The sequence below is a fragment of the Malaclemys terrapin genome, chromosome 15, assembly GCF_027887155.1.
Source record: "Malaclemys terrapin pileata isolate rMalTer1 chromosome 15, rMalTer1.hap1, whole genome shotgun sequence".
Taxonomy (NCBI): domain Eukaryota; kingdom Metazoa; phylum Chordata; order Testudines; family Emydidae; genus Malaclemys; species Malaclemys terrapin.
In genome coordinates, this window is record NC_071519.1 from 4,758,373 (window position 1) to 4,829,783 (window position 71,411).

General features: G+C 47.8%; 1 protein-coding gene and 1 long non-coding RNA gene across 6 annotated transcripts; one reads left to right on the top strand and one right to left on the bottom strand.

The window, feature by feature from the left end:
* Positions 1-18,885: 18,885 nt before the first annotated feature.
* On the bottom strand, positions 18,886-47,687 carry LOC128823075 (zinc finger protein 34-like). Of its 5 annotated transcripts, XM_054005155.1 has the most exons (8): positions 47,316-47,685; positions 45,352-46,116; positions 32,985-33,201; positions 30,260-30,334; positions 27,716-27,794; positions 27,366-27,492; positions 22,877-22,990; positions 18,886-21,974 (listed from the first exon to the last, which is right to left on the bottom strand). In XM_054005155.1, the coding sequence occupies exons 6-8, from the start codon at positions 27,397-27,399 to the stop codon at positions 21,229-21,231; spliced, it is 894 nt and encodes a 297-aa protein (XP_053861130.1). In that variant the 5' UTR covers positions 27,400-27,492; positions 27,716-27,794; positions 30,260-30,334; positions 32,985-33,201; positions 45,352-46,116; positions 47,316-47,685; the 3' UTR covers positions 18,886-21,228. The 5 variants fall into 5 exon arrangements, with proteins under 5 accessions (XP_053861130.1, XP_053861127.1, XP_053861128.1 ...); XM_054005152.1 differs by lacking the exon at positions 27,716-27,794 and having other exon boundaries at positions 47,316-47,687; XM_054005153.1 differs by lacking the exons at positions 27,716-27,794; positions 45,352-46,116 and having other exon boundaries at positions 47,316-47,687.
* On the top strand, positions 23,003-29,246 carry LOC128823133 (uncharacterized). The gene is made up of 3 exons (XR_008441685.1): positions 23,003-24,194; positions 26,136-26,225; positions 29,168-29,246. It is a non-coding gene; the product is annotated as an uncharacterized LOC128823133 (long non-coding RNA).
* Positions 47,688-71,411: the final 23,724 nt, after the last annotated feature.

Consider the following 71,411-nt stretch of genomic DNA (forward strand, 5'->3'; position numbering starts at 1 on the left):
TCAGGGCCCTGCACCCCCGGCTTCCTGCGATTCACCATGACTCTCAGCCAGCCAGTAAAGCAGAAGGTTTATTTGGATGACAGGAATACAGTCCAAGACAGGTCTTGCAGGCACAGACAACAGGGACCCCCTCAGTTAGGTCCATCTTGGGGTCCCCGGGCATCCCAGCCCAGCCCCCCGTGGGAGGTCAGAGCCATCTCTGCCCCCCAGCCCTCTCTCCCTGCCTGCTTCCAGCACTCTGCCTTCAGCGACCCCTCCCACAGCCTTTGTTCAGTTTCCCGGGCTAAGGAGTCGCCTCGCCTTCAACCCCTTCCTGGGTTCTCATGTTACACACTCAGGTATGCGCCCTCGGGCAGATCCCATCCTGCAATGCAGACCATCCTAGTCACACTCCCCTGTCAGCATTCACAGACCACAGTGAGAACAGGCCCAGTTCGTCACACATGGTATACCCTAGGCTTTATGTTGGAGGTGGGGGAGGCTATGAGATAGTTAACAGCTCCTAGGCGCTCCTGGACCGTGAATGGTCCTTCCCACGACGCTTCCATTTTATGGGCCTGGAGCGCCTTTAAGACCATGACTTGGTCTCCTACTTTGAAGGACCGTTCTCTGGAATGTTTATCATACCAGGCCTTTTGCTCTTCCTGAGCATCCTTTAGGTTTTCTTTAGCAAGAGCTAAAGAGTGTCGGAGGGTGCTTTGTAGGTTGCTTACAAAGTCTAGAATGTTAGTTCCTGGAGAAGGCGTAAACCCCTCCCATTGCTGCTTCACCAACTGTAATGGCCCCTTAACCTCGCGGCCATACACAAGTTCAAATGGTGAAAACCCTAAACTGGGATGTGGTACAGCCCTGTAGGTGAAAAGCAACTGCTGCAACACTAGGTCCCAATCATTGGAGTGTTCATTTACGAATTTACATATCATGGCCCCCAAAGTTCCATTAAACCTCTCCACCAGGCCATTGGTTTCATGGTGGTAAGAGGTGGCAACCAAGTGATTCACCCCATGAGCTTCCCACAGGTTTTTCATGGTCCCTGCGAGGAAATTAGTTCCCGAATCTGTAAGGATGTCGGAGGGCCAACCTACCCTGACAAAAATGTCTGTTAATGCCTGGCACACACTTTTAGCCCTGGTGTTGCTTAAGGGTACTGCTTCCAGCCATCGGGTAGCAAAATCCATGAAAGTCAGTACATACTGCTTTCCTCTGGGTGTCTTCTTTGGGAAAGGACCCAGAATATCCACAGCTACTCGCTGAAATGGGACCTCAATTATGGGTAGTGGCTGGAGAGGGGCTTTAACCTGGTCTTGGGGCTTTCCCACTCGTTGGCACACCTCACAAGACCGGACATAATTAGCAACGTCCTTGCCCATTCCCTCCCAATGGAAGGACTTCCCCAACCGGTCTTTGGTTCTGTTCACCCCAGAATGGCCACTGGGATGATCATGGGCTAAGCTCAAGAGCTTTACCCGATACTTAGTGGGAACTACCAACTGTCTTTGAGGATGTCAGTCTTCCTGGTGCCCACCAGAAAGAATCTCCTTGTATAAAAGTCCTTGTTCTACAACAAACCGGGATCGGTTAGAAGAGCTGAGAGGCGGTGGGGTGCTCCGTGCCGCTGCCCAAGCTTTCTGAAGGCTGTCATCTGCTTCCTGCTTGGCCTGGAACTGTTCCCTTGATGCTGGAGACATCAGTTCCTCCTTGGACTGTGGACTGGGGCTTGGTCCCTCCTGAAGTGATGCAGGTGCCGGGGCTGTTTCCATTGACTGTGAACTACTGTCCGCTGGTGCACTATGTGGTATCTCAGGCTCTGGCTGAGCCTCTTGGGTAGGGTTATCTGCTGCTTCCGCCAGGTCAGGCTCGCTGGTGCCCTCTGGCGTTGAAGTTGTAGACGGGTTTGCAAGCGCTGGACTCAGTGCTGGCAATGGTTCTGGTGCTGGGACTGGCTTTGGCTGGGTCTCTGGGATTGGATCCACTACGGCTGTTGCAGTCGTTGGCAGGAGATCCGGTTCCACCACCTTTGTTTGGGTCTCTGGTAACACAGACGGGGCCCTGTTGGACGGCTCAGGAACAGGGATGGGGGTGAAAGCTTGCTTAGCCTGGCTGCGGGTGACTATTCCCACCCTCTTGGCTAGCTTCACATGGTTGGCCAAGTCTTCCCCCAGCAGCATGGGAATGGGATAATTGTCATAGACTGCAAAAGTCCACATTCCTGACCAGCCTTTGTACTGGACATGCAACTTGGCTGTAGTCAAGGTTACAGACTGTGACACGAAGGGTTGAATTGTCACTGGAGCCTCCGGGTTGATGAGTTTGGGGTCCACTAGGGATTGGTGGATCGTTGACACTTGTGCCCCAGTGTCCCTCCAAGCGATAACCTTCTTTCTGCCCACTCTCAAGGTTTCCCTTCGCTCCGAGGGTATGAGAGAGGCATCTGGGTCTGGGGATCTTTGGTGTGATTGGGGTGTAATGAACTGTAATCGGTTGGGGTTCTTGGGGCAGTGAGCCTTTATATGTCCCAGTTCATTACATTTAAAACATCGCCCTGCTAAGGTATCACCGGGGTGATGTTGGTTGGTGGAGACTGGTGTGGTGGGGTGAGAAGGCGCCTGGGGTTTCCCTTGGGATGTGGGTGGGGCCTTGGGTTGTCCCCGGTGGTAAGGTTTTGTTTCGGCTTGCCCCTTCTGATATTCGCTCCAACTGCTACTAGCTTTTTTCTTTTCTGTCACCTCCACCCATTTGGCTCCAATCTCCCCCGCCTCGGTTACAGTTTTGGGCTTCCCATCTAGGATGTACCTTTCTATTTCCTCAGGAACACCCTCTAAAAACTGCTCCATTTGCATTAGGAAGGGCAACTCTTCCGTAGATTTAACATTTGCTCCTGATATCCAGGCATCCCAATTTTTCCCAATGTGGTAGGCATGTCGGGTAAATGACACATCGGGTTTCCACCTTAGGGCTCTGAACCGTTGACGGTCATGCTCGGGTGTTAGCCCCATTTCTGAGTCTGGCCTTGTTTTTAAAAAGTTCATAACTGTTCATGTGTTCCTTAGGCATTTCAGCCGCCACTCTGCTAAGGGTCCACTGAGCTGCGGCCTCAGCTCTACCATGTACTGGTCTGGAGTGATGCTGTATCCAAGGCAGGCCCTTTCAAAATTTTCTAAGAAGGCCTCACTATCATCGCCTGCCTTGTAGGTGGGGAATTTTCTGGGATGGGAAGTGGTACCTGGAGAGGACTTGCTAGGATGGGCTGGTGCATCCTGCCTAGCCCTTGCTACTTCCAGTTCATGCTTCCTTTCTTTTTCTCTTGCCTCTTCTTTGGCTTTTTCCAGCTCCATAGTTCTCTTGTGGGCCTCCTCTTTGGCTTTCTTTTCTCTTTCATGGGCCTCCTCTTTGGCTTCTTTCTCGAGTTTTTTAATTAGAAGAAGTCTCTGATGTTTTTTCTCATTTTCTTCTGCTTCTAGTCTGGCCAGTTCTATTTTGTTAGCTACTTCTTTGGTAGTCATTTTCCTGTTTTCTTGTGCTGGGTCACACCCCTCTGCAGTTGACTGAAACTGGGATGCACTTAGCTCAGGCTGCTGCTGAGTTAACAGAGACTTTCTAACTAGCTACTCCCGAGGATGTAAAAAGAAAAAAAAAAAAAAACAATTCAGCTTGTAAATTCCTTTTACCAGTCATTTGCTCATTAATTGAACCCTTCTCTTAACAAAGGCTCTTGTTAAAAATACTTAACACCTCTGCCTTCAGGCAAGGAGAGATAAGATATGCATCTACCTTCAGCTCTGCTTTCCAAGCAGCTAGAAGGAAAAAAAAATCTTACTGGCTTTTGGGTTTAAAATGAATCCCACCACTATGCCACCATGTCAAGGCTGTATCCCCACTTTGAATTTTAGGGTACAAATGTGGGGGCCTGCATGAAGACTTCTAAGCTTAACTACCGGCTTAGTTCTGGTCTGCTGCCACCATTCTCAAAAACTAATTCCCTTCCCTGGGTAGCCTTCAGAAACCTTTCACCAATTCCCTGGTGAATACAGATCCAAACCCCTTGGATCTTAAAACAAGGAGAAATTAACCATTCCCCTCCTTCCTCCCACCAACTCCTGGTGAATACATATCCAACCCCCTTGGATCTAAAAACAAGGAAAAATCAATCAGGTTCTTAAAAAGAAGGCTTTTAATTAAAGAAAAAGGTAAAAATCATCTCTGTAAAATCAGTATGGAAATTAACCTTACAGGGTAATCAAACTTAAAGAGCTCAGAGGACTCCCCTCTAGTCTTAGGTTCAAAGTACAGCAAACAAAGATAAACGCTGTAGTAAAAGGTACATTTACAAGTTGAGAAAACAAAGTAAAACTAAGATGCCTTGCCTGGCTATTTACTTACAAGTTTGAAATAGGAGAGACTTGTTTAGAAAGATGTGGAGAACCTGGATTGATGTCTGGTCCCTCTCAGTCCCGAGAGCGAACGAACTCCCAAACAAAGAGCACAAACAAAAGCCTTCCCCCCCCCACGATTTGAAAGTATCTTGTCCCCTTATTGGTCCTTTGGGTCAGATGCCAGCCAGGTTCCCTGAGCTTCTTAACCCTTTACAGGGAAAAGGATTTTGGAGTCTCTGGCCAGGAGGGATTTTATAGTACTGTACACAGGACAGCTGTTACACCCTTCCCTTTATAGTTATGACAGCAGTCTTCTCCATTTCCTGAAAAGCTCAACCAGGCTGTGGGGAGCGGAGACGCATTCAGCCAGGGACCACTGGGTACTGGATCCTGAATTGCCTCTTTACTCAGCAGGGGGCTCTGTTTAGGGGCTTTCCCTTCACTCCCTCCCCTGGTTCTTGTCACGCAGGCAGAAATCAAGAGACCAGAAATCCGAAGTGCAGGCAACATGATGTTTATTGGGGTTAGTTTCAAGCAAGCATATCCATAGCTCCTCATGCCAGCAGAGTCTGTTTCCCAGTGTTCTGTTCACAGCTCTGACACCGCAGAGCCTTTAGCCATGTCCCCTTTCCCCCTCCTCTTTCTTAGCAGCCCCAAATATACCTGCAGTGCATGCCCGTAGTCATGAGTCTAGGGGCTCGGTGCCACCTCTTTTGTATCCCATGGGAGGGGGAAGAAGTGAGATTGTGTACTGGTCAAGGCCAGGCTTTTCTTTGGCTTTTAGTGTGTCTTATTCCTCCCCCATCTCCGTCCTCACCCCTTCCAACTGGTTGCTTTACCTTGGTTTGAGAGAGGAGCCAGGCAGCCTTCCAGTGTATGCTCCTATATTACACTCCCATCATACCTAGTAACACTTTAGCTGTATCCCTTAACTTTTCCATTATATTAACAAGCCCATCTGGCTGGGCAGAAGCAACATACCGTGTCTTTGTTCTTTGTTCACACATATTAGTACAGATATAAGAGCAGGGGTTGGCAACTTATGGCATGCATGCCAAAGGTGGCATGCAAGCCGATTTTTGATGGCATGCGGGGCGGGCTGAGCCACTCAGCCTGCCGCCGCTCTGGGGGTTCCCGCTGCTGGCCCCTTGCCAGCCGGGGTCCCGCCGCCGATCCCACTCAGCACCCGCTGCTGGCCTGGGGGAAGGAACCCCAGGCTGGCAGCGGGCTGACACCCCAGCTGGCAGGAGCCGGCAGCCAAAACCCCAGAGCGGCAGCAGGCTGGGCTGCTCAGCCTGTCACCGCTCTGGGGTTCCTGATGCTGGCCCCTTGTCAGCCAGGATCCCACTCAGCACCCACTGCTGGCGTGGGGAAAGGAACCCCTGGCTGGCAGGAGCCGGCAGCTGAAACCCCAGAGAGGGTGGGCTGACCTGCTCAGCCTGCCGCCACTCTGGGGTTCTGGCTGCTGGCCCCTTGCCAGCCGGGGTCCCCACTGCAGCCCCACTCACCTTGCTTCAGGTTGGAGTTCCAGCGCAGGCCCCCTGCCAGACAGGGTCCAGGCTTCCAGCCCTGCTCAGCCCTACCAGCCACCAGCTCCACTCACCTCAGTTGCCAATCTGGGGTTCCAGCCGCTCACCTCCTGCCAGCCGGTTATCAACTGATAACTCAGAAGCCTGTGTGCAGCTTAAAGTATCCAAATACGTGCCAGACATTGGAAAACTCAGCAAGGAAAAGAAAGGGCAAGAATCACACTAAACTGATAAGTTCTGCATTTTAATTTAATTTTAAATAAAGCTTCTGAAACATTTTGAAAACCTCATTTACTTTACATATAACAGTAGTTTGGTTATATATTATAGACTTATAGAGAGACCTTCTAAGAAACGTTAAAATGTATTACCGGCACGCAAAGCCTTAAATTAGAGTGTAAACATGAAGACTCGGCACACCACTGCTGAAAGGCTGCCGATCCCTGATATAAGAGTATCAAAAATCAAACACGAAATTCTATCTTGGGCTAACAAACAGGCCTATATACTAACAGGGTCTTGGCCAGATTAGCCACATTGCCACTCTTTGGGACTTTTCTTCTAACTTCTCCATTTTTCATCTATTTAAAGGATGAAACAATTAAAGAAAGGTGAAAGGAGAGTAACTCCATTTCCTGCAAAACCTTCAGAGATTACAGGGTCTCTGTGCGCCGACATCCCCAGCAAATCACAAGGACATGCGGCACAGGCTTTTGTGCTGCAGCAATTGCAGTCCAAGCAACCGCTTGCCAATGCCATTCACAGCAGCCTTTTCATCAACTCCAGGCTCGTGGTTTGATTTTTTTCCAATGCTCCTCTGGAAAAAAGCCTTTCCCTTAACAATGTATTAATTAGATTACTGATGGAGGTCTCATGCGTTTTCTAGAAAGATATAGTAAAATGTGAGCAGAGGTGGTCATGGAATGATAGAATCATAGGGTTAGAAGGGACCACAAAAGTCATCTTCTCGGCCTGAAGTTGTTTAAGATCTTCATTAATTACCTGGATGTAGGAATAGAGAGAACACTGACAAATTTGCAGACAACTTTGCCTACTATTTCTCTGAGTTGGTTGAAATCCGTCTGTCTGAAGTCCAGTGCTCTTGTTTTGCTGTTCTCATGTCTTCCTTTCCACAGGATCTTGAATTCTATCAGATCATGATCACTTCTCTCCCAAGTTCCCCACCAGCCTCACATTCCCAACTAATTTACCCCGTTAGTCAAAACCAGATCCAAAATGGATAACCCCCTGGTTTCCTCAACTTTATGAATCAGAAAGTTGTCCTCTATGCATGCTAAGAATTTTCAGGCCATATTACATTTTGTTGTAATAATCTTCCAATAGATATGTATCCCAGTATATTCCGATATTCTTGTCCCACATACTCATAAAAACTTTGGAGTGTTTCCACACAAACAGTGAATATATGAAAATATCCAAAATTGTTAATTAGAATGCTCTCAGTGTCTACCAGGATAGTATCCCCTGTAATTCAGTATATTTGTGCATGATGTGAGCAGGACATCCAAGGCCTATCGCTTCCTTTTTTAAGCTCATGTTTACTTTGGTGTGCAAATGTTTTCTTCCATGTCTGTATCAACCACCAAAATTTGTTTTTGTATTATCTGCTTCCATACTTATTCAGAACATTTATTATCTCAGCTGCAATAAGTTCTGATGTTTCTTCTTTAAGTTTGACAAAATCCACAGGTTTAGTTTGCAGAGACAAACTGCCTTCATAAGCCTTGAAATTGCGGTTCAAGAGAGGAAGCAATTTCACATATCTGTGATTCAATGCACTGACAGTGACATACATTCAATATTTTTCAGGTTGTCAATTAGTTCATCATTGCCTATGGAGCAAAAGCATTTGCAACTATTCCTTCACACTTTGTCTATGCACATCAGCATGAGCACTAAAGGCATTTACTATTCATTTCTGCTTTGTAGTCCCTCTGTCTATATCTTGGAACCAAAAGCTTGATCTGAAGTCTTGATATGAGTGTTCTTCTCATTTGACACTAAGGGTATGTCTACACTACGAAATTAGGTTGAATTTATAGACGTCGTTTTTTTAGAAATCGTTTTTATACAGTCGATTGTGTGTTCCCCCACAGAAAATGCTCTAAGTGCATTAAATCGGCGGACTGCATCCACAGTACCGAAGGCTAGCATCGTCTTCCGTTCAGAGACTGCGGAAAAGCTATCCCACAGTTCCCGCAGTCTCTGCCGCCCATTGGAATTCTGGGTTGAGATCCCAATGCCTGATGGGGTAAAAACAGTGTCGTGGGTGATTCTGGGTACGTTGTCAGGTCCCCCCCTCCATGAAAGCAACAGCAGACAATTATTTCATGCCTTTTTTTCCTGAGTTACCTGTGCATACCACAGCAAGCATGGAGCCCGCTCAGCTCACCGTCACTGTACGTCTTCTGCGTGCTGGAAGATGTAGGACTGCATTGCTACACAGCAGCAGCTCATTGCTTTTTGGCAGCAGACGGTGCATTACGATTGGTAGCCGTCGTCGTCGTATTCCTGGGTGCTCTTTTAGCCGACCTCGGTGAGGTCGGTCAGGGGCACCTGGGCAGACATGGGAAGTTTTTGGAAAGTCTAGGGGACAATTTCCTGGTGCAAGTGCTGGAGGAACCAACTAGGGGCAGAGCTTTTCTTGACCTGCTGCTCACAAACAGGGAAGAATTAGTAGGGGAAGCAAAAGTGGATAGGAACCTGGAAGGCAGTGACCATGAGATGGTCGAGTTCAGGATCCTGACACAAGGAAGAAAGGAGAGCAGCAGAATACAGACCCTGGACTTCAGAAAAGCAGACTTTGACTCCCACAGGGAACAGATGGGCAGGATCCCCTGGGAGAATAACATGAAGGGCAAAGGGGTCCAGGAGAGCTGGCTGTATTTTAAAGAATCCTTATTGCGGTTGCAGGAACAAACCATCCCAATATGTAGAAAGAATAGTAAATATGGCAGGCGACTGGCTTGGCTTAACAGTGAAATCCTTGCTGATCTTAAACGCAAAAAAGAAGCTTACAAGAAGTGGAAGATTGCACAAATGACCAGGGAGGAGTATAAAAATATTGCTCAGGCATGCAGGAGTGAAATCAGGAAGGCCAAATCACACTTGGAGTTGCAGTTAGCAAGAGATGTTAAGAGGAACAAGAAGAGTTTCTTCAGGTATGTTAGCAACAAGAAGAAAGTCAAGGAAAGTGTGGGCCCCTTACTGAATGAGGGAGGCAACCTAGTGACCAAGGATGTGGAAAAAGCTAATGTACTCAATGCTTTTTTTGCCTCTGTCTTCACGAACAAGGTCAGCTCTCAGACTGCTGCACTGGGCAGCACAGTATGGGGAGAAGGTGACCAGCCCTCTGTGGAGAAAGAAGTGGTTCGGGACTATTTAGAAAAAACTGGATGTGCACAAGTCCATGGGGCCGGATGCGCTACATCCGAGGGTGCTAAAGGAGTTGGTGGATGAGATTGCAGAGCCATTAGCCATTATTTTTGAAAACTCATGGCGATCGGGGGAGGTCCCGGATGAATGGAAAAAGGCTAATGTAGTGCCCATCTTTAAAAAAGGGAAGAAGGAGGATCCGCGGAAGTACAGGCCAGTCAGCCTCACCTCAGTCCCTGGAAAAATCATGGAGCAGGTCCTCAAGGAATCAATTCTGAAACACTTAGAGGAGAGGAAAGTGATCAGGAAGTCAGCATGGATTCACCAAGGGCAAGTCGTGCCTGACTAACCTAATTGCCTTCTATGATGAGATAACTGGCTCTGTGGATGAGGGGAAAGCAGTGGATGTGTTATTCCTTGACTTTAGCAAAGCTTTTGATACGGTCTCCCACAGTATTCTTGCTGCCAAGTTAAAGAAGTATGGACTGGATGAATGGACTGTAAGGTGGATAGAAAGCTGGCTAGATCGTCGGGCTCAACGGGTAGTGATCAATGGCTCCATGTCTAGTTGGCAGCCGGTTTCAAGCGGAGTGCCCCAAGGGTCGGTCCTGGGGCCGGTTTTATTTAATATCTTTATTAATGATCTGGAGGATGGTGTGGACTGCACTCTCAGCAAGTTTGCAGATGACACTAAACTGGGAGTCGTGGTAGATACACTAGAGGGTAGGGATCGGATAGAGGGACCTAGACAAATTAGAGGATTGGGCCAAAAAAAACCTGATGAGGTTCAACAAGGACAAGTGCAGAGTCCTGCACTTAGGACAGAAGACTCCCATGCACTGCTACAGAATAGGGACCGAATGGCTAGGTAGCAGTTCTGCAGAAAAGGACCTAGGGGTCACATTGGACGAGAAGCTGGATATGAGTCAACAGTGTGCTCTTGTTGCCAAGAAGGCTAATGGCATTTTGGGCTGTATAAGTAGGGGCATTGCCAGCAGATCGAGGAACGTGATCGTTCCCCTTTATTCGACATTGGTGAGGCCTCATCTGAAGTATTGTGTCCAGTTTTGGGCCCCATGCTACAAGAAGGATGTGGAAAAATTGGAGAGAGTCCAGCGGAGGGCAACAAAAATGATTAGGGGTCTGGAGCACATGACTTATGGGGAGAGGCTGAGGGAACTGGGATTGTTTAGTCTCCAGAAGAGAAGAATGAGGGGGGATTTGATAGCTGCTTTCAACTACCTGAGGGGGGGTTCCAAAGAGGATGGAGCTCGGCTGTTCTCAGTGGTGGCAGATGACAGAACAAGGAGCAATGGTCTCAAGTTGCAGTGCGGGAGGTCTAGGCTGGATATTAGGAAACACTATTTCACTAGGAGGGTGGTGAAGCACTGGAATGCGTTATGTAGGGAGGTGGTGGAGTCTCCTTCCTTGGAGGTTTTTAAGGCCCGGCTTGACAAAACCGTGGCTGGGATGATTTAGTTGGGAATTGGTCCTGCTTTGAGCAGGAGGTTGGACTAGATGACCTCCTGAGGTCCCTTCCAACCCTGATATTCTATGATTCTATGATTCAGCCAGGTCATTCCCATCTTCTGCTGATCACCCAGGGGATGATGATGGCTAGCAGTCCTACTGCACCATCTTGTGGTGAGCAGCCAGGAGATGATGATGGCTAGCAATCGTAATCAGGGCCGGCACTTCCACTAGGTGAGCCTAGGTGGTCGCCAAGGGAGGCAGGATTTGGGGGGTGGCATTTTGCCACCCTCGGCAGAAATTCGGTGGCGGGGGGGGGGGGGTCCTTCCGCTCTGGGTCTTTGGTGGCTCACCCGCCGCCGAAGTGTCCCGAAGATGCGGAGCAGAAGGAACCACGCCGCTGAATGCTCAGAGGAGGAGCGCTGCCGCATAGGGCGGCAAAAACCCTGATGCCGCTCCTGATTGTAATGCAGCATCTTCTGCTGAGCACCCAGGAGATGATGATGGCTAGCAGTCTTACTGCACTGTCTGCTGCCAGCCTAAGATGTAAAAGATAGATGGAGTGGATCAGAACAAGAAATAGACCTAATTTGTTTTGTATTCATTTGCTTCCTCCCTCCCTCCCTCCCTCCGTGAAATCAACGGCCTGCTAAACCCAGGGTTTTGAGTTCAATCCTTGAGGGGGCCATTCTGTGTGACAGTTGTGTGTGTTTCTCCTTGATGCAAAGCCACCCCCTTTGTTGATTTTAATTCCCTGTAAGCCATGTCGTCAGTCGCCCCTCCCTCCATCAGAGCAATAGCAGACAATCATTTCGCGCCTTTTCTCAGCCCAGACGCCATAGCACTGGGATTGTGGAGCCTGCTCAGATCAGTGCAGCAATTATGAGCACTTTCAACACCACACGCATTATCCTGGAGTATATGCAGAACCAGAACCTGCCAAAGCAAAACCAGGCGAGGAGGCGACAGCAGCGCGGTGATGAGAATGATGAGGACATAGACATGGACATATACTTCTCACAAAGTACGGGCCCTGGCAATGTGCACATCATGGTGATAATGGGGCAGGTTCATGCCGTAGAACGCCGATTCTGGGCCTGGGAAACAAGCACAGACTGGTGGGACCGCATAGTGTTGCAGGTCTGGGATGATTCCCAGTGGCTGTGAAACTTTCACATGCGTAAGGAACTTTGTGACTTGCTTTCCCCTGCTCTGAAGCACCAGAATACCAAGATGAGAGCAGCCCTCACAGTTGAGAAGCGAGTGGCGATAGCCCTGTGGAAGCTTGCAATGCCAGACAGCTACCGGTCAGTTGGGCATCAATTTGGAGTGGGCAAATCTACTGTGGGGGCTGCTGTGATCCAAGTAGCCAACGCAATCAAAGAGCTGCTGATGTCAAGGGTAGTGACTCTGGGAAATGTGCAGGTCATAGTGGATGGCTTTGCTGCAATGGGATTCCCTAACTGTGGTGGGGCGATAGATGGAACCCATATCCCTATCTTGGCACCAGAGCACCAAGCCAGCGAGTACATAAACGGAAAGGGGTACTTTTCAATGCTGCTGCTGCAAGCCCTAGTGGATCACAAGGGACATTTCACCAACATCAATGTGGGATGGCCAGGAAAGGTACATGACGCTCGCATCTTCAGGAACTCTGGTCTGTTTCAAAAGCTGCAGGAAGGGACTTTCTTCCTAGAACAGAAAATAACCGTTGGGGATGTTGAAATGCCTATAGTTATCCTTGGGGACCCAGCCTACCCCTTAATGCCATGGCTCATGAAGGCATACCCAGGCAGCCTGGACAGTAGTCAGGAGCTGTTCAACTATAGGCCGAGCAAGTGCAGAATGGTGGTAGAATGTGCATTTGGAGATTTAAAAGCACGCTGGCGCAGTTTACTGACTCGGATAGACCTCAGTGAAACCAATATTCCCATTGTTATTACTGCTTGCTGTGCGCTCCACAATATCTGTGAGAGTAAGGGGGAGATGTTTATGGCGGAGTGGGAGGTTGAGGCAAATCGTTTGGCTGCTGATTACGCGGAGCCAGACACCAGGGCGGTTAGAAGAGTACAGGAGGGCGTGGTGCGCATCAGAGAAGCTTTGAAAACCAGTTTCGTGACTGGCCAGGCTACGGTGTGACAGTTCTGTTTGTTTCTCCTTGATGAACCTCCCCCACCCGTTACAGGGAGTAGTTCACTCTACTTCCCTGTAAGCTAGCCACCCTCCCCTCCCCCCTTTGATCACCGCTTGCAGAGGCAAGAAAGACACTGTTGTTTCACATTCTTGCATTCTTTATTAATTCATCACACAAATGGGGGATAACTGCCAAGGTAGCCCGGGAGGGGTGGGAGAGGAGGGAAGGACAAGGCCACACTGCACTTTAAAACTTAAAAACTTTAAAACTTGTTGAAGGACAGCCTTCTGTTGCTTGGGCAATTCTCTGGGGTGGAGTGGCTGGGTGGCCGAAGGTCCCCCCCACCGCATTCTTGGGCATCTGGGTGAGGAGGCTATGGGACTTGGGGAGGAGGGCTGTTAGTTACACGGGGCTGTAGCAGCGGTCTGTGCTCCTGCTGCCTTTCCTGCAGCTCAGCCATACACTGTAGCATATGAGTTTGATGCTCCAGCAGCCTGAGCATTTACTCTTACCTTCTGTCAGCAAGCTGACGCCACCTATCATCTTCAGCCCGCCACTTACTCTCTTCAGCCTGCCACCTCTCCTCGCATTCATATTGTGCTTTCCTGCACTCGGACACTGTCTGCCTCCATGCATTCCGCTGTGCTCTGTCAGTGTGGGAGGACAGCAGGAGCTCAGAGAACATTTCATCCCCAGTGCGTTTTTTCGCCTTCTAATTTTCGCTAGCCTCTGCAAAGGAGAAACATTTGCAGCTGGTGGAGGAAAAGGGAGAGTGGTAGTTAAAAAGACACATTTTAGAGAACAATGGGAACACTCTTTCATGTTAAACTTTGCTGTTCACATTGCGTAACACATGTGCTTTCGTTACAAGGTTGCATTTTGCCTCTTATATTGAGGGCCTGCCAGTTTGGTGTGAGAGATCACTCATGCAGTGCCAGGCAAGAGAATTCGGCTTGCAGGCAGCCATGGTAAGCCAGTCTTTTGGCTTCTTTAACCTTCATAACATGTGGGAATGGTTTCAAACAGCAGCGCCCTCATTTCCCATACCAAGCGGCCATTGGGTTGGCCATTTAAAATGCGTTGGCAATTTAAAAGGAGGAGCTGCGGTTTGCGGGTTAGTGTGCAGCACAAACCCAAATACCCCCCCCACACACACACCCAATTCTCTGGGATGATCGCTTCACCCCTCCCCCCACTGCGTGACTAACAGCAGGGAACATTTCTGTTCAGCCACAGCCAAACAGCCGAGCAGGAACGGACACCTCTGAATGTCCCCTTAATAAAATCACCCTTTTTCAACCAGGTGACCATGAATGATATCACTCTTCTGAGGATAACACAGAGAGATAAGGAATGGATGTTGTTTGAATGCAAGCAAACACCGGGACCATACGCTGCCATGCTTTTGTTATGCAATGATTCCAGACTACGTGCTACTGGCCTGGCGTGGTAAAGTGTCCTACCATGGCGGCCGGAATAAAGCAGCCCTCTCCAGAAACCTTTTGCAAAGGCTTTGGGAGTACATCCAGGAGAGCTTTATGGAGATGTCCCTGGAGGATTTCTGCTCCATCTCCAGATACGTTAACAGACTTTTCCAGTAGCTGTACTGGCTGTGAATACTAGGGCAAATTAATCATTAAACACACTTGCTTTTAAACCATGTGTAATATTTACAAAGGTACACTCACCAGAGGTCCCTTCTCTGCCTTCAGAGTCCGGGAGCACACCTTTGGTGGGTTGGGGGGTTACTGGCTCCAGGTCCAGGGTGAAAGACATATCCTGGCTGTTGGGGAAACCGGTTTCTCCGCTTCCTTGCTGTGAGCTATCTTCAATCTCTTCATCATCATCTTCCTCGTCCCCAAAACCTGCTTCTGTGTTGCGTGCTTCTCCATTGATGGAGTCAAAGCACAGGGTTGGGGTAGTGGTGGCGACATCCCCTAGCATGGAATGCAGCTCATCATAGAAGTGGCATGTTTGGGGCTCTGACCCGGAGTGGCCGTTTGCCTCTCTGTTTTTTTGGTAGGCTTGCCTTAGCGCCTTAATTTTCATGCGGCACTGCTTTGTGCCCTGTTATAGCCTCTGTCCTTCATGCCCTTGGAGACTTTTTCAAATGTTTTGGCATTTTGTTTACTGGAACGGAGTTCAGCTAGCACGGATTCGTCTCCCCATACAGCGATGAGATCCCGTACCTCCCGTTCAGTCCATGCTGGAGCTCTTTTGCAATCCTGGGACTCTATGATGGTCACCTCTGCTAATGAAATCTGCACTCACCTGCACCTTGCCACGCTGGCTAAACAGGAAATGAGATTCAAAAGTTCGCGGGCCTTTTCCTGTCTACCTGGCCAGTGCATCTGAGTTGAGAGTGTTGTCCAGAGCGGTCACAATGGAGCACTCTGGGATAGCTCCCAGAGGCCAATACCATCGAATTGCGTCCTCACTACCCCAAATCCGACCCGGAAAGGCCGATTTCAGCGCTAATCCCCTCGTCGGAGGTGTAGTAAAGAAATTGATTTAAAGAGCCTTTTAAGTCGAAAAAAAGGGCTTCATCGTGTGGACGGGTCCAGGCTTAAATTGAGGTAAGGCTGCTAAATTCGACCTAAAATCATAGTGTAGACCAGGCTTAAGAGACTTAAGGAGTTTGTATCATAGGTTCCAAGACCAGAAGAGACAGTTATAATCATGCAGTCTGACCTCCTGTATAACACTGGCCATTGAACATCCCCAGAATAACTCTTTGAGCAGATCTTTTAGCAAAACATCCAACCTCAATTTAAGAATGGTCAGAGATAGAGAATCCACCATGACCCTTGTAAGTTATTCCAATGGTTAGTTACTCTCATGGTTAAAAATATACACCTGATCTCCAGTCTGAATTGGTATAGCTTCAACTTCCAGCCATTGGATCATGTTAAACATTTCTCTACTACATTGAGGAGACCAGTATTAAATATTTGTTCCCCACTTAGATATTTATAGATTGGGATCAAGTCACCCCTTAACCTTCTCTGTCTTAAGCTAAATAGATTGAGCTGCTTTAGTCTATCCCTATAAATTGTGTTTTCTAATCCTTTTATCGTTCAGCTAGATCATATCACCACAACTGCCACTGCTCTAGGTGGGCAACTATTCTCCACACTTCTAGTGAGGTCTCTTCTGACAAGAGAGGGTGTGTGTGTGTTAGGACCATCAAGCATTACTGCTGGCTACGCAGGGAGAGGAGAAGACCCCCCATATGAAGAAAACAAACTCTCCAGTCTATAGAATCTACGATCTGACTGGGCTGTGAGTGTGAGTCTACAAAAGCATGTCTCGTTGCTCTGCTGGGGTTTTGAACAGAAGCCAGAGAAGGATGATAGGCAAATAGCCTGGAGGCCCTGCATTGCAACCTTTAGTATACTAGAGTTTAGCATCCCATTAATCAGCCACAAGGTGGCGCTGTGTGTGTAAAATACCTCCTTTAAATGAACTCCTGGTAGAGCATAAAAGATCTAAGGCTGAACGCATCTGGTGTGTGTGTAAGCAAGCTCTGTAGCCAGTCCCTATCTAGTACAGAGGAACGTCATTACCATCAACTCAGTGGCATTTCTCTGTCGGTGGTCGGGGCAATCACGTGCTGATGCATTTTTTCTTGCATATTGTAGTCTATAATTTTCATTCACAAACACAGTGAACAAAACAGAGATCAAACCTCACAGAGCATAAATGAAGGTACCTCTCACGTTCGGCAGAATGTGCCATATTAGAGATGAGATTTGCACCTCTCTTGATAGACAATGTCAGCTGGGAGGGGAGTGTAACATGGACCAACCAGCTTTACACTCCCACGCATTCTGGAACTTTGTCACTAGTGCCTGTCTGTGTAATTGAAACCATCCCACACCCGACTCCCTGCCAGCCCTGACCTAAGGCTGACAAATTCAGCTTGTGTTTGGATTCTATCAAGCAGAGCAGTGAGATCCAGCAAGCATTTTTGACTTCTTGCAAGAGTTTTCTTGAAAAGAGAGAGGGAGAATGTTTGTGAGTAGCATGTTTGGCCACTAATATTACAGCACTAAAAACAAGAGAGACAGGAAGTTTCATAGTCAGCAGCATTTCCACCTCTGTAGGGACACCCAATGAATTTCTAATCCATCGCATTAAGCACTCAGCCAAAATGACCTAACATCCAGTTTCTTCACGACCCTTCAGTTGAGTTCTCTGTAGGAGGGAGCTTCTAGGAATTGGTATTCCTGGCTGCAGGTTGGGTCTGGCTTCCCCCAGCCTTTGGATCCACGTAATACATGATCCCAAGGGGAGCCATCTCCTAGAGCTTCCCCATGTCCTGTGGAGCTCAGGACAGTGAGAAACATGTAAGTCATCTGTAAGGTGAAAATTTATGTAAAACACGACAACGTTTCTCCTTTATTTGCGGTAGAGGGAAGCCTCATAGTTCCTATACAGCCAAATATTGATATTTCTATGGATGTCTGCTTATACAGGGAAATTGACAGTTGATATTGATATCAGCAATTTCTGGGTATTATTTATATAAAGATGTGCTCTTTAATTGTCTATCAAATGTATCATATTCAGCAGCATAGTATCTGCTCACTTTTATCAATATGTATGTAGAATGGATATCAACTACTCTCTGAATTCACACATGGGCATGGTCCTCCCCTCCTCTTGCCCTGCCCTCAGTTGCTCTGTGCCATTTAAGCCTTTCCTTAGAGCTGTCAGCAACAGCTGCCTCTGCTCTAGGGCCCAGAGGAGGAAAGGTGTGCTGGGCTCCAGCCGGGGATTCTCTCCCTCCTGCCTTTCCCTGACTATTAAGCCTGGCCCTGGTACTGCTTCTCTTAAGTGCCATGTGGGCAAGAGGAAGAGCGTAGCAGCTGCAGGTACAAGGACCAAACTTGTGGGCATCAGGTGAAGTAGCAAGAAACGCAACCATCAGGTCAACCCGCAAGAATCTCTCTCCAGACTGTTAAATTCTAGGGCCCCAACCTATTGCAGCCAGCCTGTTGAACCAGCTGGACCAAAGCCCTAGCTCTAGCGAGCATCAGTGTCCAAGCAGGAAGGAAAAAACTCACGCTGGTGCACCTAGGAACAAGGAAATCAAGCACATTGAGCTCCAAGGCTTTACAGCAAACCATCAGAGGAGTGAAGTTCTGGAACAGCCTTCCAAGGGGAGCAGTGGGGGCAAAAGACCTATCCGGCTTCAAGACTAAGCTTGATTAGTTTATGGAGGGGATGGTATAATGGGATAGCCTAAATTTGGCAATTAATTGGTCTTTGACTAGTAGCAGTAAATATGCCCAATGGCTTGTGATGGGATGTTAGATGGGGTGGGATCTGAGTTACTACAGAGAATTCTTTTCTGGGAGTCTGGCTGGTGAATCTTGCCCACATGCTCAGGGTTTAGCTGATCACTATATTTGGGGTCAGGAAGGAATTTTCCTCCAGGGCAGATTGGCAGAGGCCCTGGAGGTTTTTCGCCTTCCTCTGCAGCGTGGGGCACGGGTCAGTTGCTGGAAGATTCTCTGCATCTTGAAGTCTTTAAACCATGATTTGAGGACTTCAATGGCTCAGACACAGGTCTGATTCAGGAGTGGGTGGGTGAGATTCCCTGCGTCGTGCAGGAGGTCAGACGACATGATCATAATGGTCTCTTCTGACCTTAAAGTCTGTGATTCTATTTTAAGCACCACGAGGAAGCTTCACTCAGGGCTGGACCACTGAGGCTCAGCACCAGGAGGCTGAATTTGAACAGCCAGAGACCAGGGCTATTAGAGGGGGGAGAGTGCGGGGCCATATGGATCACGGATACCTTGAGGCAGCAATTTGAAGCTGCAAGCCACTAATTTATTGCTCTGTACAGCAGTGCAGTGTACTAATGCTAGGAGGGGACTGTGATTGGTGCAGACCCTGCACTATGAAGGGTTAAGAAAATTTCCTGTTGCTTCGTAGGGATCTGTTTGCTTTCAGGTAATGGAATAAAGACTGCTTTCAAACCAAAACTATTCTTTTATTAAAAAGCAACCACTGGAGGAGAGAGAAACAAACAAAAACACATCAGCACTGTGGGGAATGGGTAAAAGGTTACACATCTTGTCAAGTAATTTTCCTCCTAACAGAAGATTTATTTTAAAATGTATCAAAATAAATTCCATTAGAAATAGAAATAATTACAGTCCATACTGGGTCTCTCTTCTCGTACATGCTATTTCTCTCACATATTCCCCCACTCTAATTCCTTTGGAGTGAGGTTTTAATTTCAGGATTAACCACCATTTCCGATATAGTAGGAGGGGGCAGGGAGAGAACTAGAAGAAAACCTGAATCATATTGTAACACTGAAAGTCATCACAGAATCAGCCTCTTACACTAATTAACTTCATGTTTAATTTCATTGTTGCTGGTAACAATTTATTCAACTCTTACAAAATATAAACCTATAGGGCAGTTTTCTCTTAATTCCCATTTCCATCCCGTGAGCTTTGTGTGAAGTCACATTCTACAATAACCTAGAAGCCTTCCATTTCTGTGAGTTCATTTCTCCCTGGGTCTTCTCCCAGAAGTGTGGGTGGAAGGGGTCTCTCACTATGTGGGAAGGCTGCATCATGAAAAAAACCACCTGTGCTTTTTCACACTTTCTAATCTTTCAAAGTAGCAAGAGGTGGAGAAGTGATACAAATGCATTAGATTCAAGGGTAAACTAAGAGACCAAACCACAGACGTTGGACTCAATATTCATATATCCTGCAGTCTGAACTTGGAATCTGATACATTCCCTCATTGGCTATAAATCATTTGCCCAGTATGGAAGTGCTTCTTGCCCAACAAGACAGCCAGACTGGGACCCATAGGCATGGAATGGCTCTGAAGGAATCAGCTGAAAGAGACAGTTGTTCCCAATTTAATCATGGCATCCTTTAGGAGCGTGATCAATGCCACTTAACTAGTGAGCAGCGTTCTACAAATAGTTTACCTGGGCCACAGGTCACCATAGCTTCCATCTCTGGGGTGAAAATCAACCACTCGTACCTGCAATTTCTACCTGACTTCTTGTCAAATCTTTGACCTTACTTGGAGTAATTTTACACTTCCCTGGCGTAGAATTCTTCACCAACCACACAACATATCAGTAGCGATAGTGAGGTATAACTCCCCCAAATATGCCCTTTTATTTCTTTAATCTGGTGGCACAGGTTTAAATTAGGGACTAAATTCAGGTGCAGCTTAGATTCCCTGTAAAACACCAAATGTCAGGTATCTATTAAAAATAGGTTTCTTTCTGCAGCTATATCACACTCAACATGGATTTCATTTTCTATACATTTGCAGCAGCATCTCCCAGGAGTGAGCTGAACAGAAATGTCAGTTCCATTTTCCCCATCTCTACCTAGATAGGGATTGCATTTCCCAAATAATAGGCAACATGCACCTGATTAGGAAGGAGATATCTTCAGGGGTGACCTCCTGTAGAGCCCATGCCACAACTGCTTTGGGAGCCCAATGCATGGGTATTTTGCTTAGTTCCAAGTCATTCACTAGGGAATCCTCTTCCCCACCCTTTAGAAATAATATTGACCTAACCAACTGAACAAGAGAGGGATTGCGATGGTGATGAGGAATAAGGGAATCCCTCTGATTTACCCTATCTTCTTCTGTTACAGAGGGTGAAATGACATTTTTCCCTATCCCTACCCTGTTCCTGCTCTTTGTTATAGTTCAATATATTTTAAGTGAAGGAAATGGTAGTAAAAATATCTGCTCTCCAGCACAACCTGAAGCAACATCAGAGCAACTGGGAATGAAACAATTTGTTCCCGAAGGGGGAACCTGATGACTAACAATTGCTTTGAACTGGGGGAACAGTATAACCGTGATGCTGAGGGTTTGTTTAGACTAGGAAAAGTGATGGAGTTTAGGTCAGGTCAAGGGGAAAGCTAATGCCAAACCCTGCACCTGGGCTGCATCTGCTCTACAACTACAATTGTCTTTTTACACCAAGATCACTAACTTGAGCAGCCAACGCCATGTACAGTCCTAGTGGATGTAAAGCACAGGTAGTTTTTGCCTCAGTGTAGCTTGTTGGGATCAAACCTCTCCCTCCCACCTGGAGCGGATGAACATTCCTGGTTGGAGGGACACACACTCCTATGACTCAAAAGGAAAGGAGTTGATAGAAAAGATCACAGGATGGACCCCAAAGAAGGTGAGCTGCAAAAGGCAGAAGCAGGCAACTCATCTGGGGGAGCTGAGAGACCACGGTGAAGATGGTGCAAAGATCACTCTGGGAATTAGCAAATGTGATTTTTTTTAAAAGAAAAATCTTTGGCCAGCCCTAGTCAAGGCATTTATTACAGTTCTCTCTCATGTGGATCTTCTGATGTCTAATAAGGATTGAGCTCTGATTGAAGCTTTTCCTGCACTCAGAACACATATAGGGTTTCTCTCCTGTGTGGATTCTACGATGTTTGATGAGGTCAGAGCTATTATTGAAACTTTTCCCACACTCAGAACATGTGTAGGGCGTCTCTCCTGTGTGGATTTTCTGATGTGAGATGAGGGCTGAACTATCAATGAAGCATTTCCCACACACAGAGCACCCATAAGGTTTCTCACCTGTGTGGATTTTCCTATGTCTGATAAGGTTTGAGCTCTGATTGAAGCTTTTCCCACACTCAGAACACGTGTAGGGTTTCTCTCCAGTGTGGGTTCTCCAATGTCTGATAAGGGTATAGCTCTGATTGAAGCTTTTCCCGCACTCAGAGCACGTGTACGGTCTCTCTCCTCTGTGGATTCTCTGATGTGTGAAAAGGTCTGAGCTCCCACTGAAGCTTTTCCCACACTCATGGCATGTGTAGCGTGTCTCTTCCAAGTTGATTTTCTCGCGTGTAATAAGGTCTGAGTGGCTCCTCAAGTTTTCCTCTGGCATCTGCTCAGTCTCACAGGCTTTTGCTTTTTCTGGGAGTGCACAACTCCAGGAAACATTCCCTTTGGATCTTCCTGATAACGTCCCATGTGGTTTTACTTGCTCAGCATCTTCCTGCTGGGGATTCTCCTCATTCTCACTCACCATCCCAACACCTGAGGGGAGACAGAGAGAATCCAGACATAGGTCACTCTCTGTGCCGGAGAGAAAGGAAATCTCAGAGACAGGAATTGAAAAAGGGATGAACAAACCAAAAGATGTGTGGGAGAGATCAAACCTATCAGGAGCTGATTTTCCCCAAACCCTTCCCCAGAAGAGGAAGGGATCAGTTTTGGTCCACATCTCACCAGAACACTCAGGGAAAAGTGAGATTGGGGAAGGACCTGCTGCCAGTTTTCAGTCAGGATAGGTGGGAAGCCATGAGTGACATCTGCCTAATGATTCCATATCTGCAAGGAACAATCCTGAACTTGGACAGCTCACAAGGTCTTTGTAGGGCATCCCAAATGTTTCCTGCATTTTTGAGTTGGTTTAACCCAGGGGTAAGCAACCTATGGCACGCGTGAGAGCTGATTTTCAGTAAAAAGAACAGGAGTACTTGTGGCACCTTAGAGACTAACAAATTTATTAGAGCATAAGCTTTCGTGGGCTACAATCCACTTCTTCGGCTGTAGCCCACGAAGGCTTATGCTCTAATAAATTTGTTAGTCTCTAAGGTGCCACAAGTACTCCTGTTCTTTTTGCGGATACAGACTAACACGGCTGCTACTCTGAAACCTGATTTTCAGTGGCACTCACGCTTCCTGGGTCCTGGCCACCAGTCCGGGGGACTCTGAATTTTAATTTAATTTTAAATGAAGCTTCTTAAACATTTTAAAAACCTTATTTACTTTACATACAATAGTTTAGTTATATATTATAGACTTATAGAAAGAAACCTTCTAAAAATGTTAAAATGTATTACTGGCACGCAAAACCTTAAATTAGGGTAAATAAATGAAGACTCGGCACACCACTTCTGAAAGGTTGCCGACCCCTGGTTTAACCAATTCCTCACCTGTGCAGGCAGCTCTCGGGAGCACTTCTTTCTCAGAGTCCTGGAGGTCTGGGACCCACGGCTCTTCCCCTTGTTCCAGCTGCGAGATCACATCAGGTTTGGAAACTGGAAACCCTACTCAAGGCAAAGAAAACAAGGGAGAGCAGTGGAATTTGTGGGATACTTGTCACAAAGAATATTGAATGGTTTTACCCCCAGCTCATTTTTAGTCAGTAACATCTGAAGACCAGCTTCCTTGTCTCAAAGTGGCAGGAGAGTTGTTATTATAAATCATATTCATTACCTTAGTGCCTAAGACCCATTGTGCTAGGCAAAGTACAAACACAGAAGAGTAGATGGCCCATGCCCTGAAGAATTTACAATCTAAATAGACAAGACAGACACAGAATGGGGGAAGGGGTAAAACCCACTGTTAGAATATAGATATTCAGGCCTGCCTGTAAAGCCTATACTTTACGAACTTAGGTGTATTTTTAATCACTTAGCTAGTTACAGGGATATAAAAACAAAGAATCAAAATCACAGTCTGCCTGTGTATGGGCCTTTTCTCACTAGGATAGTCTGAGGCCTTGTTCGTAGGCTAAGCAGCAGGGGCAGCCATAAGCACACATCCCAAACCAGTCACACTGAAATAAGGTGGTATTGGGTTGTTAGAAAGATGATCCTGTCCTGATAGTGCCCATCACCACCAGATAAAGAAACAGATCTTAAGATGGTTAAAGAAAACTTAGTTTGATAGCACTCTGTCTAGCAAGAAATCACTTCTCAATGGTTGTGGTTTTGAAACTCTCATTTCTGTATTGTTTTATCTTTATGGCCACCATTTTTTCTATTGTTAATCTGTCTAGTTCTCTATTTTTTTCTGTCTGCTGTATAATTAATTTTTCTAGATGTAAGTTAATTAGGGTAGTGGGATATAATTGGTTAGAGAATTATGTTACAATATGTTAGGATTGGTTAGTTTAAATTTCAGTTAAGGTATAGCTGAGAATATTACTATATAAAATAGAGGGGGAAGAGAAATTGGAATCATGTTTTTTAAGGGGGGGGGGGGGAACAGGAACAGGGAACGGGGAACAAGGCTCTGGAGCATCAGAGCTGGGAAGGGAACGCTGGGGAACAGACTCTATCGGAGTATAGATATAAGCCCGAATGGTGTGAAGGTCTTTGGAGTATGCTTGCTTGGAAACTAACCTCAATAAACATTGCATTATCTGCACTTCAGACTTCTGGTCTTTTGCTACTTGCTGTCTGCGTGACAAGAACCAGGGAAGCAGGAGGCCCTCTAACAAAACTGACATGACCTGATAACTAAGAGGTAAGCCTTTAAGGAAAGTTTTAATACACTTGGGAACTGATCAGGGATTCCCACGAGGACTGATGAGGGGGCCATGGTAAATACACATTTAGATCCTTTTCTTGTTTTATATCCTTTCCCCATCAGACACACTGTCATGGATCCATAGGATCTGTGCAATGCCTGAGCTTTTAAACAGTCCTTGGGAAGCCTCTGGCTTCAACACTCCTATTTCAACCTGTGAGCTCTGCCAGCAGGTCCAGCTGAACGACACTCCTGTTCAGAGACTGTTCCTCATTCAATGCACGGAGTAAGTTTTTGCTGTGACACTGGGCAGACTTTTAAAACACAGCAGGGTTTATTAGTCAACTGAAACACAGCATTGGAAAGTCCTTAGATTAGGACAGAGAAGCAAAGAAGACAATGTATTCCATACTGGGCAATGCCCTTGAGCCATTCTGCTGTAGCAAACAGTTTAGTTTCCTTTCACTTTGCCTGTCCATTTGTCTTCGCTCCAGTAGAGCTCCCTGCATCTGCGAGCCCAGTTCTTCCTGCTCCCAAAAACATAACGAGTCCATGTATGCTTCACTCAGCCAAGCTGAGATCCTCCCATGGAACAATTATTCCCTTGTCTCTGTCGGGTATTCCACTGATGTAGGTTGGTCCCAGCCAGTCCTTAATGACCCATTCATATCACCCCATGACAGCTCCATGACAAAACACCTCATGTCTCCTGCTCTTTATAATCATAGCAATACCAATCACAGAGGGAAACTGAGGTGTGTGTTGACATCATAGGAGTATCACCAAAATTCCCACCTCTATCACACACACACACTGCTCACAGCCCTTGGAGAGAAAGCAAAGCACAGGAACTGGAAGTTAGTTCAGTGAACACAGTGGAAGACAAGCTGCAATCCTCAAACCCTGATCAAAAAGGAGAGACATGTGGGTCCCTACCCATAGAGAGGTGCTGGCTAGAGACCTGATACCTGACAGGGCATTCCTTGAGCAGACCATGGAGGCAGGTCAAAGGCTTAGCTAACCCAAAACTGTGACATCGCAAAAGCACATTTTGGGGAATTAGGAAATCTACTGACTCAGGTGTAATGGGAGGGAGAATTAAACTCCCCCCAGTGTGTGGAGAAAGCTGGGGAATTAAACACTAAAAATTCAGGAGCAACAGCCTCTAACTCTTCCGGAAAAGGAGAATGTAAGAAACAAGAACTGGGCCACACCACCTCAGGAGGGACAGGCTCAGAGATCCAAGGAGCCTGGAGGGAAGACAGATTGTGGCTGCTGCAGATGGGGAGAGGGGGGAAAAAGACTCTTTCCAAACTCTCACTCCTGTTGACCCTGATCTGATTTTATGACCTAGTCTCATGTCTTGTGGGCAATTTTATATTCACTAGAGGTAAAATGTCATTATCAGAGTATTGCTTATTAGCTTGGAATGTGCATGGAGGGGCAAGGAGGTGAACATAAATAAATGGGTTATTAAGTTTGCTACAGTTAAGGGCCTTATATTAGGTTGATGCTTTGTGGGAGTAGTTATGCTGAAGTCTGGGATTTACCTGAATAGACCTAAGGAGAGAATCCCAGGTCAGATATTTTGCACCCTGATTTTGAGAGACTAACGAGGAACCACAAACAGGTGCAATACGCCACAGGATTCTGAAAGAAGGAAGTTTGGGGCGGGCTTTAGCAATTAGGTTGCTATGCAGTATCTCAGCAGTTGGACCACATTCATATATTGGAATTATTAATAAATAAGTGATGTAAATCATTAGTATTAATGCTTGATGCTTAATTATGGACTTCCCAAAGGCCACATATGGGTTGGGGCAGCTATTGATATTATTGTAATAAGAGTAAAGGAGCAGATATGGTATATAGCCGTACTATTACCATAAGGAAGCAGATAAAATACCTCTCCTAGTTACCCTTTTTTCATTTTGTCAGGTCCCCGAGACAGTGTAAACTGAAGCAGGGCCTCCCTTCTGATGGGCTCCCTTGTCCCTCGATCTTTGTTTCCAATTGTGCCCATAACTTGTAAGTACGCACAGTGCAAAACCCTCTTTACTATACTTATCTTAGTCTAATCGTTATGTGTATTGATCCTTGCCTATGATTTAAATTATAACTGTCTGTATTAAATCAAGTTTCTGTGTGTTTCACTAAATTTCATTTTCTCAATTAACTGAGTAGCCATGTATAAGGGCAAGTTGTACCCCTAATACATTTGTGCTCATTTGTGCCTAGGTAGTGGCCCTGCTATGGGAGGGAGGAATGCAGCAAGGACTCAAGATCGGTGGCCGGGGTCGCTGTGCATAAGGATGGGGAGGTTATATTGGGAGGGGGGGTAACGAGTGGGAGAGGGAGGTCAAGAGTTAAAATAACATTTGAGGAAAAAATGTTTAATGAAGTGGAACTGAACAGAAATAAAACTGGAGTGTAGGCTCTAAAGCAACAAGGCTTGGGCAGGGATTCAGGGTTAAAGGTATGGGATCTCCCACAGCTCTATATCCCCAAACCTCTCCTCCCTCCCACTGACCCACCCAGCCCACTTCCTGGCTGCCCTTCCTCCACACTCCCTTCCCCACCTTCCCACTACTCTCAGCTATCACCACCTCCCGGCACTTTGGGAGCTTCTTGTGTTCCCTCCTCGTCTCTCACTACCTCATCCCTCCCAGCTGCTTCTTAGCTCTTAGCCTGCACACACCTTCCCCATGTCCAAGCACCCCAGAATTATCTACTCCATCCCTTCTCCTCCCCTTCCATGGCTCTGTTCTCCCTTCACCCAGGGGGTCCTGAATGGCAACATTATACGCTCTCCTATCAAAAGAGGAGCTCATCTGACTGTCACACAAGCCATGCATCAGTCATCGACCTATTTACTCAATTTAGAATTCTACAGGTGGCATATTTTCCTCTTAAAATGAGGAAAAGGCATGAAAGCTCTAGTTATTAATGTATCCAATAAGGATACATTAAATGCAATTTTAAAATAACTGACGGCACCAAAAAGGCACATGTCCAAATATTATTCTAGTGGCTGGGAGATAAACTAAATAAAGGGGGACAAGGAAACTTGTCAAAACTTGTATGACAAATAAAGCTATAAAGTTATTACTACTCAGGTTCTTTAGAGACCCCACAGATTCTAATAACCGAGGGGACAGGACTCCTTACCCAGCAAGACCACTGTCTCATAGTTCTCCTGCATGACATCCCTGTAGAGGTCTCTCTGAGTGAGGTCCAGCAGAGCCCGCTCTTCCCTGGTGAAATACACAGCCACTTCCGCGAAAGTCACCGGCCCCTGAAAGAGCAAGAGTCCAACACTCAGTACCTGCTGCCCCACTCACAACCCCACTATTCATGGAACAGCAGCACTAGGTAAATGGAAGCTTTGGGAGGCACATATTAACAGAGTCCCACCCCACCTTGCTTCGAGCAGCCAGGAGGCATCAGAGGGTAGAAAGAGAGAAACTTGTGTCTCCCAGCTGACAGACGGAGGCAGGGTCTTCACATTTATCACATACCTACTAGCCAGAGCTTGATATAGGAGATGAGGCTGTCTCTGGACCCTGCTGGTGGCTCCCTGGTAGGAATCCCAACACTCTCCAAATAAAATATATGGAAGAAAGGGGAAGTCAATAGTAAAGAATATAAGTTAGAAGGTCAGTACTGTAGAAAATTGGTAAGGGAAGCTATCAGAAATCAATGACCAATCAATGAAAATAAGAAGAAAGTTTTTAAAAGTATATTAATCCTAACAATGGTAGTGGTAAATTACTATACAGAAATGGCAGAATTATCAAAAATAATACAGAAGAGGTAAAAGTCTTCAATAAATATTTCTCTCCTGGATTTGGAGAAAAACAGATGATGTACTCATATCATAAGATGTTGACAACGACACACTTTCCATTCCAACAGGACTTCATGAGCTATTAAAGTTAGACATGTTTAAATCAGCGGGTCCAGATAACTTATATCCAAGACTTTTAAAAGACCTAGTGGAGGAGCATGGTGGACTATTAATGTTGATTTTAATTAGGACTTGGAACACTGGGGAAATTCCAGAAGACTGGAATAAAGCTAATGCTGTACCAATACTAAAAAGTGTAAAAGAGATGACCCAACTAATTACAAGAGTGTCAGTCTGACATCTATACTGCACAAGATAATGGAGCAGCCGATACTGGATTTCATTAATAAAGAATTAAAGGAGGGTAATATAATTAGTACCCATTAACAAAGGTTTAGTGAAAATAGATCCTATCAAACTAACTGGATATCCATATTGGAGGAGATGAAAAGTTTGGTTGCAGCTAATAGTATTGATGTAATATACCTAGACTTCTGTAAGGCATACGACTTGGTTCAGCATAATATTTTGACTAAAAAACTAGAATGATACAAAATAAACATGGCATACATTAAATAGATTAAAAACTGATTGTAAATGGGGAACCATGGTCGAGTGGATTTATTTCTAGCAGGTTCCGCAAGGACTGGTTCTTGGCCCTGTGCTATTAACATTCTTATCAATAACCTAGAAGAGAATATAAAATCATCACTGATAAAGTTTGCAGTTCCCACAAAGATTGGGGGTGGTGGTAACTAATGAAGTGTCAGATTCTGGCTCCAGCACTGCGAGTCTGGAAAGTTTTCCCAGACCTGGCTGGAGGGTTATTTCCTGTTCCACAAAGAGGGGAAGTTCCAGTCCCAACTCCTGTGCCTTGAAATTAGGCCCTATCTGACACTACACCCCATATTCATCATAGTGGTATGATTATAATATTATTAGGACATAATTATGATGCATTTTGTGCAAGATACATCATGTGTGGTGTCACTGGAAAAGTTATGATTTGCTCAATATGATTATCTTATTTGTGTGCGTGAATCACGTTTGTATCTGAAGTTATGGATATTGACTATGTATCTGTATTTCAAATGTGCTTACTCTGGGTAACACCCACAACTAGTCTTTCAGGTACAACAATGAAGAAGCCAGACAGCGCTGATGGCTCATCAACAAAGACAATGGACCATGCAAGAGCTTAGCACTCAGTTGGGCATGCTAGGGCATGTGACCAGACCACATGACACTGAACGCCATTTTGGTACCTGTATTTTTCCACAAACTGGACTGGGAATTCAGTTTGAAACAAAGGAGTCCCACCATATAGAAAAGGTACATAAGGTGGGGTGTGACATCATCTCTTGGCCTCATTCCCCACACAAGAGAACTTCTGGAAACACCTGAGGAACAAAGACTGAACTGGGGGAAGTGCTGGTCCCAGGGTACAGGGATTTCTAGCTTGTGTATGGAAACTTGGTGGACTGCTTCTATCATCAGTTAGGTGAGAAATTGCTAATTCAAATTCTATCCATCTAGTATGTTAGGCTTAGTTTGAGTTTTTGGTTATTTGCTAAGTAATCTGCTTTGATCTGTTTGCTATCACTTAAAATCTATCTTTCTGTAGTTAATAAACTTGTTTTATGCTTTATCTTAACCAGTGTATTTTGAGTGAAGTGTCTGGGGAATATCTCAGCTTGGTTAGCGCACAAGCTTGTTGTGCATATCTTTCCCATATCGAGGGGAAGGCAAACTGTATTAATGAGCCTACATTATACAGATCCCTGTGCACTATAAGATGGTATAATTCTGGATTTATACTACAGCAGGTGTGCAAGGTTGGGGAGCTGGGAAATTGGCTGTTGTCTTCTATCTGTCCTTGAGTGGCTTAGGTATATGGCACCAGCTGCTGTCGTGTTGGGTGATAACAGGGCCTGGAGAGGCTGGCTGAATCTCCAGCAAAGCAGTGTGAGAAGGGCCAGCCCAGCTTGAGGGTTAGAGGACACAGTGGTTCCCAGAAGCCCCCCAGACTGCACCCCGGGGATGACAATCCATCACACCCTAGATTACACATATCTCAGCAGGTCTGTCACATCCTATCCCCTCCCTTTCTCCACCCTAGATATTTCCTGCCTCCCACCACCTCCAGCAGCTCCTCTCTCCTTTACTCCTCTTCCTCCAAGCAGAACCCATCACCAGCTCCCTGATAATCCCTTACCTGAGCCAGCTCCATTGCAGCCATTTCCTTCCCCCTGGGTGGGTCTGGAGTGAAACCTGGATGTTATTCTGTAGCCTGCCAGGGCGAGAAGGGCAACGTGAGAGAATTCAGATGGGGTTTTTGGCCATTCCACATGCCGATTCCCCCCAGGATTTTCCCCTGCTAATGGACATTCTAGGTTCTGCCACACTGTGAAGCAGAGTGACCTTATTCCAGTACAGGCCTAGCTCCCTCCCACCAGGGTGTAACCCTCTGAGACATGCTGAAAACCTCCTAGTAACAGAGTCTCTCTGTTACCCTTATCAAGTTTGCGGACGATACCAAGCTGGAAGGGTTGCAAGTGCTTTGGAAAATAATCCGGACAAACTGGAGAAATGGTCTGAAGTAGATAAGATGAAATTCAATAAGGACAAATGCAAAGTACTCCACTTAGGAAGGAACAATCAGTTGCACACATACAAAATGGGAAATGACTGCCTAGGAAGGAGTACTGCGGAAAGGGATCTGGGGGTCATAGTGGATCACAAGCTAAATATGAGTCAACAGTGTAACACTGTTGCAAAAAAAGCAAACGTCATTCTGGGACGTATTAGCAGGAGGATTGTAAGCAAGGCACAAGAAGAAATTCTTCCGCTCTACTCCATGCTGATTAGGCCTCAACTGGAGTATTGTGTCCAGTTCTGGGTGCCACATTTCAGGAAAGACAAATTGGTGAACAAATTGGTGAAAGTCCAAAGAAGAGCAACAAAAATGATTGAAGGGCTAGAAAACATGACCTATGAGGGAAGATTGAAAAAATCAGGTTTGTTTAGTCTGGAAAAAAGAAGACTGAGAGGGGACAAGATAACAGTTTTCAAGTACATAAAAGGTTGTTACGTGGAGGGAGAAAAATTGTTCTTTTTAACCTCTGAGGATAGGACAAGAAGTAATGGGCTTAAATTGCAGCAAGGGTGGTTTAGGTTGGACATTAGGAAAAACTTCCTAACTGTCAGAGTGGTTAAGCACTGGAATAAATTGCCTAGGGAGGTTGTGGAATCTCCATCATTAGGGATATTTAAGAGCAAGATGGACAAACACCTGTCAGGGATGGTCTAGATAATACTTAGTCCTGCCTTGAGTGCAGGGGACTGGACTAGATGACCTCTCAAGGTCCCTTCCAGTTTTATGATTCTATGAACCAAAGGCCAGAGAAGAGCAGAATCAAAGGAGTCACTTTGGGGGATTCTCCCTGTCATTATCCCCAAGGCAGCTGTCTCAGGTTTACAAAGTTGTTTGATGCTCCAGCCTTTATACAGTCTCTCCTGCAAGTGCCCCCTTTCATGGGCTGGGCCTAGTTTTAGCTTTTGGCAAGTGTGACCCCGGGGGCTCAGAGATTGGGCCTTCTTGCCTCAGCACACCTTGTTTCTTTCTGTGGCTCCCCAGTGAGTCCAAATGGGTAGATACTCCTGATAGAGACTGTGAACATAAGAACGGCCCACTGCGGCAGACCAACGGTCCATCTAGCTCAGTGGCCAATGCCAGGTGCTTCAGAGATTAACAGAACAGGTAATCATCAAGTGATCCATCCCGTCACCCATTCCCAGCTTCTGGCAAACAGAGGCTAGAGACACCATCCCTGCCCATCCTGCCTGTGACACTCGCAGATGAGGTGTTAGCTCTTGCAGAAGCCCCCAGGTCTTAATTGAACATGGACAAACGCATAGCTGGAATCAGTCTGGCTCACCTGTGTTAGGATTGTTAAAACAGGTATTAGAATTATAAGAATGTGTTTAGACTTTATTGAATGGGGGGAGGGTTAGCTCAGTGGTTTGAGCATTAGCCTGCTAAACCCAGGGTTGAGAGTTCAATCCTTGAGGGGGCCACTTAGGGATCTGGGGCAAAATCAGTACTTGGTCCTGCTAGTGAAGGCAGGGGGCTGGACTCAATGACCTTTCAAGGTCTCTTCAAGTTCTAGGAGATAAGATAACGCCATTTAAAAAAAAAAAATTCTTGTGAGTTGCTGCCTGGGTTATATCTGACTAGCTGCATTGTGAGCCTCTGTGGTTCTGTAAATCACCAGACAGGAGAGACACTTTACCTAGGTGAAGTGCTGATTGGCAACAGAATGCATTATACCCTGCCTGGCAGGAAAGGTCCATCAACACCAGATAGACTATTATGGGTGTAGTAAGATGAGTCCCTGAGACATAAACCCTTGGTATCAGAGGCCCAGTATGAAGCCTGAACTGGATTAATGGTCAAGACATTGTGAACATAAAGCACAGTTAGGCTGTGAACCAGAGGCAGGCCCTGCTCACAGAAGTTGGCAAGAGCGTATACACATGTACTAATAAGATGAACGTATACCAGGACGGCACCCACACAGATAACAAGGAACAGGCAGACCCAGTCTAAAGACAGTATAAAAGGACAATATGACGGATAGACAATATGATGAATAGACTTATTTGTTCGAACCAATCTGCACCATGAGAAAGGCAACATCGTAATACATAGAGGGGCTGTACCTCAGTGCGTTCAACGATGTGAAACCTGTTTGTCCCTGTGTATAAGAATGCATCCCAGAGTGGATGTCTTTGTCTCCCCTAGGGGGCAGTGGAGAGTCCAGCCACTAACTGAGCGGGTCCATTGTCAGGGGCACATATTCATAGTACGTCCTGTCGAGTCTGCGGGAAACTATTACTGTGCTTCGTTTGACAATAAACCTGGCCGGGTGCCTTCGTACCTTATCGGAGTCTGTGGTCACTGGGGGTTCTCCAGGGTCTGCTGTGTCAGCGATCGTCAGAGCCAGGGCAGCACACAGAGGGAACACACGCACGCAGCCGACTGATATCAACATTGAACAGAGCAGAGCACCACCACACTGGTAGCATCTGACGGCACTGGTGACCCCGACCGCTGATCTGGTGAATAAGCGAGCTGTCCGCTGTAGAAATTGCGATCTAACATGACAGAAAACCATGAGCTAGGGAACCCCCTTAACCCCTCCCTGCAAATCCCCACAGAGTTTAAAAAATATAATGGGGAAGAAACATGTAATGTAATCTGTAAAGGGGCAGAGACTGTAGCCTTAAAATGTAAAATATTGCAAACCATGGCTGATAAGTGGTTAAAACAGCACGACACAAAATTGGCAGGGCAAGTATCAGTAACAAAGAAAGAGTTAAAAGACTCAAAAGAAGCTACACAGCCCTGGGACAACCCCTTGCAGGGTGGGGAGCAGCCCAGAGACAACCAGCATGGAAACAGAATAAAACATTGGAAACAGCTGCAAGGAACCTACAAAAAATACATGTGCCATCCCCTGTTATAAATATTTGTGGTCAACAGCAGGCTTCAGGTAGCTCCCTGTGCCTGAAGAATGGGGACAGAAATGGAAAAAGGTGGCCCTAGCAAAATTAAAAGATTAAACTGGGTCCACTGCAGTGCAACCACCACCTTATGATAAAAGCCAGGTTCTGGTAAAACCTAGACTGGTGCCTGTCAGAACAGGACAAGTAAGTGCCCAGATGGAAAAAGTAGCACACAATACTTTCACTGAATTGGTAAATCGAATGAAGAAAAAAATGGAACAGTTCACAGAGCACATTAGGAGACAGGAACAGTGACTCGATCGCAGGGGAGTGAATAAAAAAGAATTTCAAAGTAAAAAAATGAAATTAAGTGGGTTAAACACTTAGAATTGATGCATTAACACGTGGAGTTGCCCCAAAACAGTTAATTGCAGCAAAAAAGGGCACTCCTGCCATTCATTTGGCATGCACACAAAAGCAACGGACACTGGGGGGAACAAATTCAGGTTTTACAAGAGCAGGTAACTACCCCCACTCTCTTCTCAGAGCCAGGATAAAAACCAGGGGCACAGTTCCCAACTGTGTAGGTTCCCAACTGCTTTGACCCACGGAACCACGCTCCGCGCACATATCTAAAAATACAACCACCTTTCTCAAGTATTTTTACATACCGGTTACGCTTTTTCCGTTATATGCTTTCTCAGTTTGCTAAACTGGCTGCTGCTGCCTGTACTTTCAAATACCTTGATACAGTTAATCTCTCTTGGCTCAGGTCTCGCTACCTTCCTAGGTTGCTCTTCACCCCCGCCCCTTTCCCCTGCCTCTCCTCACTTCGGCTCTCTCTCTTTGTTTAAAAGTTAAAAGTTATAGTTTTTACAGAAACCTCCAAAAAATAAAGCAATTGAAAACAGAACAAAACAAGAAACAAAAAGAAAACAAGGTAAAAACTTTACTTTAAATACATCCAGTACATTAATTATTTTAATCCTTCAGGAATGCAACAGCTGAAATTATTCCTAATTTTCTTGAAGATAGGGTTGCCAAGCAACCGAAATGCACACTCTGCTTCTAATCCTGTTCACTCACTAATATTTGGAACATGGGCTTTTCTTATTTCCATATAGCAGAGTTTTAAAATAATGTTAAATATAAAGTAATGCAAAATTCCTTGTTACCAAATTAATACAATAAATTTGGCAAATATTAATATATTTTTATCATTTTTTGTTAAAAGTTTTCAATAAGGTAATAACTTGTTTATTCAAATGTTTAACCCTTTTAATTTTTTGTTTTTGTTTGCCTTATTTTGTATAGTTATGAATAGAATTCTGGTGCCATGTGTTTTTAATTATAAGCTTGTCCTGTATGTCGTGTGCATTGTCCAGTGTTGTATTTTGTGTGTGTCACGTGATTATTTTTTATTATTTTTATTTTGTTGCAACAAAAGTCAATTTCATACTCTTTTAAAAATATATGTATGTGTGGTACCACACTATTTTAATATTATGGTTGGGGTATAACCATCATAATATTATTCATACCATTTTTTTCCCCAAAGTTCAACAAGGTCTCAGTTATAAATATATGTACATATATTTCTGCCTCAACAAATAATGAAATTGCAAACAAAAATAATTCTCTTTTATTAATCACACTTTTGTTTTGTTTTTTATGTTTTTTTATTTTTTTATTAAAAAAATGTAAGGGAAAACCTCAACATTAGGGTATAGATAATATTAACAAAATGTCAATTTCTTGTTTGGGTTTTTATAAACTTGTTTGCACTTTTAAATATAGTTATAAGACTGTGATAGCAAAATGTTTAAAAATAACAAATTATGCATCAAGCTAGCCAAACAATTTCAACAGGTTTCCACCTTTGTCTCCCAAACATAACAAAGCATTTGCATATATATGCATATGATATATGCATCCGAAGAAGTGGGCTGTAGTCCACGAAAGCTTATGCTCTAATAAATTTGTTAGTCTCTAAGGTGCCACAAGTACTCCTGTTCTTCTTTTTAAAGCATTTGCATGGACCTGTATTTAAAATTTATTTTGGTTTAATTTTATACACTTTTCTTTTATGTTATGTTAATGGGAAGCAGTGGTTGTTAAAGTTTGTGCTTCTAAACAGTTAACAAGAGTGAAGTTGGTGTCACAAGCAACGCAACTCTAAAAAGCTTGTTAAAACTATTTTTCTAACTCTTTTGCTGAAACAAAGAAGGGAGGGAAAGCAATACACCTTCTCATGGAAGATTGTGAGCCTCTATTTTAGCCGTTAAGCATTACATTTAGTATAAAAGATTAGTAATGCACCTCAAGTGAAAATGAATGTCTATACAACAATTGCAAAAGTATAGCTTGTGTATAAAAGACTTGTTCCCTATTACATTGTAAACACTAAATTAATCTGTGTATTAAATTTGGGTTACTAAAAACAAGAGAAATGTAAAAACAAAACAAAAACAAACTATTATATTAACTAACTTAAGAACAAAGACACCAGAAGATATCTGTATACAGCGAAGAAACCCCCAAGCATCAAGAACAGAAAAATGAAGTGCTTTATAAATAAGACACTGGTCAAATACACCTCTATCTACCATATATGGACAATTAATTTAACAATCAGCTAAAAACCACTAGATGGACCAGGATAAACTGTCATTTAATTTCAACTTGGTTACTGGGTAAAAACAACTGTATTATTGCTGTACTACTGTATTATCTTTGTACAACATTTACAATGTGCATAACTTTGCTAAACTGTTTAACCAACACACAGGTAAAAAAATCAACAAATGAATGGCAACAAACAACATGAAGGCAAGGAAAAAACAAATTGGTAAAGAAATTAAGTTACACAGTAACTACAATTGGGTAAACAAATTCCGTGTTAGTACCCGTCATAATTTGGGTTACTGACACTGCATCCTAACTAAGACACGTGTTATTCAAAACAATCTTGCTCAGTGTCTGGATACCAATACTACATCCTGACACAGCACTATTTGATAAATTGGTTACTGTCCATTCTGTAAGTTATCTAGAAAACAACATCCATAAAACCAGCTGGATCTATGTCAACCACTGATGTGTCACGGGGCAATGCATGGAACAGAGAAGCTAGCCGTTCCTGTTTCCTGCCCAGCAAAGCTTACCAGAGGGTGACAACCAGCAGTAAGGGTGACCCATAACATGAATGCACAGTACTGAGTAGTAACTAATTACAAGACATTTATATATATAAGGGCCTCATTTGTAGTGTCACTACTCCAAATTTCTGTTTTACTTCTCATATCCATAATACTGTGGAACACACTATAACAATGCCTATCTCAGTATTTCAAAACACTCAGCCTACTACTAATGATGAGACAGGTGATAACACACTCCTGTTAGGGCAATAGCAGTTTCTATCTGTGTCACCAAAGTAAAAGGGTCAGAGTTCAACACCAGACTGGAAAAACATGGTTATGCTTGGACATAAGGTGGTGTCATATGTACACAAACATACCACACATATATACCCATATACGCTACAAATATATATGCCATATCCATATTATTCATATATATTATTTGGGAGTGCCTCTAAGGCTCAATCATAATACTACATTCCTCAGTCATGGTCCTGGGCCTAAAATTCCCAGGCCACCATAAAGGACTAAAAATAATTGGATAATAAAATGTCTACCAGTCGTATGAGGGAATGTGCAGACTAAGGACAGATGGGGCATGAGTGTATGGATGGTAAAATGTGGTGACCACATAACAGTGTTTAGCCTACTGGGTTATCTTCAGTCCACGCATTATGCTTTTCTGGGATGATGGGTAAACATCCTCCCCATAAAAAGACAAAAAGTGGGGGAATGTAGTAAGATGAGGCCCTGAGACATAAACCCTTGGTATCAGAGGCCCGGTATGAGGCCTGAACTGAAGTAATGGTCAAGATATTGCTAACATAAAGCAAAGTTAGGCTGTGAGCCAGAGGTCAGGCCCTGCTCACCTGTTTGTCCCTGTGTATAAGAATGCATCCCAGAGTGGATGTCTTTGTCTCCCCTAGGGGGCAGTGGAGAGTCCCGCCACTGACTGAGCTGGTCCATTGTCAGGGGGCACATATTCGTAGTATGTCTTGTAGAGTCTGCGGGGAACTATTACTGTGCTTCGTTAGACAATAAACCTGGCCAGGTGCCTTCGTACCTTATCGGAGTCTGTGGTCACTGGGGGTTCTCTCGGGGTCTGCTGTGTCAGCAATCTGCAGGGCTGGGGCAGCACACAGAGGGAACACACGCACGCAGCCGACTGATATCAACATTGAACAGAGCAGAGCACCACACCAGTGGCGTCTGACGACAATGGGATGTTAAAGAAGACAAAAGGCTGTTGTTATGCTCTTGACTTCCCGTTAGCTGAGTTTGCAGCTCAGAGCATGTGGCAGGAAGGGAATAAAAAAATCCCACACAGAGGGAACTGATTATCTGTATGCTGCAAAGTTTCTAGGCATTAGCAAGAGATCCCCAGCTGCTTAGCCTGCGTTAGTCCTAAAGAATATGTAGAGCTTGCTTATTATAGAAGTTTCTATTACCTTTTGAAATTTAAGACTGTAACTCATCTGCATCTATATGATTACCTGCTTTAACTTTGTAAACAACTCTTGTTTCCTTTTGAATAAATCATAATACAGGTTATTACAGGACTGGCTACAAGCGTGTCTCTGTTGTGAGATTCAGTTGACCTAAGTAAGTGACTGATCCTTTGGGACTGGCAGTAACCTGAACATTGCTGTGATTCGAGGTGTAAGGCCGTGGTTCTCAACCAGGGGACTGGGGACCACGAGCAGGTTTCAGCAGGGCTGCCAAGCAAGGCCAGCATTAGACTCGCTGAGGCCCAGGGCAGAAAGCTGAAGTCCCAGTGCATGGGGCTGAAGTCTGGGGCACTGAGCCCCACCACCCTGGGCTGAAGCCAAAGCCTAAGCAATGTATGGGGCATGGGGCCCCAGGTAGTTGCCCTGCTTCCTACCCCCTAACGCCAGCCCTGGCTTTTATATGCAGAAAACCAGTTATCGTGGTCCACATGGGCCGTGGAGTTTTTATAGCATCTTGGGGAGAGGTGGGGGTGGAGGGGGCGCAGAAAGAAAAAGGTTGAGAACCCCTGGTGTAAGGGACCATCTGTCACAAAGGTGAGCTCACCTCCATAGTGAGATATATGGGATGACCCAAGGGGACTGTCTGTGATTCCATGTTAATGCTGTTACAGTGCCTGAAGCGTTTACACTGGATACTTGGTTGGTGAAATCTACATATAGACCTCACAACCAATTTGGGGTTTGTGCCTTGCTTCTTACCAGTCTGCCTGAGGCTGGTGCTCATGCCCTCGAGTCACTGAAGATGGCGTTACAGAGACTTATGGGCACAAAGCCACCAGCAGCAATTTGCAGCAATGCAGAGCAGGCTTTACAGTGACACAGTGTGGGCCAAATTCTCTATGGACTCCACCAAGCCCCAGTTTTCCTCCAGTGCACATCAGTATCCTTGCAACCTTCTAGGAGGGTCAAGGCTGCAACTCCTTCAGTGATGATGGATCTCCAGGAAAGCATCACCCGCGCCCCATGACCTGCCTTATCTCCTGAGACAGAAGTGAGTGACGGAGGGTGCACAATGGATCCTTGGGGGGAGGAGGGTGGCGGCAGGGAAAGGGATAACAAAACACACCTTTTGGGGGTCACCCCTTAGGAAGTGAAGGTGACAGGCATTGTGGTGGCAGTAAAGGGGAAGGGGAGGGAGTGGGAGCAGGAGGGAGCAGCACCCTCAAAGACAATGCTGCCAGTGAGTCACCCCAGCACATCAGGCATGGGGCTGATAAGTGGCCATTCCCTGTGCCTGGGTGCCTGTGAAGGGCTATATAAACCCCACGCTAGCATAGAAAGGGTTAAATTGCTGCTTTAGTCCGGACTGGCCCAGCCCCTGCACACCTGCAAACCATGCCAGGACTGGAGCAGGAGTTGAGTTTTGAATCAGTATTAATACCATGTTGTTTTAATAGCATTAGGGCAGGGGCGGGCAAACTTTTTGGCCTGAGGGCCGCATCAGGTTTTGGAAATTGTATGGAGGGCTGGTTAGAGGAGAGGTGTGTGGCCCATCCACCACCCCGCTTCTTGTCCCCTGACTGCCCCCCCGCTGCCCCATCAACCCCCACTCTCCTTCCTGACTGCTCCCCCAGGATCCCTGCCCCCATTCAACCCCCGTTCCCCACCCTCTGACCACCACCCCAAACTCCCCTGCCCTCTATCCACCCCCCCTCCCCGGAGCACAGGTGGCTGGCGCCACTTCAGCCGCACCGCTGGCTGGAGCCGGGCCACGCCGCCGCGACCACACAGCTCAGAGCACCGTCTCAGGCCGGGCTCTTCAGCTGCGCTGCCCCAGGAGCTCCCAAGCCCCACCGCACAGAGCCTCGCGCCGGCAGCGCAGCGTGTGCTGAGGCTGCAGGGGCAGAGGGAACAACAGGGGAGGGGCCGTAGTTTGCCCACCTCTGCATTAGGGTCTATTTGTATAATTGTTAGCAAGATTTCATTGGATATTGTGAACCAGCAGTCTTCTATTTTGAGATTACTAAATACAATCCAGCGCACCACTCCTAAAAGACTGCAAGTCCTGGCTGGTGACATGCTTCCTAGAGAGCAAACAGCTGATGAGCCTTTCGCCCTAAAAAGTGCTTTTGGGTCTTTGACATTGCTTTATCCACCCCACCAGAAAATGCTATAGGTAACCAGGTAATTACAGCAGACCTTCACTAGGTATAGTTCTACCAGCTATGTGCTAACATTCAAACGGTTCTGTTTGTTTTATCTTTCATTCAGCTTTGCAATTATTAGATCCCATTTAAAAACTAAGACTGAAATAACCAAAACAAGTTAAGAAGAGAGTGGCATCAGGCATACGTGGGGGTAAAACAATAAAGGGAAAGAACTGACTATGCAAAAAGGAACATCGCAAACTATCAGAGCCCCAGACCCTCGTCCAAGTGAATCCACCCCAGCCACGCATATCAAGCTGGGTCCCTGAAAAATCACCCATCCCATCTGGCAGGGAATGCTGCGTGTTCCAGATGGAGCTATGGGGTGTGTGTCTGCTCTGCTGACGTGCTGCTTTGGTACAGAATGCACCACGGCCACAGGGAGCAGAGACATGGACTCCTACAAAACAAAATCCCAGATACACCTCCAACACCACACACACACACCCGCCACCTCCCCACTATCTGCCATCCCCTCCCCAACCTCCACATGGCCATTCTCAGCCTATTGCTAACAGTTCCTTCCAGCCTTCAGCACTATAAATAAATAAAACATGGTGTTACAAAAGATAGATCATGCCAAGGAAATCTGTTCTCCTTCTGTGAGAAGGTAACTAATTTTTTGGACAAAGGAAATGCAGTAGCTCTCATCTATCTGGATGTCAGTAAGGCATTTGATACAGTTCCATATGGGAAACTATTCATTAAATTGGAGAAGATGGGGATTAATATGAGAACTGAAAGGTTGATAACGAATTGGTTACAGGGGAGACTACAAGGGGTCATACTGAACAGTGAGTTGTCAGGCTGGAGGGAGGTTATTAGTGGAGTTCTTCAGAGATCAGTCTTGGGACCGATCTTATTCAACATTTTTATTAAGGACCTTGGCACAAAAAGTGGGAGTGGGACACAAAGTTGGGAAGGATTGCCAACATGGAGGAGGTCAGGAATATCATCCAAGAAGATCTGCATGACCTTGAGAGCTAGAGTATTAGAAATGGGATGAAAATTAATAGTGCAAAGTTATACACTTAGGGACAAACAACAAGAATTTTTGCAATGAGCTGGGGACTTATCAGTTGGAAGTGACAGAGGAGGAGAAAGACGTGTGTGTATTGGTTGATCACAGGATAATTATGAGCTGCCAGTGTGATGCGGCCATGAAATAGGTTAATGCAGTGCTAGGATGCATCAGGCGAGGTATTTCCAGTAGACACAGGGAAAGGTTAGTATTGTTATACAAAGCACTGATGAGACCTCATCTGAAATACTGTGACCCATTCTGGTCTCCCATGTTTAAGAAGGATGAATTCAAAGTGGAACAGGTGCAGAGAAGGTCTACTAGGATGATCTGAGGAATGGAAAATCTGTCTTATGAGAGGAGACTCAAAGAGTTTGGCTTGTTTAGCCTAACCAAAAGAAGGCTGAGGGGAGACATGATTACTCTCTATACATACATCAGAAGGATAAATACCAGGGAAGGAGAGGAGGTATTTAAGTTAAGCACCAATTTTGGCACTAGAACAAATGGATACTGGCCATCAATAAGTTTTGGCTTGAAATTAGGCAAAGGTTTCTAACCATCAGAATGAAGTTTTGGAACAGTCTCCTAAGGGAATCACTGGGGGGCAAAAAACCTACCTGGCTTCAAGACTGAGCTCGATACCTTTATGGAGGAGATGGTATGATGGGACTGCCTACAATGGAATGTAGTTGATCTGCAACTGTTAGCAGCAATATCTCCAAAGGCCGGTGATGGGACACTACATGGGGAGGGCTCTGAGATACTAGAGAATTTTTTTCCAGGTGTCTGGCTGCTGGGTCTTGCCCACATGCTCAGGATCTAATTGACTGCCATATTTGGGGATGGGAAGGAATTTTGCCCAGACTCAGATTGGCAGAGACCCTGGGGTATTGGGGTTTTTTTGCCTTCCTCTGCAACATGGGGCATGGCATGGGTCATTTGCAGGTTTAAACTAGTGTAAATGGTGGATTTTTTTGTAATTTGAAGTCTTTAAATAATGATTTGAGGACTTTGTTAACTCAGCCAGTGGTAGGGGTCTATTACAGGAGTGGGTGGGTGACGTTCTGTGGCCTGCGATGTGCGGGAGGTCAGACTAGATGATCATGATGCTCCCTTCTGGCTGTAAAGTCTGAGTCTATAAACTGTGCTTTGCATTGCACAGACACTGATGGAGATCAGGGCCCCATCATGTTGCACATGGCAGTGAACCTGACTGAGATCAGCACCCCCATTGTGCTGGGCACTGCACAGACAGAGAGGGACAGTCCTTGCCCCAAAGAGATCACAATCCAAGTAGACAATGGGTAGGAGGAAAACAGAGGGGCTGTGACTTCCCCAACGTCACCAAGCAGATCAGTGACAGAGCCAGGAACAGACCCAGGTAACTCCAGAGCCCCGTCACCCGCAGCTTGGAAAGGTCCCCAGACCCCATTGTATTAACATGCAGGAAAAGGTGGTTTGTCCATAGATGCACAGGCTGTCTTGGCAGGGCAGCTCAGTTGCAGTCCCTGCACACAGCTGGGTGTGTCCCCTAGGTCAGGAGAAGTCAGTGTCCAGTCCTGTGGGGCTGTGCTCCTGGCTCATACCTCCAGCACTCACTGCTGCCCCTCTGTTACCAGTTGCACTGTTCAGCCAGCCCTAGGCCTCAGTGAGGTCACTGTCCCCCTCCCCTGATCACCACCATCCCCCACACCTTCAAACTGGGACATGGTGCACCAGCGCCAATCAGAGTGCACTAGTGTAAATTTGGTCTATACGAAAGGTTTGCACCAGTGCCTAAAACAAATGTGATATACGCCATCATGTGCCAGCAATGCCACTCTGCCATGTAAATTGGACAGTCTATATGCAAAAGAATAAATGGACACAAATCAAACGTCAAGAATTATAACATTCAAAAACCAATCGGAGAACACTTCAATCTCCCTGGACACTCAATAACAGACTTAAAAGTGGCAATTCTTCATCAAAAAACTTCAAAGACAGACTCCAACAAACAACTACAGAACTAGAGTTAATTTGCAAACTGGACACCATCAAATTAGGCCTGAATAAAGACTGGGAGTGGATGGGTCACTACAAAAACTAATTTCCACATGCTAATTTCCCCCTACTGTTACTCACACCTTCTTGTCAACTGTTTGAAATGGGCCACCCTGATCACCGCTACAAAAAGAGATTTTTTCTCTTGTTGATAATAGCTCACTTCCACTTTAATTGAATTGTCTCGTTAGAACTGACCCCTCACTTGGTAAGGCAACTCCCATCTTTTCATGTACTGTGTATATATATTCTGCCTACTGTATTTTCCACTCCATGCATCTGATGAAGTGGGTTTTAGCCCATGAAAGCTTATGCCCAAACACATTTCTTAGTCTCTAAGGTGCCACGTCTCTAAGGGCTCCTCGTTGTTTTTGCTGATACAGACTAACATGGTTACCACTCAAACACCAGTGTGGCAGAGACTTTCAGTACCCAAAACAGCAGTACGGTGGCACTAGAACTAGGATCTATTTCTAGTTCTGTCATGGACAGCCTGGGTGACCTGGGACACGTCAATGTTTCTCCTCCCAATTTTAGTCTGTTTACCCAGCTGCCCACTCCTTTCTGCAGAGCTGCTCACCACTAAAATCTGTGTGTGTCTCACCAGAGCTAAGGTAGTTCAGCTCTGGAATAGTCTTACCGGGATGGCTATGGAGTCTCTTTCCCTGGAAGTTTTTAAGAACAGGTAGGACAAACCTCTATCAGAGATAATATCTACATATACTTGGTCCTGCCTTGTCAGAGAGAGCTGGACTTGATGACACCTTGAGGTCCTATCCAGCCCTACATGTCTATGATGCTATGCAATATATACGTACAAAACACAACATACAGAATAAAACCCACCACAACATAATGTCAGGCAATTTAAAAAAAAATAAAAAAAAACCCCACACAACCTACACTCTACAGCATAAAATGACATTATACAAAGGAGAAGAAAGCAACACAATGCAAACTAACACATTCTAGGACAAAAGTACACAATGCAAAATAGCTCAACTCAAACCAACACAGCACAGGCACCAAACAAGCTGAGGCAAAACAATGCACTATAAAACTATGCAACACAACATGGTGCATTAGAGTTCCAAATGGCACCATGCAAAACAGCTCAGCATAGAACAGGACATAGCACAAAACAGAATTATTTCAGTGTGGGCATGGAAGGGATCTTGAGAGGTCGTCTACTCAAGACTCCTGTGATGAGGCAGGACCAAGTATCCCTAGACATTCCAAGACTGGCATACCTCTAACCTGGTCTTAAAAACCCCAATGAAGGAAATTCCACAACCTCCCTTGGAAGCCAATGCAATGCAAACACAGACCAAAACAACGCTATACACTCACAAGCTGGGCTTGGGGTTAAGGGGAGAGGCACGAATTCAAACAATCTGGGTTCAGTTCCCAGTTTTGACCCAAATTCTCCATGCAAACTTGAGCAAATTACTTCATCTCTTTGAGCTTCAGTTTCCCCATCTGTAAAATGGAGAGTCGCCTCCCACCATTTGCCTATTTAGCCTTTGAGCTTTTTGTGGCAAGGATGCTGTCACTGTGGGCATGTCTACACTGCAGTGAGACACCAGCGGCTGGCCTGTGCCCGCTGACTTGGGCTCACACGGCTCAGGCTCTAGGGCTGTTTAATTGTGGTGTAGATGATCCGGCTTGGGCTGCAGCCCAAGGTCTGGCATCCTCCCACCTCGCAGGGTCCTACAGCCTGGCTCCAGCCCGAGCCCAGACATCTACACTGCAATTAAACAGCCCCTTCGCCTGAGCCCTGTGAGCCTGAGTCAGATGGCATGGGCCAGCTGTGGGTTTTTAATGGCAGGGTAGAGATACCCTTGGGGCTGGTCTACACTGGGGGGGGGAGGGGATACGCAACTTCAGTTATGCGAATAGCGTAGCTGAAGTCGAAGTATCTTGGATCGAATTACCTAGGGTCCAGACGGCACGGGATCGATGGCCACGGCTCCCCCGTCTGACTGCGCTACCGCCGCTCGCTCTGGTGGAGTTCCGGAGTCGACGGTGAGCGCATTCGGGGATCGATATATCGCGTCTTAACTAATCGATTGCTACTCGCCGATACGGCGGGTAGTGAAGAAGTACCCTCGGTCTCTGTTCAGCACCTGTCATAATGGGGACCCTGAGCTTGGTCAGTGTCTGTGCAGAGCCTTGCACAACAGGGGGCCTGATCTGACTCACGGGCTCTGCAACTCCCGGCATTACAGGATCCCTGATTTTGTTTGGGGTCCATGCAGCATCTGGCAAAATATGGGGGCAGGATCTCTGTCAGGGTCTGTGCAGTACCCAATACAGTGGGGTGTGATCTTGGTTGGGGTCAGTGCAGTGCCAGGCCTAACGGGGATACAGATCTCAGTCGAGGTCTCTGAAGTGCCCAGCACAATGGAGGCAGCAATCTGGTTCGCACTCGTGCGCTGCCTGGCACAAGGGGGGCCATGATCTCAGTCCAGGTCTCAGTTTTTCCTGGCACAATGTGGAGCCTGATGTCAGTTGCGGTCTCTACAGTGCCCAGCACAACAAGGGCACAGATCTCTGTTGGGGTCTCTGCAGTTCCTGGCACAACGAGTTCCCCAAACTCGGTCAGGGTTTGTGCAGTGTCCGGCACACTGGGGAACCTGATCTCAGGCAGGACCTGTGACACGCTCAGTACAATAAGAACCCTGATCTCAATCAGACACCTGGAAAGAAAAGCAGAAAGATTTTCAAGAATTTCAGTATTTCAGAACTGAGGAGAAAATGGGGCACAAACTAAATATTTGCCAATAGAAGAGAGAAGCACCGATACCTGGGGAGATTTTATGTCACCATTCAACAGTTCAAGAGAAAAGAGGGGAAATTTGAGGGGATTATACAGCGATATTCAATCAACAACAGAATGGGATGGATTCTTCTTGCCTCACATTCACATGGCCAGCAGGCAGCCCTGGGGATGTCCCTTTCCCAGGGGAAAGGAGTGGGGCTGGAATCAGAAGGTCACTGGCTCTGGGGTCTGGAAATATGACTAGCAGGTGGTGCCTGGGGGGGAGGGGCTGCTGGGTTGAGCGGGGTGCGGGAGGGGGAAGTAGCTAGGACTGGGATACCTGGGGCTGGGCTGTCTCCATGAGGGACGCTTGCTCCTCCCTTTCCTTCCTGGGCCTTTCCATGCCCTGTTGCCAGCAGAGAGTGGCCCCCCGGCCCAGAGGTATCCCTGTCTCAGGGCTCTCCCAGCCTCTGCCCATTAACCCTCTTCCCAGTTCAGAAATCACTCAGGGGAACCATTTCCCACCTAAATAAGGACAAATCACTGCAGGTAAAAATGGGGGGATGGGACGCCAAAAACCTGAGATTTGAACTGGATATTGGCGAAGTGGAGAGAAAATGGGGAACAATCGGGGGAGGGATTTGAGGGAACGGGGTATCACCATGGATGTTGCTCGTTGCTCTCTTTAGAGAAAGGGGGCAGGGCTGGAGAGGATGGGGGGGTCCGCACGGGAGGGGGCAGCGGTAAATCCGAGGGGATTTCAGCCCCCCCCCCTTTCTCACCCCGCTCCTCGGGGGTCACCTGCTCTTCTCCTCCCCACCCCGGCCATGTCCAGGCTGCACAGACATTTTCCATCCGCCCCTTTCCCAGGTCTCCCCTCCGCCTGGCCACCCCCGCCCAGCCCCACGCAGTGACCCCAGTGGGGGCCGGTTCCCTCTCCCCGGACCCCCCCGTGGGGCCCCAGGGCAGAGCCTGGCCGGGCCGGGGGCGTTGGGCTCCTGCGGGGACAGCAGCTCCGAGCCCCCCGCGGGCGCTGCCCCAGGGAGCAGATCCCGGCGCTGCGAGATGCCGGGTCCCCCCCACGGACACTGGGGCAGAGTCACCGCCCGGCCCCGCCCCCGGGGCTCGCTCCGGTACCTGGAGGCTGCAGCGCCGCAGCGGGGCGGGCAGAGCCCGGGGCGGCCCCAGCGGGAGCAGGGCGCGGGCCGGGCACGGGGGGGTTAATGGGTCTCCCCGGCACAGACCCTCCTGCTCCGCCCGGCCCCGCAGCGCCAGGGAGTAGCAGCGGGTGAGCGCTGCCTCTGCGCATGCGGGACACCCCATCTGCGCATGCCCAGAGCTTGAACGGCACAAAACTCTTCTGCGGCTCCCGGAGACGCTCCAACGGCCCCGCGCGAGCCAGGCAGAGGCGCAGCGCCCCACGCGCGTTCGCAGCCCGGCTTGTCCTCCGCAGTGCCCAACGTCACTTCTGCTCCGGAGAGACTCAGGAACTACATCTCCCAGCCTGCCCCGGGGGTGCTTCCGCCTTCTGCAGCTCAGGTAAGGGAGGGTTTCAGCAGCTGTTACTACGCATGCTCAGTGCAAGCCCCAGCGGCATTTGCCATAGGGGCTGGAGTAGCTGGGGGCGGGGCCGGGAGGCAGAAGCCGGGAGAACAAAGCCCAGAGCCCGGGGGCGGGGCAGCTCTGGGGGCGGGATAGCTCTTGGGGGCGGGGCTCTGGCACGGACTGGGGGCGGGGCAGCTCCTGGGGGCGGGGCTCTGGCACGGACCAGGGGCGGGGCAGCTCCTGGGGGTGGGGCTCTGGCACGGACCGGGGGCGGGGCAGCTCCTGGGGGCGGGGCTCTGGCACGGATCAGACGCTGCTGCTGCTTCCGTGTGATCCGGGGCCCGGGCTGAGCAGCTGCTGCTCCACGGGGTCTGTGCGGGGGGAGCCCGGCATTAACCCCCCCGTGCCCGGCCGGGGGGGCTTTCTCCAGCTGGGACCCGCCCCCTGGGCAGCCCCGGGCCGGAGGCTGCAGGTGATTAACAAAGGGCTCGGGGGATGCTCTGGGCGCAGGGACAGGCGGGGAAGCGCCTCTGCACAAGGGGGCCCAGATCCCCCCGCCCCTGGTTGTTACCGCACCTGGGGCAGGCTCCGAGCTGCGTTCATAGCAGTGACCCTGCCCCCAGCTCCAGCCAGGGGCTGCCCCAGAGGCGCGCGGGGGCGGGGGGGTTAGGAAGGGAGGGATGAAAAATGAGCCAGAGATGGAGGGAGGGCACAGACCGTGTGAACTGGGAGAGATGGACCTGTCTCTGGGCAGGCAGGAGATCGCAGGGGGGGGTAATGACATTCTCTCTGATTTATTTCTCCTGAATTCTTCCCCTTTTTCTCTAATGATCAAATAGGGGTATCAAATCCAAGTAGATTCTCCCTCCACCCCACTCTTTTCTCTCCAATGATTGTCCATGTCTTTATTCTCCTCCTTGGATTTTGCCCCGTTTTCTAATTCTCAAAGGTCAGTTTAAAATCTCCTCAGCTCTGGGAAGTTTTCCCACCCGTTTTATCTGCAGCAAATTGTTCTTGTTTAGGTGGGAAATTGTTGCCCTGAGCCCTTCCCCAAACTGGAAGGGGATTAGTGGGCGCAGTTTATGGGGAGCCTGGAGACATGGCTGGCTCTGGGGTGGGACAGGGTGGTCATTTTCTGCCAGTAACAGGGTATGGAAAGGACACAGGTGGGGAAGGGAGAAGTGAGTGTTCTCAGTGGAGTAACCAGGCCCAGTTGCTGCCCACCCCCGCCAGCTTTCTAGTGCAGCTCCCCACAGCCTCCAGTTGCCTGTCCTCTGCCCATCCCATACTGCTGCCCCTCCCCACTGTCAGGGAGCTTTCCTGCTCCAGACCCCCTCCCTGGCCTTCTTAAAACACCTTCACAAAGGGCTTCCTGCTGCCCATGGGAATGGTGGTGGTGAAGTGGGAACCATTACTGTCTGCGTGTGTATATTGAACTTCTATAGACAATCCCATCAAACTGTCCCAATTTTCTCACGTATTAAGTATCAATAGAAAATCCCTTCTGATCTTGGTTGTTTTCTGTCATATTATCAAATATTTCTTTTTTGACCTATTTCCTCATCAGTTCTCAAAGATGGATATAAAATATCCTATGTGCAGTGCTGTAGTAACCATGGTGGTTCCAGGATATTAGAGGCTGCCCTTTGATTTATATACAAATGTTTGATGTTATTCTGCATCCCATTCCTTATTAATCCTACCATAGGATTATGAATCCTACCATTGTTAGCTTTTTTGGTGGCAGCTGTGAGAGTGGACTTTTTAATTGAGCTGTCTACATCAACATGCAGGTCCTTTTCTTGAGTTGTGTAGCCTGATCTTTGGCTTATGTATTAATTATATTGATTACTAAGAATTCCCAGTTATCATTTGAGGGTTGACAGGTTCTTGTCCCAAGATCAGGCCCAGTAATATTAAAATTACTCTATAGTTGGAAACCCCGTTGTGCACAGTTGCAACACTCACTATAGGGACCCTTTTATATTTACAATAGTTTAATAATACATTTAGCAAAGTCACAAACACTGTAACTCAGTAAGATAGAGATAATACAGAATGTACATCTGAACATCCATATACTCTCATCATCCCTTGCAGAACAACCTGAAATGTTCATCTCATCCCCATCACTTTCTTCATCATCACCTGTAGCCATCATCTTGGCACCTTCCAAGGGCTAAATCTCTCTCTTCTCCTGCACACAGGCTGGGATACAACTTTTATAATATGTTACGTTGTGCCACTCAGTCTAATTCATGTTCAGTAGGGGTTTCTTCTGTTTCTTATTTGTATTTCCTCACCCTACCAATGTTGGGGTGTCCTTCTCCTGGGTTAGTGAGACCATTAATATAACTTATCATATTTGTCGCCATGGTACTCCTGTGGTGAGGCATCAGCGGATGTTGTATCCAAAAGCCAGCGTTAGCTCATGTTCCTGTGGTTGGCTGGTGTCATCGTGGACCAAATTCCCCCTTAGACACACTATTTCCAGTTCCCCAAAACTTAGGGATGACCCTTAGGCCGTTTTATCTGTGCCAGAGTTCATAGACCTCAAGCCTTATGCTAACTGCTGAAGCAAGAAATCTACAGGCTTGTGTCCGGTAAGATATTGACATTACTGCTACATAAAATAAATGTTAAAGCTGGATCTATGGGCTACAATTGATAGTTAATTTACCCCCCAATGTATAAGTAGCTGCAGTTTTTCTCTCCACTGTGCGTTGCTTTGCATTTAGAAAGGCAAGGTGGGTGAGGTAATATCTTTTATTGGACTCACTTCAGTTGGTCAGAGAGACAAATCTCTGAGCTACACAGAGCTCTTCTTCAGGAGAATACTCTAAAATATTGCAAACTTTTGCCTGGCTTCCTCTCTAGTTATGTGTTACTAATTTAATATTCTCTAAGATTTTTTTCACTTCTTTCTAATTATAAAACATTAACATAAAATATCCTCTGATTTTAACCTTTGCTCAAATTCTTGAATATTGATAGAAATTTTTTGCAGGTTTTCCATTTTCTTTTGATTTGTCAAGTAACAATATGAAATTCACTCAAATTCTACCTCTTTACCTACTATTGACTATCGATGTAAAATCCCTCACATTTTTCCACTTTCCTTTCTATTTTGTGAAAATTCATCAAAAATTCCTCAGATTTCCACCCTTGTCTTTTTAAGGACTGAACATTGATGTCAGGCTGTTCAGATTTTGCCTTTTTCCATTTAATTATCAAATGTCTATTAAAAAGCATCTCAGGTTTGGAGATGTTACCATGTTTAGTTGCAGCAACTTCTCCTGTTTTGGAGGGAATTTGTTGTCTTGAATCATTCATCATCCTGCCAATTACAGGGTTTGAAATGATCAGCTTTCCCCTCTCATTTGAGACTCTCATTTCTCTCCCCCTTTATCTCCATTAAAATGTTTGCTGATGAAAGTGCCCCATATTTAATACACATCAAAGCCAGAGGTCTCCCTCTGTTTGGGGGAAGGGTGTCTCCATGGGCAGCTGGTGATCCGGCCATTGTGGGAGGTTCTCCTTCTTCAGCCTTTCCCCGGAGCCCAGAGCACCCACACCATGGGCCCTGGTGTGCTGGGTAACTGTGCTCCCGGCCCCGGTACGCCAGGTGGCAGTGCTCCCTGTGTGCCGGGGGTCTCTGGGCGGCCAGGTGGGGTGGCTACCCCGGGGCGCCAGGCGATGCGGCCCCAGCATCAGGTGCCCTGACTCCCTGCAGGAGGCAGGCCAGCCAGCCCAGGCCAGCCAAGGCAGAACGCTCTGGGAAGGGAACCAGAGGGGGCCTGGCCTGGGGATGGCGTGTGGGCGGGGCCATGCTAGGCTGTTTGGGAAGGCACAGCCTACCCTTGCCTAGGATACCTGCTGCCCATGGGTGTCTCTAATCTGCTCATAGGACAATTGGCTGGACCCTTTTCTTTTCTTCAGTGGGCACAGGAAGGGGGCTTACTCTGTGACTGGCTCCTTGCTGCCCAGGCTGTACCCAGAGTGGTTGAGAATCTCCATGCTACTGTATTAGCCCCTCACTTTCCCCTCACTACATTCACCAGCAGTATCCCAAACCCCCATGATGAATGGTCTCCATGAGGGGTTGCTTCGCCCAGTGCTGAGATGTCATCTCTGGGATGGGTCCCTATTGGCCATTATCTGCCAGTCACCGGGCACGGAAATTTCTTAAAAATTTTGGCTCCTCCATGCCGTCCATTCTCCTGTTTAAAGAAGCATCTCCCAGGGCTGCCATCATCTGTGTGAATGGCTGGCAGGGGCTGCTGATAACTTTCTATCCATTTATCAATTACTGATACACCTCTACCCCGATATAACGCTGTCCTCGGGAGCCAAAAAATCTTACCGCATTATAGGTGAAACCACGTTATATCGAACTTGCCCTTTTATCCACTGGAGTGTGCAGCCCCGCCCACCCGGAGCACTGCTTTACCGCGTTCTATCCAAATTCGTGTTGTATCAGGTTGTGATATATTGTGGTAGAGGTGTATGAAATCATGACAGGCTTTGCTTCTCTCCCCGTTTTCAGAACTGCTGGAACTTCAGGTTTTGGAGGGAAAACTGTTGCTATGAATCCTTCTCAGAAGAGAAGGGGCAGAGGGGGTGAGGGAGGAGGAAAGGACTCTGGCCTCCTTCCGAGCAATGTTTCTGGTCTCACTGAGACTAGTGTTACTCGAGAGACACTTCAAGGAAGAACATGAAGTGACTCCAGATTAACATGGGGACAAATAAAATCAGGACATGTCCCTGTGGGGAGGGGGTTTCAGTTGTTGCTAAAGGGGAGGGGGGAAGCCCTCAGTCTCTGTCTGACTGTGTGTGTGTGTCTCTCTCTCTCAGGATATTGGGGTTGAGCTTCCTGGGTCAGACGCTGCTGCCTGCATTGTGATCTGGGAGCCCAGACTGAGCAGCTGCTGCTCCCCTGGTGGGGTCTGGGCTTGGGATTGACTTGGAGTGAAGCTTCCCCTGTGCCCAGGCAAGGTGAGGACTTTCTCCAGCTGTAATTAGCTCCATGGGCCAGCCCTAGGCTCTGCCCACACCAACATCTGAGTCAAATACTCCAGGTGATTGATAGAGACCTCAGGGAACATGCTGGGGATGGGCATGAAACTGACTCTGCACAAATAGTCCCTCCTCACCCCACATCTCTTCTCCCCTTAGCAATTGTAGGAGACGATCCAGCCATAGGAGAGCGAACACCCAGGAATGGCTGTCTGTCCGCCAGAGGAGGAGGGACAGGAGATGGGGAAACACAAGGAGAAAAGGGAGAGACAGATTGATACGGGCAGTGGGAGAAATAATTAGGAAGAGAGATTCCCAGATCTCTAACCTGCCCCCACACACTTACTGCAGCATCCCTGGACAGATTCCCTTTCCAGCGAACAAGGTGAGGTGCAGGGAGAGGAAAAGTCAATTCCTGACTCTCCCTGTGCTCTGGGCTGTGGGAGTGTGCTGCCCTGGGGACAGTGTCAGGGAAAATCCCCCCAGTCACTCCTTTTGTTCTGCTCTTGTCTCGTATTTGGTTCCCAGACTTTGTTACTGGGAGGGTTTCAAAATGTCTCCGTTTAGTGCTAGTGGGGTGGGCCGGGTCAGTGATGTAATAAAATGACCAAACATTTCCTCAGAATAGAATCATTGAACTGTAGGGCTGGAATGAACTATGAGAGGTCACCTAGTCCAGCCCCCCAACACTGAGGTGTTTGTCCAACCTGTCATTAAAAACCTCCAATGATGATTCCACAACCTCCCTTGGTAACCTATTCCAGTACTGAACTAGCCTTCGTCACAACTGAGTCACGTGACTGGCTCAGATTCAATTTGTGATCCACTATAACCCCCAGATCCTTTTGAGTAGTACTGCCCCCTACCCAGTTAGTCTCCAGTTTGTAGTTGTGCATTGGATTTTCCTTCCCTAAAATGTAGTACTTTGCACTTGTCTTTATTGAATTTCATCTTGTTCATTCAGATCAATTCTCTAATTTATAAATCCTGTTCTGCAATGTGTTTGCAACTCTTCCCAGCTTGGTGTCATCCTCAAATTTAATAAGCATACTCTCCACTCCATTATCCAAGTCATTAATGAAAATATTGAGTAGTACCAGATTGAGGATTGGCTCCTGTGGGACCGCTTTAGATACATCCTCCCAGTTTGTCAGCGAGCCATTAATAATTACTCTTTGAGTACAGACTTTCAAATACACAACATTTCCCTAGATTGCTGATGAGACTGTCATGGGGTCTTCTGTCAAAAGTCTTCCTAAAATTAAGATATGTCACGTCTACAGTGTCATAAGACCAGTACCCCTGTTAATGTAGGAATTAGATTGGTTTGGCATTGTTTGTATTCGATAATCTATGCTGGCTATAACTTATCACTTTGCTATCCTCTAGGTGCTTATACATTGATTGTTTAATACATTTTTCTTTCTGGGTATCTAAATTAGGCTTGACTGGCCTCTATTCCCCAGGTCTTCGTTGTTCCCTTTTTTTGATGACAGGTTTTATGTTTGCCCTTCTCCAGTCTTGTGGGACCTCACCATCCTCCCGGAGTTGTCAGAGATCATTGTTAACTATTCCAAGATTGCTTCAGCTAATTTCTTGAGTAGCCCAGGATGAATTTCATTAGGCCCTGCTGACTTAAATTAAATTTAACTTATGTAAATATTTTTTCAACCTCTTATTTCCCCGTTGTGGTTTCTGTACTTTCCCCCTCTTGGTTAAGAATAATGAAGTATCTGATCACAATTACATTTTTTTAGTGAATGTAAAAAGGCATTAAAAACCTTTGTCTTGCTGATGTCATCTATTATTAGCTCTTCTTCTTCTCTGGTAATTAGAGGACCTACACTTTCCTTCCCCTGGCTCTTGCGCCTAATATATTTTTAGAACCCTTATCTTATTGCCTTTTTTGGGTCACTTCCAAGGGTGTTTTGTGAGTTAACCTTTCTGATTTTGTCCCCACATGCTTGTGCAATTCTTTTGTACTCATCCATAGAAATTTGTCCATGATTCCACTTTTTATAGGATTCCTTTTTATTTTCTGGTCATGAAAGAGCTTATGGTAGAGCCATATTGGCCACTTACTCTGTCTGTCTTTCCTTCACATTGTGATCCTTTGCTGCTGCTCCTTTAATATTGTTTCTGAGGAACGGCCAGCCAGCTCTCCTGAACTCTTTTCTCCCTCTGAGGTTTTATTTCTGTGGGACCTCACCTACCAGTTCTCCGCATTGGTTGAAGTCTGCCTTTTGGACATCCATTGTCCTTATTCTGCTGATTTCATGCCTTCCTTCTCATAGAACCGTGACATCGATCATTTTCTCATCACTTTTGCCCATATTTCTCTCTGCCTTCAGTTTCCTGACTCATTCCTTCCTCTTCCAGTTACTGCTTCCATCCTCTCAAAGAAAACAGGTGTCCCCTGTACATTCCAAGAACTTATTGGACATTTAGAAAAGGAATTCAATCAAACACAAACAGATGTCTGGGTAGATAACACCCCCCTAGCTCCCCAAATTTTTGTGTTTTGAATTTTTCGATTTGCATGACAGTCTAGACCATCCGTGTGCAGGGAAAGAGTTGGGGGGGAATTGTGCTGTAAAATTATTTCCCGTTCTGACATGTCCCCAATTGTCCTTTTTGCCCTAACAGGCTGCAGCACAACATCCACGTTTCCCGCCAGATGTTTTCATCCTCCCAGGGATGGGAAATGGCTGCAGTGGAGCCATTTGAGGTAGGGATTATCAGGGACTTGCTGGTGGGTTCTTTTTGGAGGGAGAAAGGCAGTAAATACAGAGGAGGTGAGCACTTCTGAGGGAGCTGGTCTGGAGGTGGGAGGGGGCAGGAAAGCCACAGGGTGGAGAAAGGGAGGGGGACAGGGTGTGATAAACCTGCTGAGATTTGTTTACTGTGATGCCTAGATCCCAGCACCAGACCCCTATGGTTTGTGGCTGGGAATTCCCTAATTAGACAAGCAGGAAACCTCCCCCCATGAACTGGGCTAGGAAAACTTACCTGACTTCAGTACTGGAGCCTGAACCTACTGGCCAGAGGCTGCTGTGAGATATAAAGGGGCACCCACCAGTGAAACTCAGGGAAGACACCCCATCCCCTCCTATCCAGCTGCTGGCATGAGGAGGGTGTTGCGATTCGCACCAGAGAGTTGTCCCTGAACCCTGCTGGGGGCTCCATCTCCTGTATCAGCCTCTGGCTAGTAGGTGAGTGATGAATGTGAAGACTTCTGCCCCCTCACTCTGCTGGGAAGAGTGGGGGTGCTTTTTTTCCTCCCCTCACTCTGATGCTTCTTGGCTGCTCTCGTGTGATGGGGTGTGGGTGGAACTATGCTGCCTGCCTGCCTCCCAGAGCTTCCAAGTTTCAAGGCAGGACGGTCTTCACCTGTCCCATGATGGCGCACAGTTCTTAAAAGGTCTGGAGCGCCTCTATCCTCATGTCTGGGACCCGGTCTCCCCGTGAGACCTGAATCTTGTGCTGTCAAGGCTCATGGGTCCCTGCTTTGAACTCTTTGCTTCCTGCTCCCTCCTGCTTCTCTCCTGGAAGGCCTCCTTCTTGGTCGCTATAACTTTAGCACATAGGGTGTCCGACATCAGGGCGCTCACGTCGGACCCACTTTATACGGCCTTCTATAAGGACAAGGTCCAGTTGTGTCTGTACCTGGCTTTTCTGCCCAAGGTCGTCTCCCAGTTTCATACTGGTCAAGGAATCTACTTACCCGTCTTTTGTCCAAAGCCTCATGCGATGGTTGAGGCATGCAGGCTGCATACCCTGGATGTCAGACGGGCGCTGGCCTTCTACATGGATAGAACAAAGCAGTTCTGAACATCAACACAGTAGTTCGTTGCTGTCGCAAACAGGATGAAGGGTTACCCAGTGTCTGCCCAGAGAATCTTGTCTTGGATCACGGCCTGCATCCACTACTCTTAGGAGCTGGCAAAGGTGCCCCTGCCGACTATCATGATAGCTCACTCCACTAGGGTGCAGGCTCATCATCAGCCTTCCTAGCACAGGTGCCAATCCAAGAAATCTGTCTGGCTGCAACCTGGTCGTCCATCCACGCATTTGCATCTCATTACGCTCTTACCCAGCAAGCTTGAGATGACGCTGCCTTTGGCAGGGCAATGCTGCAAGACTGTTGTCAGAGAAAAACACAGTTCTCACTCTTTTGGTTGGGTACAGCAAAGTCAGATGCTTTATTTTCTCAAGCAATTGCGTAGAGGGAGAGAGTGCACTAGGACACAGGGTCTCCCCCTCCTAGGCAGGTCTCTCTACAGGTAAACAATTACAGCAAGCATTTATACCTTTTGTTACAGACAATAATGAGCAACAGCTGCATTTTGTTTATACATAGGTCATCCTGATAACTTATTTTTCTCACTTATTTAGACTCTAGTCTACATTTCATATTATCTACACATTATCTACACAAGGTCGCAACAACTTCTCACACAGTTCTTTCCCACTCGCCTCAGACAATCTTCACTTCTACAAATCTCGTGTTATTAGGGTTACAGTTAGCCTGACTCTTGCTAACAAAGACTGTTTGCATTTGAAATTCCCTTCCAATCCCTGTCAGGCCTTGCTCTGCTTCCACACTGTGAACTCTGAGCCCACCTCCAAGGACACTTCTCGTGGGTCACCTAGAATGGAATCGACCTGAGTAAGCACTCAAAGAAGAAAAACAGTTACCTACCTTTCGTAACTGCTGTTCTTCGAGATGTATAGCTCATGTCCATTCCATTACCCGGAGTTGTCAGCAAGAAGGAACTGAGGCACCTGATATGCCGCTGCATGAGCACGGCACTCCAGAGGGCGCCACAGCCCACCCCATGGGTACCACTCAGGCAAAAATCTCCCATGACCGCACATGTGGGTGCATGCACACCTAGAAGGGAATGGACATGAGCAACCCATCTCGAAGAACAACAGTTACGAAAGTTAGGTAACCGTTTTTTATGGCTGCAGCACCCCAAAAGAGATGGTGTTTAGGAGGAGTCTCAAATCATTCGGACTCACTGAAGTGCCATCATGACACAAAGGGGTACTGCCTCCAGAAGGGCCTGTCTCAGAGTAGTGGAGCTGTGGGGATCAGCCTTGCAAAAACCAAAGGCTAGGAAGTAGCACATAATGGGTATGTCTACACTGCCTCTGGGAGAGATCCTCCTAGCCTGGGTCCACACACTTGCACTGGTGGGCTATGTGTAACTGTGTAGACGTTGGAGGTTGGGCTGGAGCTCGGTCTCTCAAACCAGGGGTAGGCTTGGGAGCCTGAGCTGCAATGTCTACACAGCTATTTTTAATGTGCTAGCCTGAGCACCATTAACACAAGTCTGTGGACCCAGGCTGAAAGCCCCACTCCCTGGTGTACTGCAGACATACCCTAATGGGAGTGGAGCCTGTCTCCCGCATCTCCATCATATCAGCATTTCACATAGGTAAAGTCTCTCTCCTGTCTGGTGATTTACATAGCCACAGAGGCTCACAATGCAACTAGTCAGATATTAACCTAGGCAGCAACTCACAAGCATTCCATAAAGTCTAAACACTAAACACATTCTTATAATTCTAATACCTGTGTGATAAATGAAGGGAGCGGGTAGCTTCCTTTTATGGACAACCAGTTAGACATAAAGTCCCTCTTGGTAGCTGTTCTCTACCTGCTTTACCTGTAAAGGGTTAAAATGTGCCCCAGGTAAAGGGGGAAAAGTGGGCACCTGACCAAAAGAGCCAATGGGAAGGCTAGAACTTTCTTAAATGGGGAAAGAAACTTTCCCTTTGTCTGTTGCTCTCCGGGAAAGAGGGGAACAGAGGGCAGCAGGAATGCTGTGTAAAGCTTAAGCCAGGTATGATCATAAATCATCAGATCATGCCTAGAACTACTTATCTGAACTTCAAATGTGTAAGTAGCTCAGAATGTTTAGCTAGACATGATCAGGTTTATTTCTTATTTTGGCTTGTGGATCTCCTCTGTGCTAACCCCAGATGCTTTTGTTGCTTGTAACCTTTAAGCTGAATACCCAAGAAAGCTATTTTGGATGCTTAATTTTTGTAATTGTTTCTTTTAAGATCTAGCAAAAAGCCTATGTTCCAGATGTATTTTTTCCCTTTTTGTTTTTAATAAAATTTACCTTTTTAAAGATTTTTGCTGTCCTAAAAGGTTTGTGCATGTTGTTTGATTAGCTGACAGGAAATTGGTTGTGGCTGTTTTCTTTCTCAGCTGTTCCCCAGAGGGGTATGTGTGAGAAAGGGCTTGAAGGTACCCCACAGGGCGGAATTCCCAAGTGCTTCTTCCTGGGTTCAAAGGGGTTTTTTTGCATTTGGGTGGTGGCAGCATTTACCAAGCCAAGGTCAGAGAGAAGCTGTAACCTTGGGAGTTTAATACAAGCTTGGAGTGGCCAGTATTAATTTTTAAAATCCTTGTGGGCCCCCACCTTCTGCACTCGAAGTGACAGAGTGGGGATTCAGCCTTCACAACCTGTTTTAACAATCCTAACACAGGATGAGCCAGACTGATTCCAGCTATGTGTTTGTCCATGTTCAATTAAGATATGGGGGCATTTGCAAGAGCTAACACCTCATCTGCCAGTGTCACAGGTAGGATGGGCAGGGATGGTGTCCCTAGCCTCTGTTTGCCAGAAGCTGGGAATGGGTGACAGGGGATGGATCACTTGATGATTACCTGTTCTGTTCATTCTCTCTGAAGCACCTGGTATTGGCCATTGGGCTAGATGGACCATTGGTCTGACGCAGTGGGCCGTTCTGTATCAGGAGTATCTACTCATTTGGACTCACTGGGGAGCCACAGAAAGAAACAAGGTGTGCTGAGGCAAGAAGGCCAGGTCTCAGAGTCCCCGGGGTCACGCTTGCCAAAAGCTAAAACTAGGCCCAGCCCATGAAAGGGGGCACTCACTGTATAAAGGCTGGAGCATCAAACAACTTTGTAAACCTGAGACAGTTGCCTGGGACAATGACAGGGAGAATCCCCCAAAGTGCCTCCTTTGATTCTGCTCTTCTCTGGCCTTTGGTTCAGAGATTCTGTTACTGGGAGGGTTTCACCATGTGTCAGAGGGTTACACCCTGGTGGGAGGGGGCTAGGCCTGTACTGGAATAAGGTCACTCTGTGCTTCACAGTGTGGCAGAACCTAGAATGTCCATTAGCAGGGAAAAGTCCTGGGGGGAATCGGCGTGTGGAATGGACGAAAGCCCCATCTGAATTCTCTCAAATTGCCCTTCTCACCCTGGCAGGCTACAGAATAACATCCACGTTTCACTCCAGATCATCCCATCCTCCCAGCGGGAAGGAAATAGCTGCAATGGAAATGGCTCAGGTAAGAGATTATCAGGGAGCTGGTGGTGGGTTCTGCTTGGAGGGAGAGGAGCAGTAAAGGCATAGAAGGGGGGGAGCTGCTCAAGGTGGTGGGAGGCAGGAAATATCTAGGATGGAGAAAGGGAGGGGACAGGCTGTAACAAACCTGCTGAGACTTGTGTAATCTAGGGTGTGATAGGTTGTCACCCCTGGGGTGCAGTCTGGGGGGCTTCTGGGAATTGCTGTGTCCTCTAACCCTCAAGTTGGGCTGGCCCTTCTCACACTGCTTTGCTGGAGATTCAGCCTGCCTCTCCAGGCCCTGTTATCACCCAACACGACAGCAGGTGGCGCCATACACCCAACTAAGCTACCTGAGTGCTTTACCTAAGCCACTCAAGGACAGATAGAAGACAACAGCCAATTTCCCAGCTCCCCAACCTTGCACACCTGCTGTAGTATAAATCCAGAATTATACCATCTTATAGTGCATAGTAACATGCTAGATAGATAGCATTTGAATTAGCAATGTCTCACCCTGACTGATGATAGAAGCAGTCCACCAAGTTTCCATACACAGGCTAGAAATCCCTTTAGCCTGGGACTAGCATTTCCCCCAGTTCAGTCTTTTGTTCCTCAGGTGTTTCCAGGTGTTCTCTTGTGTGGGGAGTGAGGCCAAGAGATGATGTCACACCCCACATTATGTAGCTTTTCCATATGGTGGGAACCCTTTGTTCCAAAGTCCGTTCCCTCTGCAGTTTGTGGAAAAATACAGGTACCAAAATGGAGTCCAGTGTCATGTGGTCTGGTCACATGCCCTATCATGCCCTGCTGAGTCATAGTAGCCATGACTCATAGGCTGCCTGAAACATTCACAAGAAGGCTAAGATATTCTATAGTCCATTGTCTTTGTTGATGAGCTATCAGCACTTGTCTAGCTTCTTCATTGTTGTACCTGAAAGGCTAGGTCTGGGTGTTACCCAGAGTAAGCACATTTGAAATACAGATACATAGTCAATATCCATAACTACAGACACAAACATGATACATGTACACAAATAGGATAATCGTATTCAGCAAATCATAACTTTTCCAATAACACCTCACATGACACATCTTGTACAAAATGCATCATAATTATGTCCTCATCATATTTTAATCATACCACTATGATGAATATTGGGTGTAATGTCAGATAGGGCCTAGATTCAAGGCACAGGAGTTGGCAATGGAACTTCCCCTCTTTGTGGAACAGGAAATAACCCCCCAGCCAGGGCTGGGAAAATTTCTCAGACTCCCAGTGCTGGATCCTGAATCTACTGACACTTCATTAGTTACCCCCACCCCCAATCTTTGTGGCAACTGCAAACTTTATCAGTGATGATTTTATATTCTCTTCTAGGTCATTGATAAGAATATAAATGCGGAACCATGGTCGAGTGGATTTATTTGTAGTGGGTTCCCACAGGGATTGGTTCTTGGCCCTGTGCTATTTAACAATCACAGTTTTTAATCTATTTCATGTATGCCGTGTTTATTTTGTATCATTCTAGTTTTTTAGTCAAAATATTGTGCTGAACCAAGTCATATGCCTTACAGAAGTCTAGGTATATTACATCAATACCATTAGCTGCAACCAAACTTTTCATCTCCTCTAATAAGGATATCCAGTTAGTTTGATAGGATCTATTTTCTCTAAACCTTTGTTAATAGGTACTAATTATATTACCCTCCTTTAATTCTTTATTAATAAAATCCAGTATCTGCTGCTCCATTATCTTGACCAGTATTGATGTCAGACTGACACTCTTGTAATTAGCTGGGTCATCTCTTTTACACTTTTTAAATATTGGCACAGCATTAACTTGATTCCAGTCTTCTGGAATTTCCCCAGTGTTCCAAGTCCTAATTAAAATCAACATTAATAGTCCACCACGCGCCTCCACTGGGTCTTTTAAAACTCTTGGATATAAGTTATCTGGACCTGCTGATTTATACATGTCTAACTTTAATAGCTGCTATTTAAGGTCCTTGTGAGCTATTGTTGGAATGGAAAGAGTGTCCTCGTCAAATATCTTATGATATGAGTACATCATCTGTTTTTCCCCAAACCCAAGAGAGAAATATTTATTGAACACTTTTACCTCTTCTGCATAATTTTTGATAATTCCGCCATTTCCATCTAGTAATGGACCACTACCATTCTTTGGATTCATTTTGTAATTAATATACTTTTTAAAAACTTCCTTATTATTTTCCTTGATTGGTCGTTTCTGATAGCTTCCCTTACCAATTTTCTACAGTTCTGACCTTCTAACTTATATTCTTTACTATAGATGTCCCCTTTCTTCCATATATTTTATTTGGAGAGTGTTGGGATTCCTACCAGTAGGGTCCAAAGACAGCCCCAGCCCCTATATCAAGCTCTGGCTAGTAGGTATGTGATAAATGTGAAGACCCTGCCTCCGTCTGTCAGCTGGGAGACACAAAGGTTCTCTCTTTCTACCCTCTGATCCCTCCAGGCTGCTCTAAGCAACGTGGGGTGGGACTCTGTTAACATATGTCTCCCGGAGCTTCCATTTACCTGGTGTAGTTGTTCCGTGAATATTGGGGTTGGTACTGAGTGTTGGACTCTTGCTTTTTCAGGGGCCGGTGACTTTCGAGGAGGTGGCTGTATATTTCACCAAGGGGGAATGGGCTCTGCTGGACCCCACTCAGAGAGCCCTCTACAGAGATGTTATGCAGGAGAACTATGAGACGGTGGTCTTGCTGGGTAAGGAGTCCTGTCCCTTTGGTTATTAGAAGCTGTGGGGTCTCTAAAGAACCTGAGTAGTAATAACTTTATAGCTTTATTTGTCATACAAGTTTTGACAAGTTTCCTTGCCCCCGTTTTTATGCCTTATCTCCCACCCACTAGTATAGTTTTTGGACATGTGCCTTTTTGGTGCCGTCAGTCATTTTAAAATTGCATTTAATGTATCCTTATTGGATGCATTAATAATTGCATTAATAACTGTAGCTTTCATGCCTTTTCCTCATTTTAAGAGGAAAATATGCTGCCTGTAGAATTCTAAATTAAGTAAATAGGTGTATGACTCATGCATGGTTTGTGTGACAGTCAGATGAACTCCTCTTTTGATAGGAGAGCGTATAATGTTGCCATTCAGGAGCCCATGGGTGAAGGGAGAACAGAGCCATGGGAGGGGAGGAGAAGGGGTGGAGTAGATAATTCTGGGGTGCCAGGACATGGGGAGGGTGTGTGTAGGATTAGAGCTAAGCAGCAGCAGGGAGGGATAAAGTAGTGAGAGACGAGGAGGGAACAGAAGAAGCTTCCAAGGTGCTGCGAGGTGGTGATGGCCGAGTGTAATGGGAAGAAGGGGAGGGGAGTCTGGAGGAAGGGCACCCGGGAGGTGGGCTGGGTGGGTCAGTGGGTAGGAGGAGAGGTTTGGGGATATAGAGCTATGGGGGATCCCAGACCTTTAACCCCGAATCTCTGCCCAAGCCTTGTTGCTTTAGAGCCTACACTCTAGTTTTATTTCTGTTCAGTTTCACTTCATTACAAAAAATTTCCCCCCAAATATTATTATTTTAACTCTTGACCTCCCTCTCCCACTCATTACCTCCCTCCCCCTGTAACCTCCCCATCTGTAGACACAGCGACCCCGGCCACTGATCCTGAGTCCTTGCTGCATTCCTCTTTCCCAGAGTAGGGCCACTACCCAAGCACAAATGGGCACTTTGTTGATGATGTCACAGGGTAGTAGTGTAGCCTGTACAATTTTTACACCTATAAGATTACGTATTGGGGTACAACTTGCCCTTGTACATGGCTACTCAAAGTTAATTGAGAAGATGGAATTTGGTGAAACACACAAACTTGATTTAATACAGACAGTTATAATTGGAATCATAGGCAAGCATCAATACACATAACAATTAGACTAATATAAGTATAGTAAAGAGGGTATTGCACTGTGCATACTTACAAGTTATGGACACCATTGGAAACAAAGATCAAGGGACAAGGGAGACCATCAGAAGGGAGGTCCTGCTTCAGTTCGTACTGTCTCGGGGACCCGACAAAATGAAAAAAGGTAACTAGGAGAGGTATTTTATCTGCTTCTTATGGTAATAGTACGGCTATATACCATATCTGCTCCTTTACTCTTATTATAATAATATCAATAATTGCCCCAACCCATATGTGGCCTTTGGGAAGTCCATAATTAAACATCAAGCATTAATACTCATGATTTACATCACTTATTTATTAATAATTCCAGTGTATGAATGCGTCCAACTGCTGAAATACTGCATAGCAACCTAATGGCTAAACCCGCCCCTTCTTTCAGAATCCTGTAGCGTATTGCACCTGTTTGTGGTTACTTGTTAGTCTCTCAAAATCAGCGTGCAAAATATCTGACCTGGGATTCTCTCCTTAGGCCTATTCAGGTAAATTACAGACTTTGGCATAACTACTCCCACAAAGCCTCAACCTAATATAAGGCCCTTAACTGTAGCAAGCTTAATAATCCATTGTGAGGGTTTACGCCCCTCATTACAGGGCCAGAGTCCATAGAACAAGCCCTTGTCACAGGGCAGCACGGCCTAGTGGCCAGAGTCCACAGGATTGCCCCTGGTTGCAGGGCAGCATGGCCTAACGGCCAGAGTCCCTTGAGCAAGCCCTTGTCACAGGGCAGTAGGACCTTACTGTTGGCTCAGCGGGGAGGGGGGTCCTACCGACACACGCTGAGGCTTACTGGGGGCAAGGTACCAGTCCGTTACCCCCCCCCGGGTCGCTTCCTACTGGCTTGGGAGTTGGGGTCTCCCACGAATCCCAGGGTTCTCCGCGGGTCTCCGGGTCCATCGCCTTCCCTGTTTCCTCCCCCGGTAGGGGTTCGTGCCGGCCTGTAGAAGCCTCCCTTCCCAGCAGCTTCGAGAGCGTTGGCTGGTCCCCTGCAGGAGCTTCCCGGTTACGTCCTTCCCCTGCGGCCACCAGCCCAGACGGAGCTGAATTCCCTCCCTTTATACTCCCTGTGCACTTAAAGCATGCCCAGTACGCATGGGGCGGGACTTCCTCCGTCAGAGCTACTGGTCTGACATTGCTGGTCTAGTGCGGGGCGGGATTGCCCCATCACACACCCTCCCCCTCGAGGGATCCCCCGGATTGGGCCGCCTCCTCCTCCCCCTGTCTGGAAAAGAAATCTGTGTTAGCGTCGGCTTTATTTGGGCGATGAAATATGCGGAAGTCATAGGGTTGGAGTGAGAGGTACCAACATAGTATCCGGGGGTTCACATCCTTCATATTATGTATCCAATGTAAGGGGGCATGGTCTGTGATCAGCCTGAAGTTATTCCCCAACAGATAATAACGTAAGGCGTTCATGGCTCATCTCACCACCAGGGCCTCTTTCTCTATTGTGAAGTAACGTTGTTCCCGGGGGAACAGTTTACGGCTTAAATACAGTATCGGGTGTTCTTCCCCATCCAATTCCTGGGAGAGTACGGCCCCCAGGCCTACTTCCGAGGCATCTGTCTGAAGTATAAATTCTTTTGAAAAGTCGGGGTGTCGCAGGACTGGTTCATGCGTGAGTTGTTCTTTCAGAGCTTCGAAAGCTTCGTTGCACTCTTCCGACCACTGCACTTACCGAGGCTGCGCGTTCTTTGTCAGGTCCAACAGAGGGGCGGCTATGGATGCAAAGTCTGGCACGAAGCGGCGGTAATATCCAGCTAGGCCCAAAAACTGGCGCATTTGCTTCTTCGTCTTGGGGACGGGTACTTCTCTGAGGGCTTGCACTTTGCTGATTAGGGGCGTCAGTTTCCCACCCCCTACCGTACATCCAAGGTAGGTTACCTCCTCTTGCCCAAGGTGGCACTTCACTGGGTTGGCTGTAAGGCTGGCTGCTCTAAGGGCCTGCAACACCCCATCCAGATGGCGTAGGTGGTCCTCCCAGTTGTCGCTATAGACTACGATGTCTGTATACGCCGCCGCATACTGGTCATGGGGTTGTAAGACCTTATTCATCAACCATTGGAACGTAGCCGTGGCTCCGTGTAGCCCGAACGGCATCATTATAAATTGGAAGAGGCCGAACGGTGTTGAGAAGGCAGTCTTCTCCCGGGAGTTTGGTGTGAGGGGGGGGGGTCTGCCAGTATCCCTTGGTTAGGTCTAAGGTTGACAAGTACCTCACTCCCCCAGCCGTTCCAACAATTCGTCCACCCACGGCATCCGATATGCATCGAAGCGGGAGATGGCATTGACCTTTCGGAAGTCAATACAAAAACAGGTAGTCCCATCAGGCTTTGGGACTAAGATGATGGGGTTGTGCCACTCGCTCTTTGATTCCTCCACCATCCCCATCTCCAGCATTGTCTCCAGCTCCTTTCGGACTGTGTCCCACATTTTCCGGGGTAATGGCCGGTGGTGATCTCTTACTTTCTGACTGGGAGTGGTTGCGATATGATGACTCATCAGGGCAGTTCGTCCTGGGTGGGCAGATAAGACGTCGGGAAACTCCCCTATCAATTGCTGTATTTGCTCTCGCTGTATGGGGGCGAGGCTCGCCCCTAACGTCACCAGCCTTGGGTCCGGGGGGTCCCCTACTAGGGGTCCGAGTTCTGATTCTGGGGTGGACAAGCCGATGAGCAGGGCTTCCCTGGTTTCCAGGCCTTCAGAAGATTTACATGGTATGTGCGCGTCTCCCTCCATCGCCTTGGTAGCCGGACCTTGTAGTCTACTGGTCCAATCCTCCAGATTACCTTGTAGGGTCCCTGCCATTTGGCTAGCAGTTTCAATTCGTCCAATGGCAACAAAAGCAACACCCGAGCCCTGGGGCCGAAACTCCGTCCCCTAGTTCCTCGGTTATAGAGGAATTCTTGGTTCGCTTGTGCCTCTATCGAGTTCTCCCAGGCGAAAGCACCTAGCGTTCGTAGCCGTTCTCGAAGTTGCAACACATATTGGGTGGTCCTGAGGACTTGGGTCTCCTGGGCTTCCCACTCCTCCTTCAGGAGGTCCAGGATCCCCCGGGGCTGACTGCTGTACAGGAGTTCAAAGGGTGAAAACCCCGTCGATGCCTGCGGTACCTCTCTGTTGGCAAACAGCAGGGCTGGCAACAGGGTGTCCCAATGCGTAGGGTCCTCCTCCAGGAACTTCCTTAACATGGATTTAAGTGTACCATTGAAACGTTCCACCAGGCCGTCTGTCTGGGGATGGTAGACTGACGTCCGGAGGGTTCGTATATGGAGGAGGTGGCACAATATCAGCTTGGAGAACATGTTTGTGCCCTGATCTGTCAGGATTTCCGCCGGTATCCCGACTAGCAAAAATCTTCACTAGTTCGGTAGCAATCACCGGCGCTGTGGCCGTCCGCAGGGGTACGACTTCAGGGTAATGCGTTACGTAGTTCACTACCACTAGGATGAAGCTGTCTTATTTCTTTCAAGGGGTCCAACCAGGTCCATTCCAGTCCTTTCAAAGGGTATGCTGACGACTGGCATAGGGATCGGGGTAGCCGGGACACACCTTTTGGTCCCGCCAGTTGGCATTCCGGGCAAGACGCGCAGTAGTCCCGCACCTCCTGGTGTATGCCAGGCCAGAAGAACCGACGAGCTATCCTCTGGAGGGTCTTCTCCCGCCCCAGGTGCCCAGCCCAGGGGTTAGCGTGGACTAGTCGAAGGAGGTTTTGTCGCAACCTCCGAGGGACCAATAGCTGATGGAATGTCTCCTGGGCCTGCGGTTCCTGCACTACCCGATACAGGCGATCTTGCCATATCTCAAAGCGTGGACTCTGTGGGGGCCCAGGGGTCGAGCCTTCGTCGGGACCCAGGCTGGTGGCCTGTTGCAAGGCCCTACTGAGGGTCAGGTCCTCTCTCTGTTCTTGCACAAAGTCCACATCCCATTCCAGTTCCATTTGAGCATCCTCAACTGACCGGGGCCTTCAGGGGGGTTGTTCGTGGGGGTCTCTCCCAGTGCTGATGTCCCTTCTCCGGGGTCATCCCGTGGCTGGTGTCCGAGCAGCCCCACTCATGGGGGGCCTCAACCCATCGGTCCCCTTGGCGAACAAGTAGTCTTCCATCACGGTCACTGCCGCTGAGAGGGTTGCCGGTCGATGTCGGCCTACCCAGGCCCTTCCTCCTGGGGGCAGGATCTAGGTGAACTGCTCCAGTGCCACCATCTCTGCTACCTGGGGTCCGGTTAAGCCTTCTGGGTTCAACCACCTCCAACAATGGTCCCGTATCCGTTGGGCCACAGCCTGGGGCCGGGCCACAGCCTGGGGCCGGGCCCCAGGAGGGTACTGTTCTTTGCGGTGGCATTGGCGATAGGTCTCCGGGCTAATGCTGGTGTGGTCCAATATGGCCGCCTTCACCTGGGGGTATTCCAGGGCCTGCCAAGAGTTGAGGCTACGGTAGGCGGCCTGGGCCTGTCCCGTCAGATAGGGGGCTAGTAAGGTGGCCCAGTGCTCGGGGGGGCCACCCGGCGGTGGTCGCCACCCGTTCGAAAGTCACCAGGAACGCCTCTGGGTCGTCCTCTGGCCCCATCTTAGTGAGGTGTACCAGCAACTCCCCTACATTCTCCCTGGGTCCAGTCCCAGCAGGTACGGTGGCTGCAGCTCCTGCCGGGTGTAATAGTGTGGCCATCTGCTGCACCAGGCATTCTTGTTGCGCCTGCTGTTGGATCGCCAAGTCCTGGAGGAGCTGCTGCTGGTGCTCTTGATGTTGGGATATCAGTAACTGCTGCTGGCTGGCCATGTGCTGCATCATCGGCACCTGTTGCTGCTGCTGTTGGGCCGCCTGCTCTTGCTGCTGTTCCAGCATCCACTTTAGGAGCTTCTCCGTCTCCATCTTGGGGTTTAATGGGGTTCCCACGGGTCAGTCCTGTTCCCACAGACCTTTCAGCAGGCCCGGATTGCTGTCCACATTCTCGCCCCTCGTTACAGGGCAGCACGGCCTAGTGGCCAGAGTCCATAGAACAAGGCCTTGTCACAGGGCAGTAGGACCTTACTGTTGGCTCAGCAGGAGGGGGAGGGTGTCCTACCAACACACGCTGAGGCTTACTGGGGGCAAGGTACCAGGCCGTCACTCTCTCCCCCCTCTCCCCCCCCGGGTCACTTTCTACCGGCTTGGGAGTTGAGGTCTCCCACAAATCACAGGGTTCTCCGCAGGTCTCCGGATCTGTCACCTCCCCTGGTTCCTCCCCCAGTAGGGGTTCGTGCCGGCCTGTAGAAACCTCCCTTCCCAGCAGCTTCGAGAGCGTCGGCTGGTCTTCTGCAGGAGCTTCCTGGTTAGGTCCTTCCCCCGCGGCCGCCAGCCCAGACGGAGCTGAATTCCCTCCCTTTATACTCCCTGTGCACTTGGAGCATGCCCAGTACGCATGGGGCGGGACTTCCTCCGTCAGAGCTACTGGTCTGACGTCGCTGGGTCTAGTGCAGGGCGGGATTGCCCCGTCACACCCATTTATTTATGGTCACCTCCTTGCCCCTCCATGCATGTTCCAAGCTAATAAGCAATACTCTGATAATGACATTTTACTTCTAGTGAGTATAAAATTACCCACAAAACCTGAGACTGGGTCACAGGCAAAATCAGGTCTGGGTCAACAGGAGTGAGAGTTTGAACATAAGAACAGCCGTACCAGGTCAGACCAAAAGTCCATCTAGCCCAGTATCCTGTCTACCGACAGTGGCCAATGCCAGGTGCCCCAGAGGGAGTGGACCTAACAGGCAATGATCAAGCGATCTCTCTCCTGCCATCCATCTCCAACCTCTGACAAACAGGGGCTAGGGACACCATTCCTTACCCATCCTGGCTAATAGCCATTAATGGATTTAACCACCATGAATTCATCAAGTTCTCTTTTAAACGCTGTTATAGTCCTAGCCTTCACAACCAGGGCCGGCTTTAGCAAGAGCGGGGCCCGATTCCTGGGGGCGGGGCTTGCAGCAAGCCCCGCCCCCAGGACCCGAGCTACGCCGCGCCGCCGGGGGGGGGCCCCGAGCCGCGCCGCCGGGGGGGGCCCCGAGCCGAGCCGCAGGGGGCCCCGAGCCCAGCCGCGCGGCTGGGGGGGGCCCAGACCGAGCCGCGCCGCAGGGGGGGCCGGGGGGCCCCGAGCCCAGCCGAGCCGCGCCGCCGGAGGGGCCCCGAGCCCAGCCGCACCGCTGGGGGGGCCGGGGGGCCCCCGAGCCCAGCCGTGCCGCAGGGGGGCCGGGGGGGCCCCGAGCCCAGCCGCGCCGCCGGGGGGGGGCCCCGAGCCCCAGGGGGCCCCGAGCCCAGCCGCGCCGCCGGGGGGGGCCCCGAGCCGCAGGGGGCCCCGAGCCCAGCCGCGCCGCCGGGCTCGGGGGGGCCCAGACCGAGCCGCGCCGCAGGGGGGGCCGGGGGGCCCCGAGCCCAGCCGAGCCGCGCCGCCGGAGGGGCCCCGAGCCCAGCCGCGCCGCTGGGGGGGCCGGGGGGGGCCCCGAGCCCAGCCGCGCCGCCGGGGGGGCCCGAGCCGAGCCCAGCCCAGCCGCGCCGCCGGGGGGGCCAGGGGGGCCCCGAGCCGCGCCGCAGGGGGGCCCCGAGCCGAGCCGAGCCGCGCCGCCGGGGGGGATGGGGGGGGCCGGAGCCACGGGGACCGGGCCGGAGCCGGGCCACGGGGGCCGTGCTGGGGCCTGCGGGAACGGGCCGTGCCTCCCCGGAGCCCTTCTCCCGCCCCCACCCCAGCTTACCTCATGCTGCCGGCCGGCCCGCCCCTGCTGCTTAGTCTCAGACTTCCCGCGAATCTCTGATTCGCGGGAAGCAGGGGAGGGGGGGGAAGTGCGCGGGGTGAACAGCTGCAGCGCGGGGCCCTCTTGGCGCGGGGCCCAATTCAGCCGAATCGGCTGAATCGGCCTAAAGCCGGCCCTGTTCACAACCTCCTCAGGTAAGGAGTTCCACAAGTTGACTGTGCGCTGCATGAAGAAGAACTTCCTTGTATTTGTTTTAAACCTGCTGCCTATCATTTCATTTGATGACCCCTAGTTCTTGTATTATGGGAATAAGTAAATAACTTTTCCTTATCCACTTTTTCCACATCACTCATGATTTTATATACCTCTATCATATCCCCCCTTAGTCTCCTCTTTTCCAAGCTGAAGAGTCCTAGCCTCTTTAATCTCTCCTCAAATGGGACCTGCTCCAAACCCCTAATCATTTTAGTTGCCCTTTTCTGAACCTTTTCTAGTGCCAGTATATCTTTCTTGAGATGAGGAGACCACATCTGTACGCAGTATTCAAGATGTGGGCGTACCATCAATTTATATAAGGGCAATAACATATTCTCTGTCTTATTCTCTATCACCTTTTTAATGATTCCTAACATCCTGTTTGCTTTTTTGACCACCTCTGCA

Excerpts from the sequence above, each read along its gene's own strand:
- LOC128823075 (XM_054005154.1), bottom strand. The coding sequence starts at position 30,283 with ATGGCTGCAATGGAGCTGGCTCAG. Across the intron at positions 27,493-30,259 it reads CTGCAATGGAGCTGGCTCAG|GGGCCGGTGACTTTCGCGGA; the intron begins GTAAGGGATTAT and ends TTGCTCTTTCAG. Across the intron at positions 21,975-22,876 it reads CCCGAGAGCTGCCTGCACAG|GTGTTGGGATGGTGAGTGAG; the intron begins GTGAGGAATTGG and ends GTCTCCCCTCAG.